This window comes from Lactuca serriola, chromosome 7 (assembly GCF_051521515.1).
Source record: "Lactuca serriola cultivar US96UC23 chromosome 7, Lser_US96UC23_V15, whole genome shotgun sequence".
NCBI lineage: Eukaryota > Viridiplantae > Streptophyta > Magnoliopsida > Asterales > Asteraceae > Lactuca > Lactuca serriola.
This window is the reverse complement of record NC_136414.1, coordinates 93,230,652-93,302,740: the sequence shown is the minus strand read 5'-3', so window position 1 is coordinate 93,302,740 and position 72,089 is coordinate 93,230,652. Positions and strand designations below refer to the sequence as shown.

Genomic DNA, 72,089 nt, shown 5'->3' with positions numbered 1-72,089 from the left:
ATTGATAGCATTTTTCTGTTGTTAACATTTTCTTTTACTGTTCTTAGAAAATTTATAGAAAAATTATCAAAGGTCTAAATCAGAATCCGTAAATTCTGGGAGTTTGGGAAATGAGTCTAGTTTGTTCATAATTTTTATTATGAATTTTAATGACCTTCAACATGTGTGAAAAAGTCCATAATCACAGAATGGTCCGGATTTTCTCTTGAAATGATAGGCAGTATTGTAAAAATCACCATAAATTGTAGAAAAATCGTGTGGAGATGTGCAAGTGGTCATTTTAAAGCTAAGAACTGGAACTACTTGAACCTAAATCAGTTTTGAAAACTAAAATGTTTAAGTTTCCCAAAACAGTTCGTGAATGGAGTTGAACTTTTCTGATGAAGGTTGTTAAATGAGTTTAGTTGTGTTCTTGGTGTTTTAACTTGTATCCCCCCCCCCCCTAAAACTTAAGAAAAACATGAAAAGATAGGGGTATGAACTCACGTTATATGATTTCAGTGGGTGAATCTGGAAGATGAGAAGTGTTCAACTCAAGAACACTTGAAGGATCACTTGAAGATTCGAAGATCTAACATGAATGTGATGATGTTTGTGTAAAATATTTATGATTTGAGTAAGAGGGAATGTAATAACCATAAGGAGGGTGATGAAACTTACCAAAAATGAGAGAAAACTTGATGATCAGCCCTTAAATCTCGAATTTGAGTGAGAGGATTTGAGAGAAAAGTGGTGTTTGATACTTGGTGGAAATGAGGAAAATGAGTGACGTGAAGAGTGAGAGAGAGGGTTTTCCAGCTCATTTGGACGTGGGTTTGCTGGGAAATGAGTGGGGTAGTGCCATTAGGTGACTAGGAGTGGTGGGGAGTATAATAGGTGGTCAAAGGAATGGGCATGGGGTGGTTGTTTGTGTCAAATATTATGGCAAGATCCACACTCCACCTCAAGATCTCACTTAATAGATTTTATTCTTAAATAAATATTTCCATAAAAATATGTTTAAATTATGAATATTTAGGGTCTTATATGTTAAAATATGATTTTTGGAGAAAATCTCGCGTTAAAATAATTAAAAACAGGCTTAAAACGGAGTCGTGGTCGAAAACCGGGTGTAATGTGAGAAAATCTGAAGTTCTCGGCGAGGTCTCGGCCTCAGCAGCCAAGAACCGGAGTAGCTGGGGTTGTTGGTGCGGATCCGAGGGAAAGAGAAGCTGCGGTGCATGGCTGCGGCTCGCTTGCTGCGGTCGGGGCTGCAGCTCGCCTGCTGCTGTTCCGGTCCAAGAGGGTTCGGCCTCTAAGTGGCTGCGGCCCTAGGGGAAGGTTCCGGATCCTTTGGGGTATTTTACCCGTTCTAACCTCGATTTAAGCGATTTTCGACCCATTCAAGGGTCGGGATGACCCGAATGATAAAAATAAATTCAAAAGAGATTTTGAGAGAGATTTGGGACAGATTTCACATTCTTGGAGAGATTTCTCATACAAATAGAGATTTGGGTGAGATTTCACCTTCTTGGAGAGATTTGGGAGAAATTTCACATTCTTGGAGAGATTTCTCATACAAAGAGAGATTTGGGAGAGATTTCACCTTCTTGGAGAGATTTGGGAGAGATTTCACATTCTTGGAGAGATTTCTCATACAAAGAGAGATTTAACCTTCTTGGAGAGATTTGGGAGAGATTTCAAATAGAAAGAGATAGAGTGAAATAGATTGAGAGAGGTTTTGTGACCTTTTTTAGTGTCCGGCTTCGCAATGCAAGGTCCGTAAACCTCGTTAAGCCATGTTTTAGTGTCCTACACACTCCCGATGAGTGTGCAATAGTGTTTTATCTCATTGGTTCATTTTTTAGCATTATCAAGGCTAAGGAAAAATTAATCACGCGGATTTTTCCAAATGATGTTTTCTCATTAAAATAGCGAGTTGTTTAGTAATTACATAACGTTAACCCTAATATACAAGGGTTAACTGAGTTGACCGGTTTGACTTGTTGACTTTGTTTGACTTTGGCTTGACCAGAATTTGACGATTGTCACATCCTAGTCACAAAACTTGAAGGGCACACTCGAGATTGAAACATGCCATTGAAAAGTTCAATGAATCTCAAAAGAATCTTGGAATTTCAAACCAATTAAACCTAATAATTCTTTTCGTTTTCATGGTGGAAATTGGTGAATCGTCATTCACCTACCTTCAAATATGTTATAGCTTAGATTACAACATCCCTCTTTTAAGTTATAATATATTGTGTTGGGTCCTAGCCTTAATAATACATTTGGGTGTCTTATTAAGGACTCTACATATCTAATCTAAACTTGTCTTTCTTCTTTTCAGATGTCTTCCAACAATGCTTCAGGTTCTAACCCTACTGGCTCCTTCTCTCTCATGAACCTTTGTGGGAGAGTCATTTTCGATGGTTCCAACTTTATGGATTGGATCCGGAACATCGGGATGGTCACTCGTTATGAGGATAATGAATATGTCCTCGACAAGGAGCTTAAGGATCTTGAGCCGACTGCAACTCCTGAGGAGGTCGCTGCATATGAGGCACATGAAAGAGATGCTACGAAAGTGACATGCATCATGAAGGCCACTATGACAGCCGAGCTCCAAAAGTCCTATGAGGGCTACTATCCTTTTGAGATGCATCCGGATTTGATGGACCACTACCATCAGAGTGCTCATCAAGAGCGATATGAAATCATCTCCTCCATGATAACAACCCAAATGAAAGATGTTGAACCCATCACGGGCGACCGTTTGTAGAAATTGAATGTGAAATTCCCTAAGGAGTTGGCAATTGACATCATTTTGCACTCCTTACCTTCGTTTTATGATCAATTCCGCATCATTCTTCTAATCCTACTCCTACAACTACCCCTGTTTTGGCTATCAGGCAAGGCAAAGGGAAGAAGAGGAAGACCCGTTCGAAGGGTACCAAGGGAAAGTCTCTTGATGGATCCTCATCAAGTGGAACCAGAGGTGGTTTTGCTACTCCTTCTGCCATCCCTAAGGATGTTGAATGCTTCTATTGCCAGAATAAGGGGCACTGGAAGCGAAACTACCCAAAGTACTTGCAGGATGTCAAGGATGCGAAAGTGAAACCATCCCATGCAGGTATTTACACTATATTGTCTATTAACTCACCATATTGTAATTCTTGGGTTCTTGATACAGGTTGTGGTATTCACATATGTTGTGATTTGTAGGGCCTAAGAAGAAGTGAGGATGTGGAGCACGGAAAGATAAACTTACTCATGGGGAACAATAAGGTTTCACCTGTTACCTAGATTGAAGTTTATACTTTGTTGCTAGATAGTGAGTTAAAGTTAGATTTGAATAAATGTGTTTACACATCTGAAATGGTGAGGAATATTATTTCCTTTCATAGTTTGTACAAACAAGGGTTTACCTTTTCTTTTGATAATGAAATTGGTAGTATTAATGCTTTCTTTAATAATGTTCTTTATTTTAAAGCATTACCTTGTGATGATGTGTATGAAACTGTGTCGGTTGTAGATAACCTTGGAAATAATGTGTTGTGTATTGATTCTTCTGTTAGATAAGGTGTCTAAGTCCATACCTATTTTTGGTAAATACTTGATCCGACCCGGCATGGTCCATTTGGGTTGCATGGCACCATGCAATTGGATAAACTAAATGAGAAAATTAACACATATGGTTTATTAATATAAGCTCTAATATATTAATAATATTATTTAATTAGTTTGATCAAGGAGAAGCTGCCTATATTCTAGGGATAAGGATTTTGAGAAACCGGAGTAAAAGACTAATTGGACTTATTCAAAGTACATACTTGGATAAGGTGTTGAAGAGATTCAGCATGCAAGATTCCAAGAAAGGAGAGTTACCCATCCAGAGTAATGCCAGATTGAGTAAGACACAAAGCCCAAGTACTGAGGCTAAGATAGCAGAAATGAGTCAAGTGCCTTATGCTTCAGCAGTAGGCTCCATCATGTATGCTATAACGTGTACTCGACCTGATGTAGCCTTTGCCTTGAGCATGGTTAGCAGGTATCAGGGGAATCCTGGCAAGGCACACTGGACTGCGGTAAAGAATATCCTCAAGTACCTATAGAGGACAAATGACTGGGTCTTTAGCTTAAACGGAGGAGCAATCACTTGGAAGAGTTCCAAGTAGGAGACAGTGGCTGATTCTACTTGTGAATCAGAGTATATAGCAGCAAGCGAGGCAGAAAAGGAGGCTATATGGCTAAAGAACTTCATTGGAGACCTTGGAGTTGTACCAGCTATAAAGGATCCCATGGAAATTTTCTGTGATAGTGAAAGTGTTGTTGCCTTAGCCAAGGAACCAAGGGATCACGAAAGATCCCGACACATCGACAGAAATAATCATTTCATCAGACATCACATAGAAGAAGGAATCCTCATGGCAAAGAGGGTATCATCGGATGAGATCCCTGCAGATCCCCTCACAAAGGGACTGAGTAGGGTTAAGCATCTCCAGCATGCTCGGAGCATAGGGCTGAAGGATGATATAAGTTTTAGTAGTTAGATAAATTATGAAATTTGTAAAGTGTAATTGACATTTGATGATGAATAAAAGTTGTGTTTATTTATGAGTAAAGTGTTAATATCTTTTGTCAATCGTTTACTATATTTCTTTTGCATGTTTTGACTTCCAGAATAATTATGACTGGTATATCATATTATTCAAACCTCCACAGTCGGTCATATGTCGGAAGTAGGTATGAATCAAGACTGTCATGATTGGTTGCAGAGGTCTAAGATGTTGGACATGGCTACAACAATCATGAGTGCTCATAAGTTCTGAGCATTGGACACAACCCACGCTCACTGGAATCACTTCATGGAATTTTATCTCGAGTGATCGTGAGACGGTAATATCATATAAGTCTTCAAACTTAGAGATATGATTTGTTACTTACGAGTTGGTTATGCATTGATTGTACGAAAATGCATTGGTAACTCGATGTTATAAAACATGCTTTTGTGTGTAATTCAATGAGTGGTAGAACAAACATATGAGTCGAAGTTTATATGTTCCTTCTTGGATTAGAAGCTGATATCTAGGCCCCTCGATGATTTTGTTTTGACCTATGTACCGGGCCCGGTTAGAACTAAGTTGATATGTTCAATTAAGTTCTTTGTCAAACGAATCGGAAATCAGGAAACAAACTGCTGGACAATAAGTAAGACATTGTTCCATGTATTTGTCCGGCTGATATCTAGAACAGAGGATTATATGATCACTTATCTTAAATGGCGTATCAACATCTTCTCAGTTCCGAGAGACCTTGAAAGAGCTACGATTGCCGATCGGTTCCTGAAGTATTGCAGTTATAGTTATTAGACTTATCCAAGTGGGAGACTGTTAGATAAGGTGTCTAAATCCATAACTATTTCTAGTAAATACTTGACCCGACCCGGCATGGTCCATTTGGGTTGCATGGCACCATGCAATTGGATAGACTAAATGAGAGAATTAACACATATGGTTTATTAATATAAGCTCTAATATATTAATAATATTATTTAATTAGTTTGATCAAGAATTAATTTTAGAATTAATTAAGTGATCAAAAGATAACTAATTAAATATATGGGTTGATTATGTAAATCATCCATAACTTATATAGTAGACTAAGAGGCTCCATGGATAATCAAGTTGGGTTAGACCCATTGGATGCTCCATGGAGGCTCCATGGGAGTTACAAACCCATGGGTCATGGAAATGAAGAGTCATGACACATTAGGGTTTACATGGTGTAACCCTAGATGTGTCAACCCTATATGAAGGTCATGTATTCTCCCAAAATCGGCTACACTTGATGACACAAGGATACTTGATGGTTAGAGCCGATTTTTGAGTGTTATACATTCTCTCTAAGTTTACTCCATAGCATTTGGTGTTGTGTGAAGCATTTGAGGCATCACACTTGGGGTGCTAGGCTCACAAGGTTTCAAGGAACACTTACAACAACAAGGTATGTAATTCTATCTATTATTTATGTTAAAATTGTTCCCCATGTATGCTAGATAGGATCATAGCCTTGGAAATCAACTTTGCATAATAATTAGACAAACATAGATCCAAGGTTATTAGGGTTGCATGTACACTTAGGAAGTGTTAGAATGCTCAAAACCCATCATCTTCTACTAGCTTGGATAAAGCATCATTGTGGCATTGTCGTCTTGGACATGTAAAAAAGAAACGCATAGGCCAACTCCAAAAGGATGGAGTCTTGGAGTCATTTGACCTAAAGTCATATGATAGTTGTGAATCTTGTTTGCTTGGAAAAATGAAAAAATCACCCTTCACTGGTTCATGTGAAAGGGGTGAGGGTTTGTTGGACCTTATACATACCGATGTATGTGGACCCTTCAAAACCACCACAAGGGATGCTAATTGCTACTACCTGACTTTTACTGATGATTATAGTAGATATGGTTATGTCTACTTAATCAAGCATAAGTCAGAAACTTTTGATAGGTTTAAAGAGTTTAAACAGGAAGTAGAAAATCAATTAGCCAGGAACATTAAGATGCTTCAATCCTATTGAGGTGGTGAGTATCTTAGCAAAAAGTTCCTCGACTATCTTAAGGAGTGTGGGATTGTCTCACAATTGACACTTCCTAGGACACCTCAGCTGAATGGTGTGGCTGAAAGGAGAAATCAGACCTTGTTGGACATGGTTCGCTCTATGATGAGTTGAGCTTCGCTACCAATCTCTTTTTGGGGGTATGCCTTAGAGACTGCCGCCCATATCCTTAATTTGGTTCCTACATAGAAGGTTTCTAAAACACCTCATGAGATGTGGACTGGGAAAGTTCCCAACTTGGACCACATAAAGATTTGGGGTTGCGAGGCTTTTGTGAGACGCAAGACTCACGATAAGCTCGAACCTCAAAGTGAGAGGTGTATTTTCATCGGCCACCCACATAAATCCTTTGGTTACCTCTTCTACATACCTAGTGAGAATGTGGTTTTTGTGGCAAGGATAGGAGTCTTCGTGAAAGAGAGTTCATGAGCCAAGGAAACAGTGGGAGGAAAATTGACCTTGAAGAACTTCAAGAGTCAAGTAGTGAAGGAACCTCAGATCCTAGCAATCAACCTGAGGAGGAAACTCTTGTTGATCCGACTGACGAGTCTGTACCTCTGAGGCATTCCACGAGAGTTAGGAATGCACCTGAGCATTACTATGGTTTCTATATTACTGCGGAAGGTAACACACTTGTCAGTGATAGTACACTGGTAAATCTGGATGAGCCTTACATGGAAGCCATGGCAGGCCCTGAGGGTGCTAAATAGAAAGAGGCTATGGACAATGAGATATAGTCCATGTATGAAAATCAAGTTTGGAACTTGGTTGACAATGTACCAGGTCATAAGACAGTTGGGTGCAAGTGGATCTTCAAGAAGAAAACTGACATGGATGGTAATGTACACACTTATAAGGCGCAACTGGTTGTAAAGGGTATTTGTCAAACTCCCTGAGTTGATTATGATGAGACCTTTTCACCAGTAGCAAAGATTAAATCTCTTAGGGTTATGTTAGCCATTGCTACCTTTCATGACTATGAAATATGGCAAATGAATGTCAAAACCGCTTTCCTTAACAAGAAGTTGGCTGAGGATATTTACATGAGTCAGCCAGAGGGTTTTGTCAGTACAGAGCACCCGAATAGAGTGTGTAAGCTTGAGAAATCCATCTATGGATTGAAATAAGCACCTCATAGATGGAATCTTTGTTTCGATGAGAAAGTCAAAGAATTTGGTTTTTCAAGAAGCAAAGATGAGTCTTGTGTTTGTGTCAGAGCTAGTGGGAATATAGTTAGCATCTTGGTGTTGTATGTGGATGACATGTTGCTCATAGGAAACGACATCCCAACTTTGCAGGAAGTGAAGTCCTGGCTTGGGAAGTGTTTTGCTATGAAGGACCTTGGAGAGGCTGTCTATATCCTAGGGATATGGATATTAAGAGACATGAGTAAAAGACTAATTGGACTTAGTCAGAGTACCTAATTGGATAAGGTGTTAAAAAGGTTCAACATGCAGAATTCCAAGAAAGGAGAATTACTGATCCAAAGCAATGCCAAACTGAGCAAGACTCAGAGCCCGAGTACAAAGGCTAAGATAACTGAGATGAGTTGATTGCCATATGCTTCTGCTGTTGGTTCGATCATGTATGCTATGACTTGTACCCGCCCTGATGTGGCCTTTGCTTTGAGCATGGTCAGCATATATCAGGAGAACCCTGGCAAGGCTCATTGGACTGTGGTAAAGAATATTCTTAAGTACCTATGAAGGACTAAGTATTGGATTCTTACCCTTGGTGGGAGTGATGAATTGAGAGTAGTAGGGTATAGTGATGCGAGTTTCCAGACTGATAGGGATAACTTCCGCTCTAAATCGGGCTGGGTCTTTATCCTAAATGGAGGGGCAATCACTTGGAAGAGTTCCAAGTAGGAGACGGTAGCTGATTTGACTTGTGAAGCAGAGTACATAGCAGCAAGTGAAGCGGAAAAGGAGTCGATATGGCTGAAGAGCTTCATCGGAGACCTTGGAGTTGTACCAGCTATCAAGGAACCTAAGGAGATTTTCTGTGACAGCAATAGTGCGGTTGCCTTAGCCAAGGAACTGAGAGATCATGCAAGATCCAGACACATTGAAAGAAAATATCACTTCATAAGATACAAGATAGAAGAAGGACTCCTCGTGGCAAAGAGGGTATCATCAGAAGAGAATCCTGCAGATCCCCTTATGAAGGGACTAACGAGGGTTAGGCACTTACAACATGCGAGGCGCATAGGGCTGAAGGATGATATTAGTTTTACAGATTAGATAGCTATTTTTGAAACTTGTAAAATGTAATCGACAGTTGATGATGAAGAAAAGGTGTATTTATTTATGAGTAAGGTGTTACTGTCTTTGTCAATTATTTACTATTGTTTCAGCTTTGCATGTTTTGACTTCCAAAATAAATTACTTTATTCAAACTTCCACAGTCGGTCATACATCGAAAGTATGTATGAATTAAGATTGTCATGAATTGGGATTGTAGATGACTAAAGGTGTTTAGCCATAGCAATGGTTGCTACAACATTCATGTGTGGTCATAAGTTATGAGTATTGGAATAAACCCACGCTCACTGGCATCACTTCATGGAATTTATCTCGAGTGATCGTGAGATGGTAATATCATATAAGTCTTCAAACCTAAAGATATGTCATGTTGCCTGTGAGTTGCTTATACGTGGATTGTACGTAAACGCATTGGTAACTCGATGTTATAAAACGTGCCTTTGTGTATAATTCAACAACTAGTAGAACAAGCATATCAGTCGAAGTTTATCTGTTCATTCTTGGATTAGAAGCGATATCTGGGCCCCTCGATGATTTTGTGTTGACCTATGTACCATGCCCGGTAAGAACTAAGTTGATGTGTTCAATTAGGTTCTATGTCAAACAAATCAGAAAATCGAGAAACAAACTGCTAGACAATAAGTAAGACATTGTTCCATGTATTTGTCCGGCTGATATCTAGAACAGAGGATTATATGATCACTTATCTAAAATGGTGCTTCATAGTTCAACAAAGTTTTGAGAGCTATGATTGTCGGTTGGTTCCTGAAGTCATATCTACAAATATAGTTATTGGACTTATCCAAGTGGGAGACTGTTGGATAAGGTGTCTAAGTGTTGGATTTTGAGCATTATAACACTCCTATGGTGTACATGCTACCCTAATAAACCTTGGATCTATGTTTTCTCTAAAATACATGCAAATAAGAATTTCCAAGGTTTACATCCTAACTAGCATGGCATGGGGAACTTGAATCATAAAAGTACTAGTAGAATGGCATACCTTTTAGTAGTGGTTGATTCCTTGGAGTTTGAGAGCCTAGCACCAATAGTGTGGATGCCTCAAATGGAAATCACAAATCACCACAAACTTTGGAAAAACTCTTGAGAGAATAATGCACACTCTTGAATTTGGCCACCACTCTTGTATACACAGAACTAGTGTCAAATCAAGTGCCAAGGACTCCTTTATATAGTGTGGAGGATTAGGGTTACATCCATGTAAACTCTAATACCCATGACTCTTCCTTTCCAAGGGTCCATGGATTAAAAGCTCCATGGACCATTCATGGACTCCCATGCAAGCCTAGCCCATTCCAAATGAGTATTAGCCCACACTATATTAATACAAGAGCCCATATTTAATTAGTCACCTTTTTTATCACTAAATTAATTTATGATCAATACTAATTAAATAATATGATTTCATATTAATATATTATAACTTATAATATATTAACAAATCATAAACATATTATTCTCAAAAGGTTATCCAAATCGTTCGGGTGAAGTGCAACCCAAATGGACCATGCCGGGTTGGGTCAAGTGCATCTCAAATATTGTTATGGACTTAGACACATTATCCAACAGTCTCCCACTTGGATAAGTCTAATAACTATATTTGTAGATATGACTTCAGGAACCAACCGGCAATCATAGCTCTCAAAACTTTGTTGAACTATGAAGCACCATTTTAGATAAGTGATCATATAATCCTCTGTTCTAGATATCAGCCGGACAAATACATGGAACAATGTCTTACTTATTGTCTAGCAGTTTGTTTCTCGATTTTCTGATTTGTTTGACATAGAACCTAATTGAACACATCAACTTAGTTCTTACCGGGCATGGTACATAGGTCAAAACAAAATCATCGAGGGGCCCAGATATCGCTTCTAATCCAAGAACGAACAGATAAACTTTGACTCATATGCTTGTTCTACTAGTTGTTGAATTAAACACAAAGGCACGTTTTATAACATCGAGTTACCAATGCGTTTACGTACAATCAATGTATAAACAACTCATAGGCAACAAGTCATATCTCTAGGTTTGAGGACTTATATGATATTACCGTCTCACGATTACTCGAGATAAATTCCATGAATTGATGCAAGTGAGCGTGGGTTTGTTCCAATACTCAGAACTTATGAGCACTCATGAATGTTGTAGCAACCATTGCTTTGGCTAAACACCTTTAATTATCTACAAGCCCAATTCATGACAATCTTAATTCATACCTACTTCCGACGTATGACCGACTGTGGAAGTTTGAATAACTTAATCATTCGGAAGGAATAACCTAGTTATTATGGAAGTCAAAACATGCAAAGTGAAACACAAGAATAATTGAATCCAATATGGTCTTAGAACTTATGAATATAAATAAAACACCACTTATTTATCACCATATTGATTACACATTATTCTGTTTTGATTTATCAACTTAACGCTTTAATTAAAACAATAGTTGTCCCATGCTCCAAGCATGTACACTATGTTTTTCTAACAACAGTTATGCCATACTCCAAGTATGCAAACTATGTTTGTCTATGATCTTTACTTTGTGAAATAGATCAATTGAACATGGTTTCAATGATGCTCATTTCACAATCCCAAATCCTTAATGTAAATGTAAGAATATCAAATTCTTGTCATTTACTATAATCTGTTAGATTTTAAACTCATATGCATTGATCCTCTTGCAATGATTATGCACAAAAGTCACAAAGGCCTGGCAACAGACATTACTAATTATTCCAATGGATATCAATTCCATGGAAACGAAGTCTCACATTCAAAGTACATTCCTTTGAATATTCTTCTTGCATAAAAGTTTCTAACTTTATCATAGATTCTTAAAATCCAACTCCCAATATGGAAAACATTTCCATATTCCCATTTTGACTCACTTCTGAACAAGATCTACCTCTTTTCAGAATATGTCAATATGGCCCTTTCCAAAATTTAGCATCATACTTCAAATTGTCCATAAGAAACCAATCTTAGGTAAACCTCAGATTGTTCTCAACAATTGCTTAATCATTTCATCCATATCCGGTTCTATTCCTTTTTTCCTCTTAACACTCTAGGCATTTTTGGAAAATTTAGAACGGATAGATATTGTAGCACATGTGATCGATCCTATACCTGAAGCATATGGGAGATGATTCATGATGTCTCACATAAAGACATGATACTAGATCAGTCATTTGCTACAATATTTTTATTTGCCATGTTTTCAAAAATCAACTATGAAGAGGGATGCCGTAATCATAATCGAAATTTGAGAACACAATATATATAGAATTCCCTCATGTTGAACCATTCCAACATAAAATTCATATATATATATATATATATATATATATATATATATATATATATATATATATATATATTCTTGGCTAAAGATGATTAAAATCTCAATCTAAACTTTTAGGATTGAAATGAAGTATAATCTCCTCTCCCATAATTATAGCAAAACAACCTCTTCCAAGAGAAACTTTTGTTTTCTATAATTAACAATACTTATCACTATGCTCCCACTAGCATAATAATTATTTAGCATAACAATTATGCTCCCACTAGCTTTGACATATACTCAGAAATCGACTTCTATAAATAAATACTTTATTGACTTTCATCGCCAAAGTTCAGACTTCTGATACGAGATACTTCGACAAAACTTTATCTAAGCTTCTCATACTCATACATCTTTCCTTAGATAACTCACATGTGTGTCTAAACAATTATGAAGAGGGATTTCGTAATCATAATGTTTAGACCTGTTTGCCATTTCTCACAAGTCCATGTTATTGTGCCGGTTAACCACGCTCCACTAACGACTTTGAGAATGCAAATATCACAATTGCTATCTACTTAAAATCTACTTAGTGAAAGCGTTTCCTCACCATCATTTTCATGAATCAGAAAGAAACCTTATGACACTTAGATTTTATGGTGTAGGTGTTCCCATCCATAAGAATCTGTCACAACCGTAATTACAAGACAAGGTTAGTAACAAACTCAAAATCATATGGATTGAACTTGTTCAATCTTGATTTCTTGCCTCTTGGTAGCGCAAAGGCCCACCATTGCATCCAAGTTTTTATGCACACAATTGAGAACTCACAGAACTCATATACATACTCAACTTTACCAAAATAGGCACAAAAACAAGAATTATGTCAACATGATATGTTACAAACCTCAAGTCGTGTGCTAGCGATAAACTATAGGTTTTATCCTTGATTAGCTCTTGAAACTTTCAAGACCTTTAAGACTCCCACTGACCTCTTGACATATAAGTTTCTCTTTGTCAAGAACCATTCCTTGACAACCAAACAAATATTCAAGAGTCAGTGCGGACTCTTATCAAGATAAACACTTCACACAATTGGCCTTAGTTGGTCTTTGTTTTATCCAAAACATCACAACTTACTAATTTCAAATGTACAAGAGTAGAAAACATTTTACTCTTACATTTGACAAGTGTTATAAACCTTATTTAAGATGTGTCACTAAAGTTACAATCTTGGAGTATGACTCTAAGACTTGTTTTGGAACGAAGTATGACTCATCTTCTTAATTTTAACCACTTTAATTATTCATGACTCCTCTTCTTAGCCATAAGAATGCATTAAGATGTCTCCAGAGGATGAATTGTCATATGGTCTCACAATCACTAATATGATCATAAAACATGATACTAAAGTACTCTCCCATCTTTTCAGATTTGAGAAACTTTTATCTTTCTGCCAAATTTGATTCGTCTCATTCGTTCTGCCATACATTGAAACTTTTCCAATGTTTCAGAATTATACTTAAACTATTAAGTATAACCATATTTACTAAACTTTAGTAAATCATGATGAATAGTCTTATCGATCTTTGTGGTGGACTTTGACCTGCACACACCTAGTGTACTCGATCCTTTAGTCTTTCACCTGACTCACATATACATGTGGTCAGGGAATTAGTCTTAACTTTCTAAAAAAGAAAATTCTCATTCATCAGGTAATACAACCTGCATGATTCCAAGTTTCAGTCCAATTGAAACTTGGGTGATGAGAATCTTTCCTTATTTGGTAAATTTAGATACTACCACAGATGAAAGAATCAAATTCATTATTGCTAGAAACATACACACATTAACTTTCCATAAATGCTATTGCAAAGAGATATAAAATAAAGTAAAACAAAATTTTTATTCATTTATAAAATGCAGAAATTTTTTTTCCATACAATGCAACTTTAAATGGAAACTATGCTATTACATATTTCCTAGCAATCTATCATAACTCCTAAGAAGTAGCTCACGAATCCGATCTTCGAACCATGCGATTGAAATCCATCTTCGCGATCAGATTCAACTTACTCTTCTTTTAAGTTTCCTTCCCTTTGCTTGATCCTACAAAACATCAAAATGCAACCCAATCACATCATGTATTAAGAATCAACAATTAGGAATTTAACAGAGTTAGATAATGGACTTACATGAAGCAAAACCATACATTCTGACTAAAGATCTTAGGTAGTCAGAGCAGCTTCGATTCCAATGTCCCTTTCCTTGGCAATAGAAACACACAGCCTCATCTGAGCCAGCACATAGAGCAGTCTCAGAAATTGGCTTTCTCTTATGATCATCACTTTTGACCATGGCCAATTCCCTCCTTTTAGGAGAAGGAATCATTTCTGGGATGTCCATGTCAGCTTGGGAGGCAGACCTTCCAATCAAATTTGCTTAACCATTGCGCCAAATCATTGTTGATTCAGCAGCAATTAGCAAATAGGTAAGATCTATTAGGGTCATGTCGAGATTTGTCACATAGTAGTCTTTAACAAACTCACTATATGACTCAAGAAGTAACTGAAGAACCCAGTCAATAGCCAACTTCCTTGGGAACCCGACACCCATCATCCTTAGCCTGTCAATGTGTGCCTTCATCTTCAAGATATGTGCACACACTGGCTTTCCATCCTTGTGTTTACTATCCAATAGGACTTGAGTGAGTTTGAACTTTTCAAGTCTTCGAGCTTGTGGGTCGGGGAGAATAATTGGAGGAGGTGGAGGAAGTGAAGCATGATGTAGTGGGACATCATCTTCAAGAGATTTGGGAAGATCATACTTGTCTGAACCAGACATCTTCAATGGGAGAGATTCAAGTCAGTTAATTTAAAAGAACCTTAATATAACAACCAATATGAAATATTAAGGCAAGGACCCAACACAATATTTCATAACTTGGAAGAGGAATGCCGTAATCCAAGCTATAGAATATTTGAAGGTAGGTGAATGACGATTCACCAATTTCCACCATGAAAAACAAAATAAAATTAGGTTTTAATTGGATTTGAAACTCCAAGATCTTTTGAGATTCATTGAACTTTTCAAGGGCATGTTTCAATCTCGATTGTGCCCTTTAGATTTTGTGACTGGGATGCCGAGGATCACAAAACCAGGTGTGAATAACCATGCAAATTCAATTGGTACCCTTAATATTATCACCTAATCGATGTGCCGGTTAACCACACACTCCCCACCGATCTATGATAAATATTAAGTCACCCTTTGCCATCCTTACTAATCCAAGTTAGTGTGTCGGTTAACCACACACGCTCCACCAACGACTTGGTAAGGTGCAAAGTGTAAATTTCATGGGTTAGCACCAAATTCACATTTTCCTAAAGTAACTAAGATTGGGATTTGTAAAAGGTTTAGTTACTTTATTTCATCATTATACTTTTAATGAGAATTATAGTCCTTGTCCTACCCGTTCGGCTAACGACCCTCCACCAGTCAAGGAAGCGGTGGGTGAGAGTGGACACTCATTAAGTTGCCATTTTATAGGCAACAACCTTATACCCCCCTTATAGACCGGCTTCGTGAATGAGGCCTACTAGCGGTAAGACTGACTTGTTGTTATACATATATATATATATATATATATATATATATATATATATATATACATGTATCTATATATATATAATTATTATTAACCTATAATACTATAAAGTATAAAGTTTGTATTTTAACTTTTAAAACTCTAAGGGTTGGAACTAAAGTGTGTGTGAGACTTTACAAAGTCCAAAACTTGAGGGAAAGTTTTGAACAATTCAAAAACTTTTAAATTTTCATAACTTATGAGTTTAATGAAGGTTTAATAAACATTTAATGAAGAGACTCTTGGACATCCATAACTTAAGGACAAGTTATGGAGTCCATAAAACTATTTATGATGAAAAAGACTCTTCAACTTATGTAACCTATGGTTTTTAATGGAACTTAAAATAAAAACTTTTGGTAATCCATAACTTGAGGACAAATTATGGATTCCATTACAACACATCAAAATCAAGAATTAACTAACAAACAATTTGCAAATAGTTCCTATGATCTAACAAAACTCATAAGTTCATGAACATCCATATCAACAATTTCAAGAATCATATGAACACATACAAAACTTGAAATTTTGATAATAGCCTTTGAAATTGGATTAGCATAATCATTACAACATTGAAAATAGGTTTTATAAGACCAAAACAGTTTAGTGTAGTGATTCTAGTCCAGTTCCAGCTTAAAAACTTGAAAAACTGCACTCTGGGCTTCCTACTCGTCGAGTACATGAACCTACTTGACGAGTAGGATGAAGATGTACATGGAATCGTTGAGTCCTCCCATGGACTCGGCGAGTTCACTGTCCAGTGGGCAGAAAATCGACTTTTTTCAGCATTTTGCATCTAGTACTCAAGAAAACAAGCCTAGGCTCTGATACCACTGTTGGGTTTTGAGCATTCTAACACTCCTATGGTGTACATGCAACCCTAATAAACCTTGGATCTATGTTTTCTCTAAAATACATGTAAATAAGAATTTCCAAGGTTTACATCCTAACTAGCATGGCATGGGGAACTTGAATCATAAAAGTACTAGTAGAATGACATACCTTTTAGTAGTGGTTGATTCCTTGGAGTTTGAGAGCCTAGCACCAATAGTGTGGATGCCTCAAATGGAAATCACAAATCACCATAAACTTTGGAAAAACTCTTGAGAGAATAATGCACACTCTTGAATTTGGCCACCACTCTTGTACACACACAACTAGTGTCAAATCAAGTGTCACGGACTCCTTTAAATAGTGTGGAGGATTAGGGTTACATCCATGTAAACCATAATACCCATGACTCTTCCTTTCCATGGATCCATAGGTTAAAAGCTCCATGGACCATCCATGGACTCCCATGCAAGCCTAGCCCATTCCAAATGAGTATTAGCCCACACTATATAAATACAAGAGCCCATATTTAATTAGTCACCTTTTTATCACTAAATTAATTCTAAATTAATTTATGATCAATACTAATTAAATAATATGATTTCATATTAATATATTATAACTTATAATATATTAACAAATCATAAACATATTATTCTCAAAAGGTTATCCAAATTGTTCGGGTGAAGTGCAACCCAAATGGATCATGCCGGGTCGGGTCAAGTGTATCTCAAATATTGTTATGGACTTAGACACCTTATCCAACACTAAGTCCATAACTTTATTTGGTATATACTTGACCCGACCCGACATGGTCCATTTGGGTTGCACATCACCCAAACTATTTATGGTTAAACCTTTGAGAATTGTATGTTTATGATTTGTTAATATATTATAAGTTATAATATATTAATATGAAATCATATTATTTAATTAGTATTGATCATAAATTAATTTATAATTAATTTGGTGATCAAAAAGGTGACTAATGAAATATGTGCTCTTGTATTTATATAAGTGTGGGCTAATACTCATTTGGAATGGGCTTGGCATGCATGGGAGTCCATGGATAGTCCATGGAGCTTTTAACCCATGGATCCTTGGAAAGGAAGAGTCATGGGTATTAGGGTTTACATGGATGTAACCCTAATCCTATACACCATATACAGGAGCTTGTGATGCTTGAAATAGCACTAGTTGTGTGTGTAAAAGGTGGTGGCCGATTTCTATAAGCTACATACACTCTCATAAGGTTTTTCCAAGTTTGTGGTGATTTGTGGTTTCCAATTGAGGAATCCAAATTATTGGTGCTAGGCTCTCAAACTCCAAGAAATCAACTCACAATTGAAAGGTATATAATTCTTCTAGCCATTATGTTTAATGTTCCCCATGCCATGCTAGATAGGTTATGAACCTTGTAAAAAATCAAAGTTGCATGTATTCATAGTAAAACATAGATCCAAGGTTTTAGGGTTGCATGAACACCTTAGGAGTGTTAGATTGCTCAAAACCCAACACTTACGACCTAATGGTTTCCTAGGATAGTATTCATGGTCAAATTTCTTTCCTCAAATGGTGTTCACGATCTTGGGTGCTTCCTAGGGGAGTGTGATGGGTTTTATTCAAAAGAACATCCTATGTGCTCATGCAAACCCTATAACTTGGATCTAGGTTTCTCTATTGTACATGCAATTCATCCAAGACTTACAAACCCTAGATCTAGCGTACACATTTCGAAATCATCATATAAGAACAAATCTAGATAATTACCTTTACAAGAATGGCTTGAATCTTCTTGTCTTGGAGCTTAGAGTCACAAATATCACTCCTCGAATGGCTTATAAACACCACAAGCAAGAGAATGACTTCTGAGAGGGAGGAGGAGCACCAAAAACGACTAAGAACCCTTAGGGATTGCTTCCACACGTTTCTGGGGCCTTAGGGGTGTTAGATAAGTGTCTAAGTCCATAACTATAATTGGTATGTACTTGACCCGACTCGGCATGGTCCATTTGGGTTGCATTACATCGGAACATTTGGATAAACCTTTTATGAGAAGAAGACATTTGTGACATATTAATATATTATAAGTTCTAATATATTAATATGAAATCGTGTTATTTAATTAGTATTGATCAATAATTAATTTGGACTTAATTTAGTGATCAAAAGAGACTAATTAAATATATGGGGATTGATTGTGTAAATCATTCATTCTTATATATGTGGGATTATGATCCATGATTCCTTATGTTGGGTTTAACCCATGTGGTGACCCATGGATACTCCATGGAGGTTAAAACCCATGGAGCATAAGGAATGGGTAAAGTCATGGGTTACCTGGTGTAACCCTAATGTGCACACTATATAAGGACCCCTTTAGCTCAAGAAATTGGTACTAGTGAAACATATATGAGGGATAGCCTATTTGAGCATTAGTGTCTTCTTCTCATGTTTATTTCAAGTGTTGATGATGTTGTGTGAACCATTTGAGGAGTCATATTTGGGGCACTAGGCTCTCGAGCTTTATGGAGTCAAGTTACATCAACAAGGTATGTATTCTAACTTGTTTTATTACTTAAGTATCAAAGATTGTATGCTAGATAGGGTAATACCTTAGAATATTCATATTTGCATGTATAATAGAGAAAACATAGATCCAAGGTATTTAGGGTTGCATGTACACCATAGGAGTGTTAGAATGCTCAAAACCCATGAGTGGTATCAGAGACTAGGCTTGTTTTCTTGTTATACTTGCGAAATCTGCTTAAAAATCGAGGTTTTTTGCTGTCTGGACAACTGAATCGGCGAGTCCATCAGGTGACTCGACGAGTCCATGCCTTAAAAGTGTTCAAAACGATCCAACTCATCGAGTTGGTTCATGCACTCGATGAGTTGGACCCCAGACAACATATCTTCGATAGTTTTGGTGTGGTAATGTTCATGCTAATCCAATTTCAAAGATAATTGTCAATAGATTCATGTTTTGTATTAGTTTAATGGTTAGGCTAATTACATGAAAAAGTTTGATTGAATTATCTTGTTCTTATGAGTTGCGTAGATTAATAGAAAAGTTATGTGAAATTGTTGTTTTCAATCCAAATTAATCTAAGAGTTGGTTCTAAAATGTGTTTTTGTAACTTGTCCTCAAGTTATATGAAAAGTCACATTTAAGATTCATAAAACTCATAAATATTTCCATAGGTTATGAATAAAGAAAAGTAATATTCTTTTAGTAGTTTAAAGTCTTCCATATGTTGTCCTCAAGTTATGGAACTTGAAGAGTTTTTTGAATTAAAACTACTTTAAACACATAAGTTATGGAATTGAATAGTTTTGAATAGTTTCAAAACTTGCCATCATGTTTTGAAAATTGTAAAGTTTTCCCTTATGAATACTTTAATTCCAAGTTAAGCCCTTAGAATTTTCCAACTTAAAATTCAACCCTTCTACTTTATAGTATTATAAGTTAATAATATATATATATATATATATATATATATATATATATATATGTATAAGAGCAAGTTAGTCTTACCGTTAGTAGGCCTCAGTCACGAAGTCGGGCTATAAGGGGGGTATAAGGTTATTGCCTATAAAATGGCAGTTTAATGGATGTCCACTCTCACCCACCGTTTCCTTGACTGGTGGAGGGTCGTTAGCCGAACGGGTAGGACAAGGACTAGAATTGTCCCTTCATTAAAATTATTAATGATAAATACTAAGTAACTAAAATTTTATTAATTCTCAATCTTAGTTACTTAGGAAAATGTGAATTTGGTGCTAACCCATGAAATTACACTTTGCACTTTTCTTAAGTCATTAGTGGAGCGCGTGTGGGTAACCGGCACACTAACCTGGATGTAACAAGGTAGGCAAAGGGTAACTTAATGTTTATCATAGTATCGGTGGAGCGCTTGTGGTTAACCGACACATCGGTTGAGGAGTAAATATTAAGGGTACCAAGTATAATTGCATGGTTATTCACACCTTGTTTTGTGATCCTTGGTATCCTAGTCACAAAATTTGAGAGGGCACAATCGAGATTGAAACATGCCATTGAACAGTTCAATGAATCTCAAAAGATCTAGGAGTTTCAAATCCAAGTAAAACCTAATTCAATTATTTCGTTTTAATGGTGGAAATTGGTGAATCGTCATTCGCCTACCTTCAAATATTTTATAGCTTGGATTACGGCATCCTTGTTCCAAGTTATAAAAGTATTGTGTTGGCTCCTAGCCTTAATATTTCATATTGGGTGTTATATTAAGGAATTTAGATCAACTATCTTGAATATTTCCCAAAAGATGTCTAGTTCAGACATCTTTGATCTTCCCAAATCTCTTGGAACTTCACTTCCTCCACCTCCTCCAATTATTCTTCCTAACCCACAAGTTCAAGGTCACTCAAGCCCTATTCGCAAGCAAGGATTATGTGTGATCGCATCTTGGAGATTAAGTCACATATTGACAAGCCGGGAGAGTTGGGTGTCAAAGTCTTGAGAAAGTTGGTTGTTCAATCACTTTCGAAGTCACGTAGTGAGTTCTTTATGGACTACTATGTAAAAGACTATGACATGACCCTTAATGATCTTATCTATTTGCTTTGTGTTGCTGAATCAGCAACGATTTGGAGCTTCGGTAAAGCAAATTTTATTAGAAGATCAACTTCCCAATCTACCATGGACATTGACAATGGTAACATTGGATATCTAGAAAAGCCTTCTCTTCCCAAGGAAAGGGATTAACCATAGTCAACTCGGTTGACCAAATGGTAAAGAGAAAGGCAAGTTTGTGATAGTTCCATGTACCATTTCCAAAGAGTCCATATGTTTCTCTTGCCAAAGGAAGGGGCATTGATTGTGAAGCTGCCTATTTACCTGAAAGATCATAAGGTTGATCAAGTCAAGAAGTTTGACTCTACTTCAGGTAAAGTCCACTATCTGACTCTTTTAAGTTTCTATTCTGAGATTCTTATTACATGATGTGACTGGGTTACATGTTGATGTTTGAAGAATCAAAGAAAAGTGAAGAAACTTAAAGGAAGTATATGCTAATTCTGATCGCGAGGATGGATTTCGATTGCATGGTTCGGTGATCAGAATTTTGAGCTGTTGCTTAGGAGTTATGATATATTGCTTAGGAATAGATAGTGTTTCCGCAAAGTTTTTCATATGCTTTTGGGGCCTTAGGGGTACCTTATATAGTGAGGCTATTAGGGTATCGAACTAGGAGTCCATTAGCCCAATACTCAACTATCAAAGAATTGACAGTTCTAGTCCCCTTAAGTTAATTAATGTCTTTTAGCCACTTAATTAATTCTTGTCTAATATTAATTAAACAACATGATTTCTCCTTTAATATATTATTCATATAATATATTAATAAACCTTAATAACCTCTCTCTCTTCATAAATCATCCTATCTAGTTGCTTTGGTGAAGGCAACCTAAAAGGACCATGCACAACCGGGTCAAATACTTACCAATTATAGTTACAGGCTTAGACACGAATCCAACAAAGTGTTCATGGTCTAAAGTGTATGAATTTTAATGTTTTGGCTTTATTGTTTGTGTGATCAATATTTTGACGTAATTTAATTCTCGTATTTGTTTGTATTTCTCATTGGAGCTTAGGGCAATATAATTTCCAAAATTTTCATTACACATATCATAATAGTAATATAGTTATAACTATTTCATATACAAGACCCTTTTTGACCTTGTTTTTAGATCAGAGAATTTCTGGTTGTGACAATTACTCGAAGCTGGCATGAGATTAGTTTCCTGCGTCCATAATGCATCCATGGCCTCTCCGTACTAAACTTACAATCAAGATATTTGCATTTTGATTTTAATCTATTGAGTTATGTGTGATCGAAGTTGGTTAACAGTTGTGGATTCATTGTAACATGAATAAATGAATCACAATCAACTCACCTGCTCCGGAATTATAATTACTCTTATACTATAAATACAATATATCATCTCACCATGTTCACGCCAACATTGATCGTCATAATATGGAGAAGATGGAGCTTGTCGAAGCAGTAGCCAACCTCCGTTCTTGCTTTATTCAAGTTCTTCGTAGTCTCCGTTCTCTTGAAGGTAAGTTATTTTCATAAATTTGGTCAAGTTTGATATCGATTTTATTGGGGATGAATATTTAGGTTCATATTATACTTGTCTACTCTCATAAAACCCTGCAGAGTTCTTCACCTAAAAAGTTAGACAAATTAGAAAACCATCTTTAAGTTAATTAGATGTATGTTCTACGTTGCCTTTATGTTAGGTTAATTTAACTAAATTAGATGGAAATAAAATAACTCGTGTATGATTGATGAAGATATTATAGATCTTTGGTTGACATGTTTAGCCATTTTTCCCCAAAATTACTACTATTCAATGCAATCCTTTCTACAACAAAATCAATTTCGTTCCATTTTTATACATAAAAGTCCCATTTGTTCAACAAACAGAACTCAAATGTGGTTAATTTATCGCCAATAGATAGGAAAGTAGAGTTTTGAAAGCCAAAGATACTAGTTTTAAACCCTTAGTCTCATATGATTTTTGTTACAGACATTGAATTGCATTGTACATGAAGTACATTGTAGTCAGAAACAAAAAGGAATTCATGTTCAATCTCTATGACTTTTTTTGCCTGAAAGTGAATACAATATTTCTTTATGGAGACCGGAGAGGAATATCTTCTAATGTTATCTTTCCTATCCAACTACAAGATACTTTATTCAGTTTTGATTGTTAGATTAGGAAGAAGAAAAGCAAGAAACGAGACAAGGTTATACAAAACAAACTTTTCACACACACATGCACATATAAGTTGATCATTGATTTCATATCTCTATTTCAAATTATGAGTTTACAATGAGTTTGTGCTACATTTTTTTCTCCGATTCCACATCAGACACTACCTGCAAAGCTAGTGATGGAACCCTTATATCAGTGAACACAACCTAGTGAGGTGAACATTACCTGACATAGTCATAGGCTTTAACTTTATGTTAATCTTTTCTGGAAGTTATCTCATTTGAAAACTACTATTAGGCAATGGAATCATGCCCAAAATCTTACATTCCCAACTTCAAGGAACTGCTTAATGAAGAAAACTTGTACCTAATCCCTAAGATAACTGAAACATGTTTCTTTTTTCTCATTTGGAATTCTCTTTATGAAGAAATTAACATGGGATCATTTTATTCCTGATTTTAATATGATGACATTTGTTATTTTATTTTAATTGGGAAGAAGATCAAGGGCGACTGCCTGTGCTCATTTTGAGCATGAAAGAAAACACACATTCAAAAAGGCCAACTGTTGGCTTTTTTTACATAGCACAAATAAATGCAAAGAGTGGCTACGCCCTTTACTTGAGGTATGGTATAAAATTACAAGGTTAAATTGGTCGTTTCTTTATTTATTGAAAGCTTTGACATTAAATTGTTGCAATGAATTCTTCCAAAATTTCATAACAAATTGTTGTGTTGTGTGTGCTTATATTGTTTTGTTATATCATCACGGAAAACGAGATGGTTTAGCCATTCAAAGAAGAGGTCTTCAGGATAATTGGGAATCTAGGATGATGCAGAAGATTACTATATTAAGTATATTAAAATCTGACTCTTTTAAGTTTTACCCATTATTATAAGTTTTCTGATTTACCCTTTTCACACATGCATGATAATGTTTTGGAGAAGTACTTGATAGCCGATATGAAGTTCTTGCAATGCATGGTCAAGGTGTGTTTTTAACAATGGTTCGTACAAAAGATTTGAAAGTCGGATGCACTGATCCAGAAGATTATAGGGTTTTCAACTGAATATATAACATGATACAAAAGTTTATGTGATTAAATTATAAAACCACCACCACCACCGCACCTATCAACCACCAAAACTACCACCACCACCACCCACCGTCCACCACCATCCCTACCACAAACCATCACCCACGAACATCATCACCACCTACTACCATCACTACTAAAATCACCACCTACCACCATCACCACTAAAACCACCAACCACCACCTTCGATCTCCTACCCATCAACAACACAACCACCCACCACTCACCATAACCATCACCATAATTAGCCCTACCACCCTTCACCACCACCTATAACTACCTACAACCACCACTCATTACCACCACAAACAAACTATCACCCACGATCCCCATCACCCACGACCGTTAGTCTCCACCACCAATCGCCCTGCCCTCACTCCACTAGTACCACCACCCACCACCATGCATGTCCATCGCATGACCACCACCAACTACCTACAACCACCAACATTAGATATGATTAAATGCATATAATGGCATAAATCATGTATGATTATATGTATTTAATTACATAAATCACACATGATTAAATACGTATAACTACATGTGATTATATTTATCTAATCATATTTGATTTATATAAGCAAGATTAGTTTCATGTCTTCCATTCAATAGTTTTCTAATGTATTTAATCATATCCGATTATATGTATTTAATAACATATGATTAATGTGAACAAAGATTTGTTTTCGCAATTTTGAGGTAATGGTTGTTCTCTTATATATAATCGTATATGATTATATGTATCTAATCACATATAATTTATGCAGACAATATTTTTTTCATATAAATCATATGTGATTAGCTACATATAATCACATGTGATTAGATATATTTAATCACATATTATTAAAGTTGACAAAGAAAAATTATTAAATTGAGAATGCGATAATGAATCTTGTTAACATAAATCAAATGTGATTTAGTAGTTGTTCTTGTGTATTTAAAAACATATAATTTAACAAATCATAAGTGATTATATGTATTTAATAACATATGATTTTATGTGGTCAAAGAACAGCTTTTGAATCAAGAACACACAAACAAATCTTGCGTACATAAATCATATGTAGTTATATACATATAACCACATGCGATTAAATACATGATAATACTAAATCAAAGACGTAAAATAAATATTGTCCATATAAATCATATATGATTTTATAGGTATAATCACATGTGATTAAATACAATAACAACTATTGAGCCGAGAATTCAAAAATGAAACCTGTCCACATAAATCATATGTGAGTAATGCATATAATCACATGTTATTATATGAATTTAATCACATATGATTTATTTGGACGATATTCAATTTTACCTTTTCGATTCAATGGGTGATATTGTGTATTTAATCACATGTGATTATATGTATCTAATCACATATTATTTATGTGGAAAACATCTGTTTTCATGTTCTTAATTCAGTAGTTGTTCTCATGTATACAATCACATTTGATTATATGTATCTAGCCACATATGATTTATATAGACGAGACTCGTTTTTGTCTAAATAAATCATATCTAATTAGATATATAGAATCACATGTGATTAGATACACGAGAATAACAAAATGAAATCTTATCCACGTAAATCATATGTTATTAGACAAATATAATAACATGTGATGGTACAGTTTAATCACATATGATTTATGTGAACAATATTGATTTTCACATTTTTGATTCATTATTTGGTCTCATGTATTTAATCATATATCATTATATCAATGTAATCACATATGATGTATGTGGAAAAGATTTTCTTTTGCATTTTTTATTCAGCAGTTGTTTTCATATATATATATATATATATATATATATATATATATATATATATATATATATATATATATATATATATATATATATATATATATATATATATGTGTGTGATTATATATGATGTAATCTAATAACATGATTTATATTGACAATATTTGTTTTTTTGTTTTCTATTCAATAGTTTTTTCATGGATTTAATCATATATGATTGTTTATATTTAATCACATATGATTAATGTAGACAAGGAAAAACTATTAAATAGAGAACACGAAAACAAAACTTGTGTGCGCATAAATCACATGTGATTAAATATATATAATCACATGTAATATATGTATCTAATCACGTGTGATTTATGTGATTAAATAATCACAGATGACTTATGCCATTATATGAGTTTATCACATATAATGTTGTTGGTGGTCGTTGATGGGTTTTTTGCATTCTAACACCCCTAAGTGTACATGCAATCCTAAAAAACCTTGGATCTATGTTTGTCTAAAATACATGCAAAATTTGATTTCCATGGTTCATAATCCTATCTAGCATACATGGGGAACTTTTAATCTTAAAGATGGCTAGAATTACATACCTTATAGTTGATTTGATTCCTTGAAAACCTTGTGAGCCTAGCACCCCAAGTGTGATGCCTCAAATGCTTCACACAACACCAAATGCTTTGGAATAACTTTGAGAGAATGTCTAACACTTGTAAAACCGGCTTGCCCTCTCTTGTTCTTAGTGTGTCCGATTTTGGTGAGTTACATGTTGCTTATATAGTGTGTCACATCTAGGGTTACACCATGTAAACCTTAATGTGACATGACTCTTAATTTTCATGACCCATGGGTTTGTAACTCCCACGGAGCATCCATGGAGCATCCTATGGGTTTAACCCAACTTGATAATCCATGGAGCATTTTAGTCCACTATACAAGTTACGAATGATTTACATAATCAACCCATATATTTAATTAGTCATATTTTGATCACTTAATTAATTCCAAATTAATTCTTGGTCAATACTAATTAAATAATACTATTAATATATTAGAACTTATAATATATTAATAAACCACAAGTGTTATTTCTCTCATTTAGTCTATCCAAACACATGATGCCATGCAACCCAAATGGACCATGCAGGGTCGGGTCAAGTACATACCAGAAATAGTTATGGACTTAGACACCTTATCCAACAGTCTCCCACTTGGATACGTCTAATAAGTATAACTGCAAGTATGACTTCAGGAACCGATCAACAATCGTAGCTCTTTCAAGCTCTCTCGAAACTGAGAAGATGACAATGTGCCATTCAAGATTAGTCGTCATATAATCCTATGTTCTAGATTTCAGCAAGACAAATACATGGAACAATGTCTTACTTATTGTCCAACTGTTTGTTTCCCGATTTCCGATTTGTTTGACATAGAACTAAATTGAACACATCAATTTGATTCTGACCGGGCCCGATAATTAGGTCAAAACAAAATCATCGAGGGGCCCAAATATCGCTTCTAATCCAAGAAGGAACATATAAACTTCAACTCATATGCTTGTTCTACTACTTGTTGAATCACACACAAAAGTACGTTTTATAACATCGAGTTACCAATGCGGTTTCGTACGATCAATGAATAACCAACTCATAGGAAACAAGTCATATCTCTATGTTTGAGGACTTATATGATATTACCATCTCACGATCACTCGAGATAAATTCCATGAAGTGATACCAGTGAGCGTGGGTTGAGTCCAATGCTCAGAACTTATGAGCACTCATGAGTGTTGTAGCCATGTCCAACAACTTAGACCTCTACAACCATTTCATGACAGTGTTGATTCATACTTACTTCCAACATATGACCGACTGTGGAGATTCGAATAATATGATATACCAAACGTAATTATTCTGGAAGTCAAAACTTGCAAAAAAAATAATATAGTAAACGATTGACAAGAGATAACAACACTTTACTCATAAATAAACACAACTTTTATTCATCATCAAATGTCAATTACACTTTACAAATTTCAAAATTATCTAACTACTAAAACTAATATCATCCTTCAGCCCTATGCTTCGTGCATGCTAGAGATGCTTAACCTGAGTTAGTCCCTTCGTGAGGGGATCTGCTGGGTTCTCATCCGATGATACCCTCTTTGCCACGAGGAGTCCTTCTTCTATTCGATGTCTGATGAAATGGTATTTTCTGTCGATGTGTCTGGATCACCCGTGATCCCTTGGTTCCTTGGCTAAGGCAACTGCACTTTCACTATCACAAAAAATTTCCAATGGCTCCTTTATAGCTAGTACAACTCCAAGGTCTCCAATGAAGTTCTTCAGCCATATCGCCTCCTTTGCTGCCTCGCTTGCTGCTATATACTCTGATTCGCAAGTTGAATCAACCATTGTCTCTTGCCTGGAAGTCTTCCAAGTAATTGCTCCTCCGTTTAAGGTAAAGACCCAACCTGAATGAGAGTAGAAATTATCCATATCAGTCTGAAAGATAGCATCATTATACCCTTCAACTTTCAACTCATCACACCCACCGAGGGTAAGGACCCAGTCCTTAGTCCTCCATAGGTACTTGAGGATATTCTTTACCACAGTCTAGTGTGCCTTGCCAGGGTTCCCCTGATATCTGCTAACCATGCACAAAGAAAAGGCTACATCAATTCGAGTGCAGGTCATAGCATACATGATCGAACCTACTGTAGAAGCATAAGGTACCCGACTCATTTCTGCTATCTCGACCTCAGTACTTGGGCTCTGAGTTTTAATTAGTTTGGCGTTACTCTGGATGGGTAACTTTCCTTTCTTGGAGTCCTGCATGCTGAACCTCTTCATCACCTTCTCCAAGTAAGTACTCTGACTAATTCCAATTAGCCTTTTACTCCGATCTCTCAGAATCCTTATCCCCAGAATATAGACAGCTTCTCCTAGGTCTTTCATAGAGAAACACTTCCCAAGCCAGGACTTCACTTCCTGTAAGGTTGGGATGCCATTTCCTATGAGTAGTATGTCATCCACATATAGTACCAAAAAGCTAACTATACTCCCACTAGCTTTGACATAGACACAAGATTCATCTTCACTCCTTGAAAAGCCAAATTCTTTGACTTTCTCATGAAAGTATATATTCCGTCTCCGAGGTGCCTGTTTCAATCCATAAATGGATTTCTCGAGCTTACACACTCTATTAGGGTATTCTATACTGACAAAACCCTCTGGCTGACTCATGTAAACATCCTCAGCCAAACTTCCATTAAGGAAGGCGGTTTTGACATCCATTTTCCATATTTCATAATCATGAAATGCAAAGATGGCTAACCGAACCCTAATGGACTTAATCTTTGCAACTGGTGAAAAGGTCACATCATAATCAACTCCCGGGGTTTGAGAAAAGCCCTTTGCAACCAGTCACGACTTATATGTGTGTACATTACCATCAATGTCGGTCTTCTTCTTGAAGATCCACTTGCACCCAACTGTCTTACGACCTGGTACATTGTCAAGCAAGTTCCAAACTTGATTTTCATACATAGACTGTATATCGCTGTCCATTGCCTCTTTCCATTTGGTAGACTCGGGGCCTGCCATGGCTTCAGCGTAACTGTTAGGTTCATCCAGACTTACCAAGGTCTCATCACTGATAAGTGTCTCACCTTTCGCAGTAATATGGAAACCATAATAATGCTCAGGTGCATTCCTAACCCTTGTGGAACGCCTCAGAGGTACAGACTTGTTAATTAGCTCAACAGGATTTTCCTCCTTAGGTTGAGTGCTAGGGTTTGAAGTTCTTTCACCACTTGACTCTTGAATTTCTTCAAGGTTAATTTGCATCCCACTGTTTCCTTGGCTTATGGACTCTCTCTCTCTCTCTCAAGACACCCCTCCTTGCTACAAAGACCACATTGTCACTAGGTCTGTAGAAGAGGTAACTAAAGGATTTCTATGGGTAGCCGATGAAAATACACCACTCACTTCGAGGTTCGAGCTTATCATGAGTCTCGCGTCTCACGAAAGACTCGCAACCCCAAATCTTGATGTGGTCTAGTTTGGGAACTTTACCAGTCCACATCTCATGAGGAGTTTTGGCAACTTTTTTTTGTAGGGACCAGAATAAGGATATGGGCGGAAATCTCTAAGGCATACCCCCAAAATGAGATTGGTAGCGAAGCTCGACTCATCATGGAACGCACCATATCCAACAAGGTTCGATTGTGCCTCTCAGATACACCATTAATTTGTGGTGTCCTGGGAGGTGTCAATTGTGAGATAATCCCACATTCCTTAAGATAGTCGAGGAACTCTGTACTAAGATACTCACCACCATGATTGGATCGAAGCATCTTAATGTTCCTGCCCAATTGATTCTCGACTTCCTGTTTAAACTCTTTAAACCTTTCAAAAGTCTCTGACTTATGCTTGGTTAAAAAGACATATCCATATCTACTATAATCATCAGTAAAAGTCAAATAATATCGATTAGCATCCCTTGTGGCAGATTTGAAGGGTCCACACACATTCGTGTGCACTAGATCCAACAAACCTTCACCCCTAGCACAAGAACCAGTGAATGGTGACTTGGTCATTTTTCCAAGTAAGCATGATTCACAACTATCATCTGACTTTTAGTCAACTGACTCCAAGACTCCATCCGTTTGGAGTTGGCCTATGCGTTTCTTGCTCACATGTCCAAGACGACAATGCCATAATGATGCTTTATCCAAGTTATTATTACTCGAAGAATCAATACACAGCACATTATTTCCTTGATTATCTACAACAGATATAGATTCATACACACCGTCACAAGGTAATGCTTTAAAATAAATAACATTATTAAAGAAAGCATTTATTCCACCAATTTCATTATCAAACGAAAAGGTAAACCCTTGTTTGTACAAAGCATGAAAGGAAATAATATTTCTTTCCATTTCTGGCAAATAACAACATTTATTCAAATCTAAAGTAAACCAACTACTTAGCAACAAAGAATAAACTCCAATATTGGTGACAGGTGAAGCTTTCCTATTCCCCATGATCAAGTTTATTTTTCCATGCTCCACATTCTCTCTTCTTCTTAGTCCCTACAAATCAAAACAGATATGAATAACACAACCGGTATTAAGGACCCAAGAGTTAGAATAGGGTGAGTTATTAGATAGAATAGTGTAAATACATGCATGGTTGGGTTTAACTTTCCCATCCTTCACATCTTGCTGGTACTTTGGGCAGTTTCGCTTCCAGTGCGACTTTTCATGGAAATAGAAGCATTCAACCTCTTTTGGGTCAGAAGAAGGAGTGACGAAACCTTTCTTGGTTCCACTTGAAGAAGATCCATCAAGGGTCTTAGCCTTAGTACCCTTCGAAGAGCTCTTCCTCTTCTTCCCTCTACCTTTCTCGATTGCCAAGACAGGGGCGGAGTTTGGAGTGGGAGTAGGAGTGTTAACAACTGACTTACCTTTAAGACCTATTTCTGTGGTCTTTAGGAGTCCTTGAAGTTTTCTGAGTGTGACTTCTTCCTTATTCATGTGGTATGTCATGCGGAATTGATCATAACACGAGGGTAAGGAGTGCAAAATGATATCTATTGCAAGCTCCTCAAGGAAGTTCACATTAAGCTTCAGCAAACAATCTACATACCTTTGCATTTTCTGCATGTGGCTCGTGACGGAATCTCTATCCTTCATCCTGGTTGTTATGATGGAGGAGATTATTTCATACCGCTCTTGATGAGCACTCTGATGGTATATTTCCATCATATCTTGGTGCATCTCAAAAGGGTAGTAGTCCTCATAGGACTTTTGGAGTTTAGCTTTCATGGTGGCCATCATGATGCATGCCACTTTGGTGGCATCTCTTTCATGAGTCCGAAAGTCAGCGAGCTCCTGGGGAGTAGCAGTGGACTCATTGATCTCCTTTAGCTCCTTGTTGATGAAATATTCCTTGTCCTCGTAACGACTCACCATCCTGATGTTCCAGATCCAATCCATAAAGTTGGAACCATAGAAGATGACCCTCCCACATAAGTTCATGAGGGAAAAGGAGCCAGTAGGGTTTGAGCCAGAAGCAGTGTTGTTGGAAGACATCTAAAAAGAAGATAACAAGTTTAGTTTAGATATAATGATTTTCCTTAACAAAACACCCAAATGTAATATTAAGGCTAGGATCCAATTACAATATATCATAACTTAGAAGAGGTATGTTGTAATCTAAGTTATAACATATTTGAAAGGTAGGTGAATGACGATTCACCAATTTCCACCAAAACCGAAATATAAATATTAGGTTTTAATTGTTTCTTAGAAATTCATAGATTCTTTTGAGATTCAATGAACTTTTCAAAGGCATGTTTAAATCTCGAGTGTGCCCTCCAAGTTTTGTGACTAGGATACTGAGGATCACAAAACCAGGTGTGAAGTAACCATGCAAATCACTTGGTACCCTTAAAGTTTATCACTCAATCGATGTGTCAGTTAACCAAACGCGCTCCACCGATACTATGATAAACCTTAAGTCACCCTTTACCTACCTTGTTAAGTCTAGGTTAGTGTGCCGGTTAACCACACACGCTCCACTAACGACTTAATCAAAGTGTAAAGTGTAATTTCATGGATTAGCACCTTATTCACATTTTTTCTAAAGTAACTAATATTGGGAATTTAATAAAACATTTAGTTACTTTATAATATTCATCATACTTTTAATGAGAATTTATAAGTCTTTGTCCTACTCGTTCGGCTAACGACTCTCCACCGATCAAGGAAGCGGTGGGTAAGAGGGGACACCCATTAAGCTGCCATTTTATAGGCAGCAACCTTATACCCTCCTTATAGACCGGCTTCGTGAATGAGGTCTACTAATGGTAAGACGACTTGCTCTTATACATATATATATATATATATGTATATATATATATATATATATATATATATATATATATATATATATTATCAACTTATAATATTATAAAGTATAAGGGTTGATTTTTAACTTTTAAAAATCTAGGGGTTGGAGCTAAAGTTTATTAAGGGACTTTACATGTTCCAAAACTTGAAGGAAAGTTTTGTAACTTTACAAAACCTTTCACATTCATAACTTATGAGTTATTAAAATGAAGACTCTTCATTTTATAACTTATGTGTTCTTTTAATGGTTTTTAACACAAAGACACTTTTGGTTATTCATAACTTGAGGACAAGTTATGGACTCCATTAAAACACATAAAGATCATGAATTAAACATTTAAACAAGTAATTCTTATGATCTATCAAAAAACTCATAAGAACATGAATATCCATATCAAAGTTTCAAGAACATATGAACACATATAATCATGAAAAATTGATATTAGCCAATGTAAATGGATTAGAACAACAATTACACCATCTAAAACAAGTTTTACAACACCAAAACAGTTTAGGGTAATGTTTCTAGTCCATTTCCAGCAGCAAAAATCAAAATTCTGCACTCTGCCTAACCAACTCGTCGAGTGCACGAACTGACTTGCCGAGTTGGTTGCATTTTCACTTGGACTCGTCGAGTCCTCCCCATGGACTCGTCGAGTCCCCTGTGCAGACAGCTCAAAATTCGATTTTTTCACTATTTTGCATCAAGTATTAACAAACAAGCCTAGGCTCTTACACCACTGATGGGTTTTGAGCATTCTAACACCCCTAAGTGTACATGCAACCCTCGAAAACCTTGGATCTATGTTTGTCTAAAATACATGCAACATTTGATTTCCAAGGTTCATAATCCTATCTAGCATACATGGGGAACTTTTAATCTAAAAGATGGCTAGAATTACATAACTTGTAGTTGATTTGATTCCTTGAAAACCTTGAGAGCCTAGCACCCCAAGTGTGATGCCTCAAATGCTTCACACAACACCAAATGCTTTGGAATAACTTGGAGAGAATGTCTAACACTTGTAAAATTAGCTTGCCCTCTCTTGTTCTTAGTGTGTCCGATTTTGGTGAGTAACATGTTGCATATATAGTGTGTTACATCTAGGGTTACACCATGTAAACCCTAATGTGACATGACTCTTAATTTCCATGACCCATGGGTTTGTAACTCCCATGGAGCATCCTATGGTTTTAACCCAACTTGATAATCCATGGAGCCTTTTAGTCCACTATACAAGTTACGGATGATTTACATAATCAACCTGTATATTTAATTAGTCATGTTTTGATCACTTAATTAATTCCAAATTAATTCTTGATAAATACTAATTAAATAATACTATTAATATAATAGAACTTATAATATATTAGTAAACCACAAGTGTTATTTCTCTCATTTAGTCCATCCAAATGCATGATGCCATGCAACCCAAATGGACCATGTCGGGTCGGGTCAAGTACATACCAAAAATAGTTATGGACTTAGACACCTTATCTAACAGTCTCCCACTTGGATAAGTCTAATAAGTATAACTGCAAGTATGACTTTAGGAACCGATTAGCAATCGTAGCTTTTTCAAGGTCTCTCGGAACTGATAAGATGATGATGTGCCATTTAAGATAAGTCATCATATAATCCTCTGTTCTAGATATCAGTCGGACAAATACATGGAACAATGTCTTACTTATTGTCCAGCTGTTTGTTTCCCGATTTCCGATTTGTTTGACATAGAACTAAATTGAACACATCAATTTCATTCTGACCATGCCCGGTACTTAAGTCAAAACAAAATCATCGAGGGGCCCAGATATCGCTTCTAATCCAAGAAGGAACAGATAAACACCGACTCATATGCTTGTTCTACTACTTGTTGAATCACACACAAAAGTACGTTTTATAACATCGAGTTACCAATGCGGTTTTGTACGATCAATGCATAACCAACTCATAGGAAACAAGTCATATCTCTAGGTTTGAAGACTTATATGATATTACCATCTCACGATCACTCGAGATAAATTCCATGAAGTGATACAAGTGAGCGTGGGTTGAGTCCAATGCTCAGAACTTGTGATCACTCATGAGTGTTGTAGCCATGTCCAACAACTTAGACCTCTACAACCATCTCATGTCAGTCTTGATTCATACTTACTTCCAACACATGACCGACTGTCGAGATTCGAATAATATGATATACCAAACATAATTATTCTGGAAGTTAAAACATGCAAAAAAAAATATAGTAAATGATTAACAAGAGATAACAACACTTTACTCATAAATAAACACACTTTATCTAACTACTAAAACTAATATCATCCTTCAGCCCTATGCTACGAGCATGCTGGAGATGCTTAACCCAAATCAGTCCCTTCGTGAGGGGATCTGCTGGGTTCTCATCCGATGATACCCTCTTTGCCACGAGGTGTCCTTCTTCGATCCGATGTCTAATGAAATGGTATTTTCTGTCGATGTGTCTGGATCTCCCATGATCCCTTGGTTCCTTGGCTAAGGCAACAGCACTTTCACTATCACAGAAAATTTCCATTGGCTCTTTAATAGCTGGTACAACTCCAAGGTCTCCAATGAAGTTCTTCAGCCATATCGCCTCCTTTGCTGCCTCGCTTGCTGCTATATACTCTAATTCACAAGTAGAATCTGCCACTGTCTCTTGCTTGGAACTCTTCCAAGTAATTGCTCCTCCGTTTATGGTAAAGACCCAGCCTGAATGAGAGCGAAAATTATCCATATCAGTCTGAAAGCTAGCATCACTATACCCTTCAACTCTCAAGTCATCACACCCACCAAGGGTAAGGACCCAGTCCTTAGTCCTCTGCAGGTACTTGAGGATATTCTTTACTGCAGTCCAGCGTGCCTTGCCAGGGTTCCCCTGATATCTGCTAACAATGCTCAAAGAAAAGGCTACACCAGGTCGAGTGCAGGTCATAACATACGTGATCGAACCTACTATAGAAGCATAAGGTACTCGACTCATTTCTACTATCTCGGCCTCAGTACTCGGGCTCTAAGTTTTATTCAGTTTGGCGTTACTCTGGATGGGTAACTCTCCTTTCTTGGAGTCCTGCATGCTGAACTTCTTCAGCACCTTCTCCAAGTAAGTACTCTGACCAATTCCAATTAGTCTTTTACTCCGATTTCTCAGAATCATTATCCCCAGAATATAGGCAGCTTCTCCTAGGTCTTTCATAGAGAAACACTTCCCAAGCCAGGACTTCACTTCATGTAAGGTTGGGATCCCACTTCCTATGAGTAGTATGTCATCCACATATAGTACTAAAATGCTAACTATACTCCCACTAACTTTGACATATACACAAGATTTATCTTCACACCTTGAAAAGCCAAGTTCTTTGACTTTCTCATCAAAGCAGAGATTCCTTCTCTGAGGTGCCTGTTTCAATCCATAAATGGATTTCTCGAGCTTACACACTCTATTAGGGTATTATGTATTGACAAAACCCTCTGGCTGATTCATGTAAACATCCTTAGCCAAAATTCCATTAAGGAAGGCGGTTTTGACATCTATTTTCCATATTTCATAATCATGAAATGCAACGATGGCTAACCGAACCCTAATGGAGTTAATCTTTGCAACTGGTGAAAAGGTCTCATCATAATCAACTCCCGGGGTTTGAGAAAAGCCCTTTGCAACCAGTCACGCCTTATATGTGTGTACATTACCATCCATGTCGATCTTCTTCTTAAAGATCCACTTGCACCCAACTGTCTTACGACCTGGTACATTGTCAACCAAGTTCCAAACTTGATTGTCATACATGGACTGTATCTCGCTGTCCATTGCCTCTTTCCATTTGGTAGACTCGGGGCCTACCATGGCTTCTGCGTAACTGTTAGGTTCATCCGGACTTACCAATGTCTCATCACTGATAAGTGTCTCACCTTTCGCAGTAATATGGAAATCATAATAATGCTCAGGTGCATTCCTAACCCTGGTGGAACGCCTCAGAGGTAGAGACTTGTTAATTGGCTCAACAAGATTTTGGTGTATTTAAAATCATTTTTCGATACAAATAGCTCCATAAAAGTTAAAAAAAAAACTATGTTTTTGTATATATATTAAGGTAATGATTAACATACACTACAACAATAAGCATCCATAGAGACGAGGTCTACAGGGACGACACATGTCGTCTCTATAGATACTCTATAGGGATGACATGTCGTCTCCACATAGTTGACAAATTTTTTTTAACTTTTGCGGCTACAACGGTCTCACCATGTTATAGCGGGAAGGAAACTGAAACAGACGTATTTTGGGGAAGGCTATAGATGACTTTTCATCCCCATATCTTTCTACGACTTAAATTAGGAGAACAACCTCCTTTGTTTCGTTCATGTACACTCAATCATTAGTCTCTATCTCTCTCTCTCTCTCACTCTCGATCGGAGATTCTCCCTTCCCTAATTTTGACCATTATCTTCTCCTCTGGTGACTTCCTCACCTCCCACTCCCTGTGCATCTTCTTCCTCTCTCCATGGATTCTAATGCTAGTTGTCTAACACCACCATTAGGCCCAACAATGTCGATTAGTTTCAACGCCGTCGATTCTGACTATCAGCTTCCTTTTCACATCCAGTTACGAGTACTATTGAATACAAGCCCTACACCGGCTACCAGGTTAGTAATTTTGACTATCAACCTATAATTGAGGTATATGTTAGCAATTATGTATTTGAAACTAGAATTGGGATATAAGTTAGAGATGATGACGAAGACAAACTCAAATTCGATAAAGACTTTTTTTGTAATTTTACTCTGTACGGTTTCTTTGGCTGCAGCAAGGTTATTGTATGTTCAAATAGCTTATTTAAGAAGCTTATCTTACACCATACCAAAAATCAAGGTAAGTTATATTATTGTTGAACCTCATCTTTGTTTTTACGAATCTCGATAACTCTGTGATGTAAACAAAGTTAGCTGCAATCATGTCAATCTGTTGTATGTACAACTCGGTAATCTTATAAAACCTATAATTCTGACTATCGGCTTCCTTTTATGCGATTATTGTGTGTGTACTTGGTTTTTGTGCAATTCTTGTATGCATACTTGTTTATTATGCTTTTGAATTGCACATTTGTGGTGTGTGTAGGATTGGAGATGCAATGGCAAAGGTTATGTGGCTTATCGCAATTTTTTTACCAGGCTGGAGAATCGAATGAAGTTGCAACCACCTAGCCACCTAAGTAGTCCTGGAACCAAGTGATTTCCATTTTTACTTGATATTCACAAAATGGTTATTACTTGACTCACCTTTGTGTTCCCAAACATGATCCAGAAATAGATGGTCGTATCATTATGGGGAGGGTTCACTGCACTGAAGAAGTTGACCTGTGTAGAAGGTAAGAACCTTAAGCCCTAATTTTGATGAATATAATGCTTTAAAGATATATCATATTGATTGGTCTATTTGGTTTTCAGGAACTACATTCAAGGTTATCCATCTATTCGGATATTCTGAAAGGGCAGTGATGTTATTTTTTCTCATTGTGTGGTAGTATTTTATATTTCCTGAATAGCTATATGCAGAGTCATTAGCTAGGTTTGCAGGAGGTTCTTTATATATCTACCCTCTCTGATAAATATTTTCAGGCATTTACTCGTTTGAGTGCAGTCTATGGTGGCATGTACACGCTCAACAAACCAAAATGCAAGGTAATCCATAGAATTGGAATTTCGGATTCCATTCCATTCCAAGGATGGAATTTAGTTTTGTTAGATTTCTTCAAATCCCATGTTTCATGAGTGAAGGGAATTCAATTTCATTCCATCCCATTCTTCATTTTTTTTACAAAAAGACCAAAATACCCTTTCTCATATTCCAATTCCATTGACAGATTCAATTGCTTTCAAAAAAACAGTTAGAGTTTCAAGATGGGAAAGCAATTGGTGTTACATTAGATGCAGAAACTGCAAAATGCAAAAAGTAGCACATGTTCATTTCCTTTATGAAAATAGAAGCGGAAACAGATAATCCAAAAATAGTAACAAAAAACTTCACTTGCTGATGTGGATTTTCTAATTTTATTTTTTCTCTGTTATTAATATTTCTATTAAAAAAATCACACAAATAAACTGAAAGCCTAAGTGAGGGACTAAAGTAGACACTTCAGATAGTTGGTTGTTTAAAACAACATTACTATATACAATTAATGTTATACATTCTAAAAATCACACAAATAAAAGTTGTCTCATCATCAATTCTTTTTTTTTTGTCAAATTTTGTTTTATATTGTACATTTTAAAGTCTCATTTTTTTTTATATAATTATTGTTTCAGATATTCAATTTTAGCACAGGAAGATTAACAGATAAAATAGTTGTGGACAGCAAGGTCAATTTATTTTTTGTGGGGATTCACATGTGAGTAGGCGTTTCAAACCATCTTGGTTTTATCTTACTTGCAAAAGTTTCTCCAAGTCACGAGCTTCTCCCAGTTGTATGTTTTCAAATCTGAAGATGGTGATGCAAACAAGTAAACATAGCTACACAATCAGTTTTCTTGATATTGTATATATGAAATTTTTAAACAATTTCAAATTATGTAGTATGTTTTAGTAAACAATTGTATAAGATATTCAAATGTTTTGATATTGTATGATTTAATGTTTTTTGTTGTTAAATTTAGTGTTTTTGCGCTTTTGTATTTGAGACAACTGGAAAAGTAAACAAAAAATAGAAGCGGAATGTAAATTCTATACAATATCTATAGAGACGACATTTCGTTGCTATAGGTCTAGCTATGGGGACGACATGTCATCTCTATAGGTCTAGCTATGGGGGTGACGTGTCGTCTCTATAGGTCCACCAATGGGGATGACAACCACGAACCAACAAAAACGATATGTCTATCTATGGCGACGATATCTATAGTCACGACCCAAACTATCTATTGCGACGGGGCTATAGCGACAAAGGCTATAAGGACGACTTGTCGTCACAACCACCTATAGAGACGACTTTCTATAACCTATAGAGACGACATTTGTCGTCCCTATAAGTCTCGTTTCTTGTATAGTTTAAGGAAACATGTTTTGTTGGAAAACACTTATGTATTCATTTCCCAATTCCGCCGGTACGTTGGAGGCTTTTGCGAAAAAAATAAATGATTGGCTAAGAATTATTCCCCCATTCTCAACCTTTTTTATTTTCTCAATTGAACTTACCTCTCTCTCTCTCTCTCTCTCTATATATATATATATATATATATATATATATATATATATATATATAAAGAGAGAGAGAGAGAGAGAGAGGTTCATATGTGGATGAACATCTATTGTGTGGACGTAGGAACCAGTTAGAATTTAGCAAAAAATAAATCATTAATTTAATCAATAAGGACAAATTAGTAATACCACCTATATATTTGTTAATATCTAAAATTAATAATCAATATCCCATTATTTTAGCAATTAGTTTTTTAATTCCTTTATAAAATCCTATCTACAAAATCATTCATCAAGTATATGAACGTATCATCATCTATCGGCCACTCTTTAAATTAGAGTTTCTTCACACCTTCCCTCCCTTCATCAAAATATGATATATTAATCACCATAGCCGATCACCACTGTCTTCCTTATGCGAGCAATGTTAACCATTCACCACACCTATGCAATCCTCCTGCATTATCTATGTACCCTCACTGCCACCGACATCGTTTGATTTTTTTTATTAGAGGCTACGTATAAAAGGAGAAAATGATAAATTTATTCCCCCGATTGACTGTGAGTCTCACATAAGTTGACATTGTCTCATGGAAGGAAGATGAGGTTGGTTAGTTCTCTAACAACAATAGAGCAGTGGAGACAAATTAACTTAACTAGAAAGGGAATTAAAATAATACGTTGTCACTAGGAGGGGAGGTGGCTACCTGGGCCATCATGCGTCGCCAATAGAGGAGACATTGGTGAGCAATGTTTTAAAAAAACGGTTTGAACCGGCCGGTCGAACCGGTTGGACCAGAAACCGGAAGAGGGAGCGGTTCAACTATTACCGGTTTTACATTGATTTTGAACTTGATTGAACCGGTCAGTTTTTAGAAAAAACTGGTTGAACCGGTCAAAATAAAATGGTTGAACCGGTTAAATCGATTAAAAACACATGAAAAAGAACCATTTACATAATAAACTTTGGTGATTTTTTTCAAATCTATTTAGTTTTCTCTAAATAAAAACATATGGTAAATGTTATAAATTCATTTGATGTGTTTGTATTCATCAAAAACTATATTTCATTTCGTTATTATACTTTATTTTCTTTTAAACGTATATGGATTGATGTAAAACACTAAAACTTATGATTATGCGTTATTTTAATGTATTTAGATTCATCTATAACTTATTTTACGTGTATTTTTAATGTTTGAACTTGTAAACATCAAATTCATAATTTCTATATATATGTATGTGTAGAAAAATAGAAAAAAAAAACATGAAAAATATAGAAACCGGTTCACCCGACGGTCGAACCGGTTAAACTGAGAACCGGTCACCATACCGGTTCAACTAAAAAACTGGTTTTTAAAACATTGCTCGAGGCAAGTTCTTTAGGGTTGTGTGTCTTTTGCTTTTAGAGAAGATAAGGTAAGTTCGTTTATTTTCTCTTTTACTTATCTAAGCAATCAACATGAAATTGAATTAAATTATATAATTTAGAAACATATAATTAAGGTAGGTTCTATTACTTTCGTGAATTAATTTTTTTTTTCTCTAGTTGTCGTTTCATACAAATTACATTACTATTAATTGTTTTATTTAAATTTTCAAATCGTTAATATATTATTTACACTTCTTAGATCATATTCCTTTAAGCATTTAATATTAATCATATATGTGGCATGAATTACATGTTTTAGTGAGATTCAACAAGATAAATTTCATAATAAGAGATTTATACATCCATTTTTTTTTATTTAATACCAATATTGTCACATTCTTTTATTAAAGTTTTAGAGGTTCATGTAATAATTTTATGTTCTTTTGTACCGTTTTGCTTTTACAGGGAAGAGAAGCTAAGAGCAAGATATGAATGATTCAAGAAGGATTAAAGAATAAGAACATTTACGGATAAAAGAATGTTGTTATTATTTAAAAATTGCATTTGTTATTCTTTCATAATGTTGTTATTCTTTGAGAATGTTTTTGTTCTTTAAGAATATTTTTATTGAATCACATTCCTATCATATAATCATTTGATATATTATTAGTTCAAGAACGGAATTTGTGTATTAAATTCTTCCACTAATTGTTTTCTTAGAAAAATAAAAAGTTGATTCTCGTAGAATTTCATTCTCATAGAATTTTTTTCATACAAATTGTTATTTTTGCTTATATATGATGTAATATTCTTTAAGAATGTTAGTTCTTAAAAAAATATAATCAATGAAACCATATTCTTAAAGAATAAATCGAAACTGATCAAAAATTAAGTGAATTAATTTTAAAATTTGGATTTTTTAAAATGGAAGAATTAATTATCTCTTAAAATTCGGATTTTTCCTTTTATAGATTCGGCTTAATTGACTAAAATGCATTTTTAATAAAATTTCTGTAATTATATGGTAGATGCTATTCCATTTTAATAATATGAACCCTATGATCATAGCTATTCATTATTTTCATCAATTGATCTAAAATTGTTCCTACGACCATACAATACATGTCATCCATAATAGAACCTAACCATATATATATATATATATATATATATATATATATATATATATATATATATATATATATATATATATATATATATATGAAACCATATTCTTAAACAATAAATCGAAACTGATCAAAAATTAAGTGAATTAATTTTAAAAATTGGATTTTTTTTTTAAAATGGAAGAATTAATTATCTCTTAAAATTCAGATTTTTCCTTTTATAGATTCAGTTTAATTGACTAAAATGCATTTTTAATAAAATTTCTGTAATTATATGGTAGATACTATTTCATTTTAATAGTATGAACCCTATGATCATAGCTATTCATTATTTTCATCAATTGATCTAAATTGTTCCTACGACCATACAATACATGTCATCCATAATATAACCTATATATATATATATATATATATATATATATATATATATATATATATATATATATATCGTATACTATATTATAAAGCATATTAATCATATCTTCAATTTTAAGAGGTATAAGTTACAAAAGCTTTTTACACAAATCAATTATGCATAAACAAATTCATTAATACTTACCAAAAAATCGAAGACTTGAATTAAGGAAACTAATTGAGCAATTAAATTTGAACCAAAATAAAAATATTAAAATATTAAATTCAAGTATATAAATTAATTTACATTTTTAAACTAATTAAACATCAATATTAATTAATTTGCATCAGTAGTATAAACATGCAATATATATATATATATATATATATATATATATATATATATATATATATGTATTATTTAAAAATAGTAATCGTTTATTCCATAATAACTAATAATAAAATCTAATAATTATCTATCATAATTAACTATTTGTGAAAAAAATTATTTATCGCCGCTTTGCGCGGGCACACATCTAGAATATATATATATATATATATATATATATATATATATATATATATATATATATATATATATATATATATATATATGTAGGGGTGAGATCGGTTGAAAAACTCAAAGTTTCCCGAGAACTAAAATTAGAGTGTTGGATCAAAATTAATTCATTAAGGACATGATAGTCATCTTACCAATCTCATTTAATGTTTAATTTTTTGTGTCATTAAATATATTAATATAAATGTCTAAAAATTTACATAATAAACACAATTTTTAGATTTTTTTTAAAAATAGTATTTTACGATTTTTTTTAAAAAGTGCAGATTTTTTAATTTTTTATAAAAAACTTTATTTTTTGGAAAAAAAAACTTTTTTTTAAAACTGCAATTTTGAAAAAAAAAATTGTATTTTTTTTTTTTTAAAATTGCATTTTAAAATAAAAAACTGTAATTTTTTCAAAATAAAATTGCAAGTTTTTTAAAGAAAGCTACATTTTTTTTCAAAAAAAAACTGCAATAATATTCATTAGTAAATATTAAAAAAATCTTAGTTTTATTAATTAATCTATAAACATAATAGTACAAGTATTTTATTCGATACAAAATAAAATATAATAAATAAAAAATGCTACAAATTTCAAAGCATTTTCATGTCTTCGTGTCAATATTTCTTTATTTTCTTCAATTTATCATTTTTCACGTCTTCAAAATTCACCACAATTTCTTCCAAATCTACAAGAAAATAAAAAAAAATGATTGATACAAAAACACTCACAAAAATACATGTGTGATTTTCATGTGATTAACATATGAGTCACATGTGATTCACATATGAATCACATGCGATTCACGTATGAATCACATTTACATATGACATCATATGTAAATCACATGCGATTCACATATGAATCACATGTGATTCACATGTGAATCACATATGATTTACATGTGAATCAAATGTGATTTACATGTGAATCAAATGTGATTAGTATAAGAATTACATGTGATTTTCATATGAATAACATATGAATGTGTACATATATACGTAATTCATATGTAATTCACTTGTGATTTACATGTGAATCACATATTCATATATGACTTACATGTGATTAATTTGTGAATCATGTGTGATTTACATGTGAATGACATGTAAATATATGAATCACATCCAAATTAATACAATGGATATTATATAAGACTAAAAAGATAATAATTGAGACTACACATCTGGAATCCAAATTAATGTGAGGGGATCCAAATAAAATTCATAAAGCAGTTGTAGGAGAACATAAAACTTGTTCATAAAAATCATTAAAAAAACTAAGAAATCTGAAATTAATTGAGATACACACCTTGAATCCAAAGTAATGAACCATTGCATTGACATCAGGCTTTTTTAGCATTTCCAAAATATCAAGAATAACCTTCAAACGTCTTATATGAATAAGGCTTCAAATAACAATATTACAACAACAACAAAAGTCAAAATGAGCCTATATCAGGTACCAAGGTTATCAAACAGTGGGAAATAGAGGTGTCGAACGAGTAAAATTTTCGGGTTTTTGGGTAGAACGGGTATTTCCTTAAGAAAATAATACCCGATACCCGACCTATATTGTAATTTGGGTTTCGGGTATTCGGGTTTGAGGTCGGGTCGGGTAATTATCGGGTATACCTGAAAATTTATTTAGTGACACTTATTGAATTTTTTTTACATGTTGGTTGCTTTAATAAAGAATTGGGTAGGAAAATACTTTATACAATTAACAAGTACATATATAAACACAACCCAACTCCAACTAAACAATAAAAAATTCTAAATAATTAAAGTCAAACACAACAAAAAACTTCTAAATAATTAAAGTCTAAACACAACAAAAAAAAGTCTAAACACAACCCAACTAAACAATAAAAGTCTAAACATAACAAAAGAGTAAAATTAATAAGTCATAACCCAACTCCAAACATAAAAGTCTAAACATAACAAAAAGAGTAAAAGTCATAAGTCATAACCCAACGGAAAACATAAATCTAAACATAACAAAAAAAAGTCTTGCATCTTCACGTTGCCATATACACCTTCACACTTGTATCGCCCGGAACCACAATGTTTACATTTGGATCTTTTAACTCCCTCTTTATCCGTAAATCTTTCGAATTCATCCAAAACTTTGGATCTTGGTTTACACTTTTTTGGTTGTGTCTCATTTACTACCGGAACTGAATCATTGGTTGGGCTTTCAAGGTTAATCGTCTCATTTTCAATATACTCATTCGTTTCAGACATCTACAAGTCTATAAAAAAAGCTAAGAAAATATAAACAAAAATAGTTAAGAAAAAGAAAACAGACAATATCTAAATTCTAAATAATTTGACAACTTTATACATCAAACATCTATACAAAGGAATTCAATTCCATTCCATTTCTTGTAACATAAAGCAAAACATATTCCAACTTAATTCCAAAACTACTAGTCTTAGGGAAGACTTGAATCATCAACAAAAGGCTGCTGGAAATGATAACATTAGGCTAGCAAGAAACTATTTGGTAAACAATACACCTATACTATATATCTAATGCTTTTAGTTAGATGTTGTTCGTTTTGGATGAAAGGCACTTGGAGAGCCCAATACCCTTACGTTAGGAATCATACATATCATATTTCATAATGTCACGATGAAATTAAAATATACCAACAATCTCAAATTCACAAAATTCACACAATGGTACAATTGGAGTTCTGTCTCTCCCAACAATTGGAGTCCTTATATATATATATTTTTTTACACATTCAACAAACTAGACAACAAAGAAATCAAAACCATCATTTTTTTGCATAGTTCTGCCTAAGCTAAACAAAATGTGAATCAAAACCAACATCTTTTAACTTGTGATTAACAACAACACAACAAAGAAACCACTGAAAATGCAGATTTTTTAACTTGTGATTGTGATTGTATACTTGAACAGTCTTTTGATCGATCAAGGTTCAACCATTCAAGGAGAGTGGGACTTTTCTGCTTGATCAGATGGAGAGGGAACTCAGGGAAGAAACCGAAGCGTGATCAGATGGAGGAGTCAATGAGGGTTAAGGGTTTAACGTCTTTGAGGCGTGAGATAGTGAGAAACTGAGAATTGCGATGACGGTTCAGGACTTCAACTTCAGCGTCATATTTCCTTTGCGAGTTTGCGTCGAGCCGTCGTTCATAAGAAGGAAACGAAGGGTTTTTTTTGAAGTGTGCGTACGTGACTACATTGTATATTTGGTATTATTTAAAAAACGAAATTGGGTATTTGGGTATACCCGAAAATAAATATTCATACTTTAAACCCGACCTATATTATTATCGGGCTAACCTATTACCCGAATGTCCATACCCGTTACCCGCACTACCCGAATTCGGAATGGGTTGGGTGGGTAGAACGGGTTTCGGGTTTTTTTCAACAGGACTAGTGGGAAATAGCAATATATTACCATTTGACACAAAAGCATGTACAAAGCTTTTACTAACCGTGTACAAAATATTGACCACCTTATTTTGAACATAGATGTTTAAATGTGGATGGTGAAAGTACGTTCTTCATAATGACAAAGGTAATGTCTGATCATGGTTTAGTTTGTAACAAAACTCCCATAGAAGTCACTAACTTGTTAATCTCATCGTACAATACATTTTAGGAAGAAAGTAGTTAGCTTGGTAAGAATAGAAGTTTTTAAAAATATATATTTACATAAAAAAAATTTAAAATAGGATTAGTCAAGAAACTATATATACACAAATGAAACATCAACAATACTTTTAAAGATTAGTAATAACCACATGAATAGAATCTTTCATTTTATTTGAAAGCCAAATGCCAGTATCCTTACTACATTCATTGCAAGGCAACATGTGAATCCTTGTTTTGGCAGCACTCTATGCTCTTTTGCACACGAAAAAACACATTTAAGACCTAAAAAAGGAAAAAAAAATAGTACTTTCAAGTTTCAAATGCATCAGTTTCTTGTAGAATGAAGCACTATAATGAACGGTTTAAAAGGTATTATACAAATAAGTTCAAATTGATAGTTATGTAATTTAACATATAGGTGAAATGATGAATGTAGTTGCAGCTATATACCCATTCAAGTAAAACAGTCTAGAAACTGTTCATCACAGGGATTTTAAGTGAATACTTTATATATTGAAGACATTGTCACACCCCCGAACCGGACGGCGGAAACGTCCGAGGGCTCTTGTGACTTAAATTGAATACCATCACAATGATTATACATGAATCATAACATCATTCATCACCATGAATTGAAATATTACAACTGATATTGTTCACATTCAGTACATTGTTTTAAACATTACAATTTCATAACATAAACCGTTCGATAAATAATCTAAGCAAAACACCATGACATAACTTGATACATATTCTTCGGCTTACCTGGTACCTGAGAATACAAGTTATTTTGGAAAACGTCAATATATGAAATGTTGGTGAGTTCATAAGTAACGTTATGGAAAAATAATTTTTGTTCAGTTTGAAAAACCCAGAAAATCCGATATTTTCTGAAAAGAGCATTTGTTTATAAAAAGTGTGAAGATCCGTAAATATGCTTGTCGATTTTTAAAACATGTATAATTGTTGAACTTTGTATACAACACATAGGTGAAAATGTTGAACTTCCTGGGAAAACCCAATGTTTTCCCAATACGTAAATTACATGACTTGTTTATTGTTATACCAATACGACGATTATTTTTTATTACCCAGGTGACATTGGATTAATTAAAGTTTGTGAGTTGTTACAATCACGCATTAATGAAAATGACTAGTTTATAACTACAAATTACGAACGATTACTCACGTAATCCAACCACCCTGACTTCTCTTGTTTAACATCACGAATCTGATTACTCGAATTCTCGTAAGCCCAACAACCGAGGAGAAAGGAGGGTATGAAGCCCCCTTTTATTTCCATAAGTTATTTAAGGCTATCTGGAATGCGTAAGGCGCTTGGCCCGAATCGCATTTGACTTCTCGACCTCACTAGCAGTACTAATGGGCCATTAGGGCCCAATAACACAATAGAGCTATTGAAAGTCCTTTTACATGAAACTAGGTCCTAGAAGGCCCATTAACATGTAAGTGCGTTCCCTTTGGGCCCAAAGATCATGTTATTGGGCTAGCAAGGCCCAACAAGCACGATTTGAAACTTTCAAGCCCAAAGACTGAATGTTGATTCATCGTAGTCATCGCGTGTTTGTTGAAATCCTATGAATTATTGATTTTTGTTTTGTTATTGATTTGAGACCGAATCAATTCGTTTTGTAACGATATTGGGTGTTGAGTGTGTATTTGTTCTTATGCTTCGTCGGTGGTCGTGGATCTTGTATTTTGTCTTAATGAATTAATTCGTTTAAAAGTAGGATTTTTACTTTTTCACAACCTTTCTTTTATAAAAATAGCACTTTTAGTCCTTTATATAAAAGAATTTCATTTTAGTCCTTAAAACATTATTTTGACATTTTTGTGTCATAAACTAGTAGAAAAGACATTTTTACCCCAATTTTGTTTTGTAAACAGCTTTAGTCCTTCCAGAATAATGTTTTCTCGGTTGAACCCTCAATTTCGCAAGTTTGACAGTTTTGGCCCAAAATAGAAAATTTTTACATTTTTGATCCTTTTTGCATTTGAAAAGCATTTTTGACCATTGGAATTGTTTTGTTTCACTTCAAATCCCCTGTTTTACAGAAATTTGCATTTCCAGCCCCTCAAATTTAGAAATTTCGCACTTTGAAGCTTATAGGGCCGAAAAGCCCAAATTTAGCCCATTAAATTCAAAATTTACATTTTAAGCCCCTCAAAAATGTTGATGTTCAGAAAAATTATTTTAGAAACTGGTTGGACCCTTTTGACCCTCCAGAAATTATAATTTGTCGGTTTGGACCCCAATCTTTGTATTTTTGACAATTTAAGCCCAAAAATGAGTTTTATGTTCAAGTATGTTCATTCTAACCATATAAACTATTTTTCTTGACTTGATTAGTGTAAAATAGTTTAAGTTATGTTTATTTCTTTCCCCATGTTTTTAGATCTCGGTTTTTACACACTTTTTGGATAACATATTCATCACAAACACATGATATCACACACATACATGCATCAAATCACACATAGCATACATTTACACATAGATCTACACATTTACTTGTATTCTCCCCCATAAAAACTCATAAAAACCAAAAAGAAGGGGGTATGAAACTCACCTTGAGTTGTGGATCGGTTTTGAAGAAGAAAAGAGAAGAGTTTGTTGTTATTTTCGGCCTTAGCAACCTTTCTTGGAAGTTTTCGAACTTAGATGATTCTAGGGAGTTAGATCATGAATTTGCATGAGTTAAGATGAGATGTTTGATAAAACAAAGAATCTAGATCATAAATATAAATATAAACTTACCTTGGATGATGATTTTTGTGGAAAGTCTCTTTGAAAAGCTCTTGATTCTCGAAAATTTGATGAAGAAAAGTGAGGATGTTCTTTGAGAGAGTTTGTTTAAGAAAATTGGATGAAGTGTGTATGTTTGGGAGGCTCTCGGCCGAGAATCAAGAAGAAGAAGAGAGAGAGAGTTGAGGTGACTAACTTAGATGCATGTTGGTCCATGCATGGAGGTATGTGATGTATAAATGAGGTGGCAACCTCACAAGTCAACTCTTCCTTCTTTGGTTGGGCTTGGGCCGAGATTTAGAGGAAAAGGGAGAGAGTTTTGGGCCTTAAATGCTCAAGCGCAATTTTCATGGTTATGTTGAGTGATTTTTGGTCCAAATAAATATAAATGTGATTTTTATGACCTATTAGGGTTAAATTAGGTTAATTATGACCCAATATGGTTCATTTAAATAATTTATTTCATTCTAGGCCCAATATGGCCCAAAATATTGAAATAAATGGAAGTGGGTCCAATTAGAGCCCATTCAAGAGTTCTAAGCCCAAGATAGTCCAATTGGAAGCTTATTGGTCTATTGGGCCAAATAAGGAAATCCTAATCCATAATGGACTTAAACAAGGATTTCTAAGGTTTCCAATTGCTTGTTGACTATTTGCAATGCTTGTATGAAGTGTTTGATTGAAATTTTGTTGTCATATAGTAAGCATCATACATGCTTTCATGTTTTTGATTCATAATTGGCATAAGTGTTGTAGTTACAAGGCACAAAAATTTCTAGTTGTGACATCATCCCCCCATTAGAGGGAATTTCGTCCTGTAATTCTTTTGAAAGCTAGAATAGATGAGGGTACTTTTGCTTCATTTGGTCTTCGCGTTCCCACGTGAATTCTGGCCCACGCTTCGCGTTCCACCGTACTTTCACGATCGGGATGCGACTTTGTTTAGTACGCTTCACCTCCATGTCCATGATTTTGACTAGTTCTTCAACGAACAGGAGATTCTCATTGATTTCGATTTCGTCAAGGGGAATGACGAGAGTTCATCGGATAGGCACTTCTTTAGATTAGAAACATCGAACATGGGGTGTACACTGTTGAGCTCAGCGGGTAGCTGCAGTTTGTACGCCACTGGACCTATTCGGGCAAGGATCTCGAAAGGTCCAATGTATCGTGGGTTCAGTTTTCCTCGTTTTCCAAAACGAACGACCCCTTTCCAAGGCGAAACTTTTAACAGTACTCGATCCCCGACCTGAAACTCTAACGGCTTTCGCCGTTTATCAGCATAGCTCTTTTGTCGGTCGCGCGATGCTTGTAGCCGAGCTCTGATTTGAACTATCTTTTCCGTGGTTTCAAGTATGATCTCCGGTCCTATTAATGTCTTGTCTGATGTTAGTTCCTTTGCTAGCTGGGAGTCTCCCACTTCAGCCCAACACAACGGTGATCTACACTTACATCCATATAGCGCTTCGAAAGGAGCGACTTTGATGCTCGAATGGTAACTGTTGTTATACGAGAATTCAACTAAAGGTAAGTGGGTATCCCAGGACTTCCCAAAGTCTATCACACATGCGCGAAGCATATCTTCGAGCGTCTAGATGGTTCGTTCGCTTTGACCGTCTGTTTGTGGGTGATAAGGGGTGCTCATGTCGAGATGGGTTCCAAGTGCTTTCTGAAGTGATTGCCAAAAACGTGAAGTGAACCTACTGTCTCTATCTGAGATGATAGACACTGTCACTCTGTGAAGCCTCACGATTTCTCGAATGTATATTATTGTCAGTCTCTCCATCTTGTAGGATTATTTTATTGGCAGGAAATGGGCGGATTTCGTCAGTCAGTCAACTATTACCCATATAGTGTCTAATCCATCTAACGTCTTGGGTAGCTTGGTCACAAAGTCCATAGAAATCCCTTCCCATTTCCACTCGGGGATTACTGGTTGCTGTAATAACCCCGAGGGCTTCTGGTATTCCACCTTTACTTTGGCGCAAGTAAGGCATTTGCTGACATAGGTGGCAATTTATGCCTTCATGTTAGGCCACCAATAATGTTGTTTAATATCCAAGTACATTTTGTCCGAACCTGGATGGATGGAGTATCGCATCTTGTGAGCTTCATTCATGACTACCTCCCTACATCCTCCAAGTTTAGGAATCCAAATACGGTTCATGAAATAGTATATTCCGTCCTCTTTCACCTCGAGATTCTTTTCCATTCCGCGTAATGCTTCGCTTGCTCTGTTTTCCGCCTTCATGGCATCTGACTGGGTTGTCCTGATCTGAGTGGTTAGGTGAGATTGGATGGTTATTGAGAGAGTTTTCACGCGACGATTAGAGTACTCTTTCTGGCTCAAGGCATCAGCTACCACGTTGGCCTTGCCTGGGTGGTACTTGATCTCACACTCGTAATTGTTTAATAGTTCAACCCATCTTCGTTGCCTCATATTCAGCTCTTTTTGATTCAAGATGTGCTGGAGACTCTTGTGGTCCGTGAAGATGGTGCACTTCGTACTATATAGGTAATGCCTCCAAATCTTCAGAGCAAAGACCACTACTCCCAATTCCAGATCATGGGTTGTATAATTCACTTTGTGTGTCTTTAGTTGGCGGGATGCATAAGCTATCACTTTTCCACGCTCCATGAGAACGCAACCTAAACCCTGATTTGACGAGTCACAGTAGACCACGAAATCTTCCGTTCCCTGTGGTAGAGATAGTACCGGGGCACTACAGAGTGCTTGTTTCAGAGTTCGGAATGCAACTTCTTGTTTGTCCGTCCATTTGAATGGTACGCCCTTTTGTGTAAGCGAGGTAAGTGGCTTGGCAATATTAGAGAAGTTCTGGATGAACCTCCTATAGTAGCCTGCTAGGCCTAAGAATTGGCGAATTTCTGTGGGTGTTGTTGGAATTGCCCATCCTTCAACGGATTTGACCTTAGAAGGATCCACATGTATTCCTTCCTGACTAACAACATGACCCAAAAAGTTCACGCTACGGAGCCAAAACTCACACTTGGAGAGTTTTGCATATAGCTGCTCCGTTCGCAGGGTTTCCAGGATTTATCGGAGATGTTGTCCATGCTCTTCTTCACTTCGGGAATAGACTACAATGTCGTCAATGAAAACGATAACAAAGTTGTCGAGGAATGGTCGACAGATTCGGTTCATTAGGTCCATGAATGCGGCAGGGGCATTTGTTAGACCAAAGGGCATTACGACAAATTCATAATGTCCGTAACGAGTTCGGAAAGCGGTTTTGGGTATATCCTCTTCCCGGACCTTGAGTTAATGATATCCAGATCGTAGATCTATCTTAGAGAAGTAACTAGCTCCTTGGAGCTGGTCAAATATATCGTCAATTCGTGGGAGTGGATAGCGATTTTTGACAGTGAGCTTGTTTAGCTCCCTATAATCGATGCACATCCTAAAAGATCCATCCTTCTTTTTGGCAAAGAGGACCAGAGCTCCCCATGGCGAGTAGCTGGGTCGGATGCATCCTTTGCCTAGGAGTTCGCTGAGTTGGCTGGACAATTCCTGCATCTCAGCAGGAGCTAGTCGGTAAGGCGATTTAGCGAGGGGAGTTGCTCCTGGAACAAGATCAATTCGGAATTCAACTTGTCTCTTTGGGGGTACTCCTGGAAGATCTTCAGGAAATACGTCTGGGAATTCACGTGCTACTGGAATGTCTTGAATGCTAACCTCTTCCTTGGTTGTATCCATTATATGAGCCAGGAACGTCAAATCGTTCTTTCGCAGATGCTTCTATGCCTGGATGCACGAGATGAGACGAAGGTTCGTGCTAGGTTTGTCTCCGTAAATAACTAGGGTTTCGTGATTAAGAAGGTGAAGGCAAACGGCCTTCTCGTGACACATAATTTCAGCATGGTGGGGGCTTAACTAGTCCATGCCAATAATCACATCGAAACTCCTAATGGAAACAGGCATTTAGTCTATTCGAAAGACGTGTTGATTTAGAGTTAGGGTACATCCGATGTAGATTTCCCCAGTGGATTCGGTTTTCCCATTGGACATTTCCACCGTAAAGGTTTCATTGAGCTTCTGGGGTTGTTGTTTTAACAAATGTTTAAACTTATTGCTCATAAAACTTCGCTCCGCTCCGGTCCGGTGTCAAATAGGATGCATGCATAAGTGTGGTTTAGGGAAACGTACCGGTAACAACAGCGGGATCCTGAATCGCTTCTCCCTGACCCATGGTCAGCACCCTTCCTGTTCCTCCATTTCCGGGATTGTTGTTGTTAGGGCAATTTCGACGGAAATGCCCAGTCCTTCCACATCCATAGCAGGTGTGGCTAGGTCCTGCATTGTTGCCGCCAGTGTTGGTGATGTTGTTGTTTTTTCCCTGTTGTTGGTTCTGAGGAGGGTAAGTCTTGCAGTACTTTGCCGTGTGCCCCTTCTGATTGCAACCGGTGCACTGCATCTCTCTACATTCTCCATTGTGATGGAGACCACACTTGTTGCACTTGGGAAGATTACCGGAATAAGGTCTAGGAGCACTTGGAGCAGCTGAGGCTGGAGCATGTGGGGTGGACGGAACTTGAGCGGTTGCAGCATTAACTGCCGCTGTTTGCTGCTTCTTGGATGATTCGGAGCCTTGACGTCCCTTCCTCTTGTTGTTCTTCCCTTTCTTGCTATCATTTTCCTTCTTAACTTCAGTCTCTACTGGCTTCTCACCCTTCTTGTTGTTATGGTCATACAGCTTCTTGGCAAATCTCTTGGCACTGTCGAAAGTTTCGGGATTTGCAGCTATCACGTTGCCTTGAATCGGGGAGGTTAGTCCCCAGATAAAGCGCTCGATCTTCTTACCCTCTGAGGTAATCATACCAGGGCATAACAGAGACAGTTCGCTAAACCTTGATATGTAGGCATCTATATCAGCGTTCCGGACAGTGAGATTCCACAGCTCTTGTTCTATTTTCTGAATTTCACCACGAGGGCAGTATTCGGCCATCAATATTTCTTTCATTTCTGCCCATGGCATGGAATTGGCTACGGGGAGTGTCATGGCTTCCACGTGTCCGTTCCACCAAGTAAGCGTTTGGTCAATGAAAGTGCATGCGGCAAACTTCACCTTCATCTCCTCAGGACAATCGCATATCTCGAATACCGATTCCACCTTCTCGATCCACCGTTTCAGGGTGATCATCCCTCCAGTGCCATTAAAGGTTTGTGGTTTGGCGTTGGTGAAGTCTTTGTAAGAACATGTTCTGGTGGGTCCTTGATTCATCCCGTTGTTCGAACTTCCGGCCCCTTGTCCGTTGACTCCTCCATTGTTCCCTTGGTGAATTTGTGCCATTGCTGCGGTGACCGCAGCAGATACAACTGCCTGGAATGCAGCTGAGTCGACTTCAGGTGGGATTGGTCCAGGGTTTCTGCGAGTGGGTCGTTGAGGCATCTTTCTGTCATGGAACGGAAAGATGTTGAGTGTCTGTGGCTTTTGGTGAGGTTGTGATCCTATAGACTAGATGCGTGGCACAAACTTAAGTACTTCTACAATCTAGCATGCAATCATGGATACGTAACACATAGCAGATTATGACGTCATACTAAAACATATAAAATCTTTCATTACTATTACCCACACTTTGATACATGAAAATTTTGCTCGCAAGAGCATACATAAGCGGTACTAGTTTGACAGCATAACGTCTCTATGAGTAGTGTAGTCACTTAAACATAGAGTCGGGGTACATAACGTAGATGCTAATGACATAGTACTAAAAATTGATACTACTATCCCTAGTCGCGGTGAGATGTGCCCAGGGGTGGTGCTGAGGAAGTGGATGCTCCCTGAAGACGAGCCACCTGTCGTTCTGCGTCCTGGAGTCGAGACTCCCACCTCACCTGCCTCATGTTGAACTCTCGAAGATCGTCTCGTGTCTCCTGCTCTGCACGCTCGACCCTAGCCCACATCTGGCGTACATAGTCGGCGGTGCTCTGAGCTAGGTTGCCGGTGTTCCGTAACCGTTTCACCATGACCGGAAGGGCTCGATCGGCCGATCCTCCGTCCCTCAAGTCAAAGAACTCGCGTGACATGCCGAACGGGGGTCGTTGTCCCTGCTGTCTGCTCCACCTCCAAAGATCAATACCCCGGGGGGTGTAGGACCAGTGGGCCCTACCCAGTAAGCAGGCACCCTAATCAGGTAAGGGGGGTTGATGACTTCGGACTCTGTGTCCGAATCACCCCCTTCGTTATCGCTGGGTTCCTCCTCGAAGCTTCCTTCATCTTCTTCCTCCTCCTGTTCTTCTTTTGGTTCGGCAGGATCGCCCTCGACTTCTGCCTCCGGTTCCCCATCAGATTCCTCCTTGGGGTCTTACTCAGGCTCTTCGTCCAACCATCCATTATTTCCCTGGTTAGGGAAGTAAGGATCTCCGGGGTGATGGAAACCAGCCATGCTGTCTGCGAGAGTGTGTAAATGTGCTAACATTATTCCTAAGACGCTACAACTATTGTATAGACTAAACGGATGTTCTCTTCTTGGTGATAAAGGGGTATGTTTTTAGGTTCCCTAGCTATCACGATTTCCTCAGAACATGTGATAGTTGTACCTTGGAGGAAATGTAGTTGATCAGGCTACATCCACTCCTTGATACGACCAAGAACAGTCCTGGCTTAACCGAGATACTAGCACTATCTTGTTTGGTTCGGTATTACGTTCTTTTTCCTAATACACACAAGGATGTTTTTATTGTTATGTTTTACTTGTTTTGTTCAAAGTTGTGTTAGTCCCTCTTTTTGGTTTATAGTTGCATATCAATGTGTGGTAAGATATGCTAGTTCACTATAAACAAAGCTCTGATACCAACCTGTCACACCCCCGAACCGGACGGCGGAAACGTCCGAGGGCTCTTGTGACTTAAATTGAATACCATCACAATGATTATACATGAATCATAACATCATTCATCACCATGCATTGAAATATTACAACTGATATTGTTCACATTCAGTACATTGTTTTAAACATTACAATTTTATAACATAAACCATTCGATAATAATCTAAGCAAAACACCATGACATAACATGATACATATTCTTTGGCTTACCTGGTACCTGAGAATAAAAGTTATTTTGGAAAACGTCAACATATGAAATGTTGGTGAGTTCATAAGTAATGTTATGGAAAAATGATTTTTGTTCAGTTTGAAAAACCGAGAAAATCCGATATTTTCTGAAAAAAGCATTTGTTTATAAAAAGTGTGAAGATCTGTAAATATGCTAGTCGATTTTGAAAACATGTATATTTGTTGAACTTTGTATACATCACATACGTGAAAATGTTGAACTTCCTGGGAAAACCCGATGTTTTCCCAATACGTAAATTACATGACTTGTTTATTGTTATACCGATACGACGATTGTTTTTGATTACCCAGGTGACATTGGATTAATTAAAGTTTGTGAGTTGTTACAATCACGAATTAATGAAAATGACTAGTTTATAACTACAAATTATGAACAATCCTTGAGGCGTCGTCCATACTACTCACGTAATCCAACCACCCTGACTTCTCTTGTTTAACGTCACGAATCTGATTACTCGAATTCTCGTAAGCCCAACAACCGAGGAGAAAGGAGGGTACGAAGCCCCCTTTTATTTCCATAAGTTATTCAAGGCTATCTGGAATGCGTAAGGCGCTTGGCCCGAATCGCATTTGACTTCTCGACCTCACTAGCAGTACTAATGGGCCATTAGGGCCTAATAGCACAATAGAGCTATTGAAAGTCCTTTTACATGAAACTAGGTCCTAGAAGGCCCATTAACATGTAAGCGCGTTCCCTTCGGGCCCAAAGATCATGTTATTGGGCTAGCAAGGCCCAACAAGCACGATTTGAAACTTTCAAGCCCAAAGATTGAATGTTGACTCATCATAGTTATCGTGTATTTATTGAAATCCTATGAATTATTGATTTTTGTTTTGTTATTGATTCGAGACCGAATCTTGTAACGATATTGGGTGTTGAGAGTGTATTTGTTCTTATGCTTCGTCTGTAGTCGTGGATCTTGTATTTTGTCTTAATGAATTAATTCGTTTAAAAGTAAGATTTTTACTTTTTCACAACCTTTCTTTTATAAAAATAGCACTTTTAGTCCTTTATATAAAAGAATTTCATCTTAGTCCTTAAAACATTATTTTGACACTTTTGTGTCATAAACTTGTAGAAAAGACATTTTTACCCCAATTTTTGTTTTGTAAACAGCTTTAGTCCTTCCAGAATAATGTTTTCTCGGTTGAACCCTCAATTTCGCAACTTTGATAGTTTTGGCCCAAAATAGAAAATTTTTACTTTTTTGATCCTTTTTGTGTTTGAAAAGCATTTTTGACCATTGGAATTGTTTTGTTTCACTTCAAATCCCCTGTTTTACAGAAATTTGCATTTCCAGCCCCTCAAATTTAGAAATTTCGCACTTTGAAGCTTATTGGGCCGAAAAGCCCAAATTTAGCCCATTAAATTCAAAATTTACATTTTAAGCCCTTTAAAAATGTTGATGTTCAGAAACATTATTTTAGAAACTGTTTGGACCCTTTTGACCCTCCAGAAATTATAATTTGTCGGTTTTGACCCCAATCTTTGTATTTTTGACAATTTAAGCCCAAAAATGAGTTTTATGTTCAAGTATGTTCATTCTAACCATATAAACTATTTTTCTTGACTTGATTAGTGTAAAATAGTTTAAGTTATGTTTATTTCTTTCCCCATGTTTTTAGATCTCGGTTTTTACACACTTTTTGGATAACATATTCATCACAAACACATGATATCACACACATACATGCATCAAATCACACATAGCATACATTTACACATAGATCTACACATTTACTTGTATTCTCCCCCATAAAAACTAATAAAAACCGAAAAGAAGGGGGTATGAAACTCACCTTGAGTTGTGGATCAGTTTTGAAGAAGAAAAGAGAAGAGTTTGTTGTTATTTTCGGCCCAAGCAACCTTTCTTGGAAGTTTTCGAACTTAGATGATTCTAGGGAGTTAGATCATGAATTTGCATGAGTTAAGATGAGATGTTTGATAAAACAAAGAATCTAGATCATAAATCTAAATATAAACTTACCTTGGATGATGATTTTTGTGGAAAGTCTCTTTGAAAACCTCTTGATTCTCGAAAATTTGATGAAGTGTGTATGTTTGGGAGGCTCTCGGCCGAGAATCAAGAAGAAGAAGAGAGAGAGAGAGAGTTGATGTGACTAACTTAGATGCATGTTGGTCCATGCATGGAGGTATGTGATGTATAAATGAGGTGGCAACCTCACAAGTCAACTCTTCCTTCTTTGGTTGGGCTTGGGCCGAGATTTGGAGGAAAGGGAAGAGAGTTTTGGGCCTTAAATGCTTAAGCCCAATTTTCATGGTTATGTTGAGTATTTTTGGTCCAAATAAATATAAATGTGATTTTTATGACCTATTAGGGTTAAATTAGGTTAATTATGGCCCCATATAGTTCATTTAAATAATTTATTTCATTCTAGGCCCAATATGGCCCAAAATATTGAAATAAATGGAAGTGGGTCCAATTAGAGCCCATTCAAGAGTTCTAAGCCCAAGATAGTCCAATTGGAAGCTTATTGGTCTATTGGGCCAAATAAGGAAATCCTAATCCATAATGGACTTAAACAAGGATTTCTAAGGTTTCCAATTGCTTGTTGACTATTTGCAATGCTTGTATGAAGTGTTTGATTGAAATTTTGTTGTCATAGAGTAAGCATCATACATGCTTTCATGTTTTTGATTCATAATTGGCATAAGTGTTGTAGTTACAAGGCACAAAAATTTCTAGTTGTGACAGACATGAATATACTCTTATGTTATAGTTTTCCATAATAACTCTTAGATATCAAAACCTACAAAAATCTAATCAACCATTGTCAATTCACATTAGGGGCTTCTTATAAGTACTTACAGTATATATCAATAAGGATATAAAAATCAAAATAGTTCAGAATAAGATAACATGCATAATGAAATTATTGTTAATTCTTCAAATAAATTTAACAGCCATACCAAGAAAATTACAACGTTTCTGGAGAAGATCATTAAACTTTCTAGGAAACTTAATTTCAGCATAATCAGAAAAATCCAATTGATTACAACTAATTGTGTATAAAATCGAGTGCGAAAATCCATTAGAAGACAACAAAACAATAAAAAGGTTAAACACTGTTAACATTCAAATCAAATTGAATTAGAAAGCTGAATGTTAAGAAGAATCAAATGCAAGCACCATTAAACATAAAGTCCTAACTTAGAATCTAGTTTAGGAACATGTAAGGAAAAGGAGCTCTGATTCCAATTTCAAACATCGAACTCTATGTTATTAGGTTAATTTACCTGAGAAGCGAGACCTATAATTTGCTGAAATGTCCAAGTAGTGAAGCGAGACCAGATCTCCCTGAAATCGAAACGCAGTTGAAGAAATTGGTCGAAGACTTGAACAGCGCTGACACCAATTGAACCTCTGAATCAAGAGGTCTAGAGCGATCGGACCTATGGTTGATTTATTAGGGCACGAAAATCTGATAGGGAAGAAGGACACAGTCATCATGTAGTTCAATCTATCAATCATTGGGGATCTTCATTGGAGACCGGTTTATGATATAATGGATTGATGAAATGGATTTTGTTTTCCAGATCCATGGTAGCGGCGTTAGGCGGTGGATATCATGGAGGAAATCGGTGATCGAGGTTGATCCAGGGAAGAAGGGTGATTCGGTGAAGAAGACGACGTGAGAGAGAGAGAGAGAGATTTAATCAGGGGACCAAAAGAATTATTTTACTCCTAAAATGCCCCATGATTCATTTTAAAATCATACTGGCCCCGTGTCTTATTTTATCTATGTATTTACAAAAATGCCACAATGCATCTTGGCCATCATTTTTTTTGATCCAACGTTCCATTTTTAGTTCTTGGATTTTTGGTAAACTATGAGTTCTCAAATGATTTTTTTCCTCTCTCTTATATATATATATATATATATATATATATATATATATATATATATATATATATATATATATTCCTACAACATTCATCCAATCCAATCCATTTACATTTCCTCCTATTATAAAATACGTTACATTTCAACTTTTTTATCGGCAAAATTCTTTTTTTCCGTTTTAGTTCTCTTCTTATTAAAAAGAAATTAAACCCTTGATTCGTTTTTTTAAATATTATCCATAAATGGACCTGCACAAAAGAACCGTTCTCGAACCGAACATGAAAAAAGACCGAGAATGGACCGGTCTAAAACGAGACTAGACCAAAAAAAGGCATATCCTAAAAACAGACTGGCTCGAGACCGTCCAAGACCAGTCCGAGAAAGACCGGACCATTTTGAACCCGGTCCAAAAAAAGACCGGACCGTTCCGAGACCGACACAAAACCGGTCCGTGACTGAAAGACCACTAGCCAAAGTTTATAAATATATCATTTTGTGTTAATTACACAATTTTTAATCTGATACTATGTAACTTTATTTTCTTATTTTCTTTTATTAAACTCTATTGTATCATTTTTAATAAAGTTTACTCTATCATTTTTTTGCTAATCACATATTAGGGGAAAAACTTGAAACTAAAACTAAAAAAACCAACAAATACCAAAATCAAGCCGAAAAAACCCGAAAACCAGACCAAAAGTTGCGCTCGGAAAGACCGTGAGATCAGACCGAGACCGGTCCCAAAAAAGATCGGACCGAAAAAGGCGGGTCTGATAAAAGACCGAACTGAAAAAAAAAACCATCCTGAGATCAGACGAGAACGGTCTAAAAAAAGACCGAACCGCTCCGATACCGACCACAAATGACCGGACTGTTTCGAAACCGACCCAAGAACGGTACAGATGTGCAGGTATATCCACAAAGTAAAAATATAATAAGACAGAATATCCATTGCAATTATTGGTTGTTGTGTAAGTTGGCCCACCGCCACTTTATATATTCGTGTGTATGAGAATTCACAACCAAATATTTGAAATTCACAAGCAAATATTTGGAATCAAACCTACAAGAGAAAGCCGTTCAAAAAAATAAGAAAATAAAAACTACCAGAGAAAGACGTCTAACTAGTAAAAGGTCCAAATTTGTGCACGACTTTGTTTCGATTATTATATTCATTTCAACTACATAAGTTTCTTTCTTACAAATTTTGAGTATGACATGCAACAATGTTAACAATATATCCATAACTAAAAAAATCAAACCTAATTTGTTTTACTAAACGAGACAAAAAATAGTCGAAAGATGACTCAACCCAACACACACGCCCTTGCCACTTGATATATAGGATGTGTTTGGCAAGAAATATTTGTATATAAATATTTGTAAAAGATGTAAATATGAATTACTTAAAGTAGCTTTGGACTAAGACATTTTTTTCACTGAATAAAAGTTTTAATTTTGTAGTAGTAAATTTCTTTTTGTTCTTTCGATTCGATTTTTTTTAAAAGATAGAAATTAAAAGATCTCAAAATCTTATTCCTCCCAAAATTCGGTTGTCAGTTATCCCATATTTAATATGCAATTTTTATATAATTTGTGAGTAGAATAGCTAGGCGTTTACTTCAAATTTGGCAAATGACAATTTATTTAAAAATAATACTACATTCAACTCATATAATTTATCTCTTACCTTCGATAAAAAAAATTAATAATAATAAAGTAGCAACCTTTTGTCGTTTTTGCCATAAACAAGAGTACATGACATGATGACAATATATTCAAAAGTTGAAGCCAAAAAGATCGTGCCATCATCCATCTAATGGAGGAATATGAAAACACCAAAGAAATTCTACCGAATCAATAAACATGATAAGACCTAGTATTAAAAGAAAAAATAGATTTACTGAAAATTGGTAAGAACAATTAATGAGAATAATAATACTAAAAATAGATTTACTACAGAAAAATTATAAAACTAAAATAGTAAACCCAGAAATGTTTGGTCATACAAGCACAACCATAGGATCCAAGATACATACAATCACACATATAAAAGCAACATATGGATTTCGATTTTCAGAAATAGCAAACCAGAAACTCAATCAAGATAGAAAACTAGTACTCAAGTATACTACAAAACTAAAAACTCTACGTTTTTAACCCAAAATCAACAACAAAAAGAACAGGGAAAAGTCGAAAACAGTAGACCATATGCATACATGAATAGAGAGAAAGATAGAAGTTATATGCGTCTCTGATTCTACCACCATCCATAAACAACATGTGTGTACTTATCTTTAAGCCACCTGAAACTCTTCCTGAAAGACCCTTTGACTTTTCCTTCAACAGAGTAGACTTTATAGCCAGCAACCCTCTTCTTCCTCAGGAACTCAGGATCATTAAAACTCCATGATTTTGCAGTTGACTTCCCTTTCTTGAACTCAAAATCTCTTGTAGTGCGAGCAACAACAAGATCCATGTTGGTTTGAGGGGGTGGAGCATATGAAACACTATAGGACCTGAAATTATGAGGTGGGTTGTGTTCAAGATTTGACCTTTTTGGTCCATTTCCGCCGTAGTATCTCTCTATTTGCATATCTCCCTCATCACTGTAAGTGTATGATCTTGATCTTGATCTGTAGTCTCCCATGGGGTTCTTGAGACGATGAAGAAGAAGAGGGAGATATGGGTGTTGGAAAGAATTGAAATTGGTCGGAGTCGGAGTTTTGAGAAGTTATATTGTTGTTTGAACTGGATTGAAGAATCTAGGGTCTCATGTTTCTTGGGAAAATGGTACAAAATAATGCAAGAAAAGTAGACAATATGTTGGAGCTAGGCTAGTCAATGACAGTCTAGTTTTATTGAGAGATGTATTTGCTGAACAAGGCACTGGCAATAAACTTTGCACAGGTTAGAATTGCGAGATGACTACATATTTTAATTTTAGTTTAGCCACACGGGTATTTTTATATTTCAGATAATTACAAATATAGTAAGAAAAATTATATATATATATATATATATATATATATATATATATATATATATATATATATATATATATATATATATATATATATATAGAAAAGTTCAATAGATAACCATTATTATTCAAAGAATCAAAGAACCAATCCAAAACGTCCGAATTTAAAGCGATCAATGGCAAAAGGAGGGTTGCAAATTTTTATAATGGACGCATGTTTACCGGAATATAACAAAACTCACTTCCTCTTTTTCATTTAAAATTTTTTTAGGCCATGTTTTTTATCGAAAAAAAAATCCGAATATACCGTTGTTCACGATTTTTCGTCCTTTTTTCATAAAGATCCATGATGATATATAAAAAACGATTTTTTTTCGAAAAAAATCCACTTAATTTTCTTATTTTTTTTCAATATTTAAGTTTTTTTTTTATAAAAAAAAACTAATTATACCAAAAATATTAATTTTTTGTATTCTATTAATAAACATCAACATCGATTAAAAAAAACATCGAACAGTATAGATTCACACTGTGAATCTAAACTGTAAATATTTCAATTTTTAACATTCACAAAATGAAAAATCTCGAACAGTTCAAATTCACATTATGAATCTGCATTATGATTATGCACAATGTGAATATGAGAAGTTCACAAAAAAAAACCTCGATCAGTATAGATTCACATTGTGAATCTAAACTGTAAATATTTCAAATTTTAACATTCACAATGTGAAAAAGCTCCGATCAGTTTAGATTCACACTGTGAATCTGATTTGTTATTATACACACTGTGAATCTGAACAGGTTTACAATATGAATCTGAACAAGTTCACAATATGAATCTGAATTGAAATATCGTTTTTTTTAACATGAATATGAATCTATGTTTAAAAAGTACAAAAAGTATGAATTTTGATATATTTATTAATTTTTTTCTATAAAAAAATAGACCTTAATTTTTTTCATTAAAGAAAATGAATTGAGTTTTTTTCGAAAAAATAGTTCGTTTTCTATGGAAAGAGGACGAAAAATCGTGAACAACAATATATTCGGTTTTTTTTTTTGATAAAAAATATGGCCTAAAAAAATTTTAAACGAAAAAAGTGGTGGCTTTTTTTTGTAAATGGTGGATTTTTTAGTATAATCCGATGTATGTGTGCGTCCAATGTAAAAGTGTACTTCTATTTCCTTGGCCTTTGATCCTTATGATTTTCGATGCTCACGATTGATTCCTTGGTTAATTATAATTCTCTATTGAATCTATTGAACCTCACCTTATATATATATATATATATATATATATATATATATATATATATATATATATATATATATATATTAGTCGTTTACCCGCGCCAAGCGATGGGTACGAATAATTTCTTTCGGAAATTAGTTTTAAGAAACTATTAGTGTTTTTGCGCAAATAGATTATTACATTTATATGTTTAGAACGAAGCATTACTTTCGAATTTCGATACAAAAATGATTATATGATCAAACTTGGAATTTTAATACCTATATATTTTTATTTTATTTTTTGCATTTTCCAAAAATGGTTTAGTGCAAATAAGTAAATTTTCATAAATGTTTATTCAAGGAAACAAAATCCATATTTTTTTTTCCTTATGTTAAATATGTTGAGTGATTTCATTAAATGATGTTCATCAAGAAGATTTGAAAGATTTAGTCTCCATCCAATCTTATATCTTATAAGCAACCTTGATCATCAAATAGTGAACATTAAAATGGAAATGTGTTATACATATATTGGACAATAATATAAAAACCACGTATATTAAAGAAACTCAAATCACCCTTAGTAACTTAACCCTAAAAGTCCAACCTTTATAATATAATCTTCTACACATGGAATCTAGTATATTTGTAATTAAATGTCTGAAGAAGAGAAAAAAAAGCAACTGTGGGTTGTACTCCTGGTCTCGGTCCTCCGGGTAGTGTCTTATAGGCACAAACCAAAGAACAATAAAGGACTCCTTACAGCCTCGTAGACAATATCTTTTTGCAAAAGAATGAAGAGTTCATTATAGCTCTCAGATCATATTTCCCCAGCACCTTGGACATACTCGCGTACAATGCCCTTCATTTTTAGATGTGAAGTTATAAGGCATGATCAAGGCCACAAGCATTAACAAATTCGACCAAATATAGCTACAAAACAGAGAGTTCTTCCTCTAAATACTTTTTTGTCATCATTTCTCCACTGGAATATCTTTCATAGCTCTCCTACTTCCCCTACCTACCATAAATCCACTAAATCATCAATCATACTAATCTTTTTTTTAATATACATGTTTAAGATAAATGAATATAATATCAGAAGATTTAACTTACTAAAACAGAGAGGAGATTTACTAGACTGTGGTACTGATCCCAATATATTAATTACTTTAGAAAACTCATGCTTATTCTGGCAATAAAAGGTGAATTCCAAGTCAGAGAAAGACCAAATGATACCAAAAAACTATAACAACTCACATAGTCATAGGGTAATATATAGACTAATAATGGTTTAATCGGGCATAAGATGCAATTAAACATGTAATCATCGTAAATAATTGTTAATACCAAGGTAAGATATGTTGACTCCATATAAGATAGCTCAAAACGGAAACATATGGCATGTTATATAATAACATTTAGTTGAGTTCTTAGTTCTCACCTATATTTAAACTGAGAATATGCTTTTCACCATTTTGAATTCTAGTAACACTATAATTTCTAATGTAACAATAAAAGAAAAGGATAAGTATGGTGATTACAACAATAATTATAGTTCCATGGATAATAGCTGAAAAGATAGTTGTAGGCAAGGTGAAAATAGAATTCGAGTAAATGGAAATTGCACAAGGAGCAGGATTATATGACCATACCATACTAGACCTAATTAGCCAATTACACAAAGAAATTAAGAATAATTGATGGAAAATGACAACAGGTAAACCACAATAACAAAAAATTTGAAATCGAGGCACAAAGTGATGAAGTTTTTTGCTGATTCCGCCTACTACACAAAAAAAAAGTTGTAAATCGATAAGCACTTAAAAAATACAAAACTGAATAACATAGGCATTTATTAATGATTAGTTTACACACAGGAAAAGGAAAAGTCCTCTACTAACCAATATAACAATGCAACCTGAATCTTGTATTAGACACCATTCAACTCGTGTATGATTTTTGAGAAAAAATTCCAATGGCATAATCACCGTAATTAGATTTTTTTATGAGCAAGGGAATTCAAGTTAAATTACAGCAGTTGTAACTTCGTTATCACACCACGAAGGATTTCCACTAAGCCTCCCTTCAACAACCTTTTACAGATGAGCTTGATGCAAAGAATTTCATCAACAACACCAAAGGATTCTACATTGGCAGCTTATGAATGCACAGAACGCCTATAAACATACAACAAGAGTAAAATGGTCATAGATGGATAAAGTATATCAGGCTCCAACAAAGGTCACAAAATCCAGTCACAAAATTGAGTGATTTATTAGATCAAATAGACCAGACTTTAATTTTAGATCAGTCACAAATTTGTGTGATTTCTTGGCAGCCCTCTTTGTTGAATAAGTTCCCTATCATCATAACACACAATATTAGTTATAGAGTTTAATGTAAATAAACAAACATAAACTTATATATAAATCCAAGATGTTAAAATCATAGCATTTGTATTAAAATATAGAAGAAAATCATAGATCTACCATTTAAAAAAAGATATAATTAAGTCTCGTCAAACAAAATGTGATAAATTCAATATGTTAAAATCATAGCATTCGTGTTAAATTGAGAAGAAAACATAGAACTATCTGTAATAACACTCATAGGTCAAATCTACAATCAACTTAACCAATCTTTAAATTTTTATAAGAATTTATCAGTGGATTCATCTACCTGTTTTTATAAGCTTAATTTTTAATTAACGATATCAGAATCCCTTAGTCAGTAACCTTTTATAAGCCATTATATTTTCTCAGTATGTTATGTATTGTAAAAGTCTAGTGGGATGCTATTCATCTTCTATAAAAAAGACATAATTGTCAATTTTCCTATAAGTAGAGAGAGAGAGAGAGAGAGAGAGAGAGATGAATAATCACATAAGAAATAATAATCAATATGTATCAAATTTACCTTGATAATCACCAAAAAAACAAACAAAAATGATAAGAAAGTAGCTTACCTCAATCAATTGAGAATATCAAACATGGGTTCTTTCAAATATTATCTTTGAGGATGAAAACTTATATCAATAAATTTGTATCTAGAATCCAATAAACCTACAAAATTTATATTTTTATCAAAATCCAGATAGAGAGAGGTCCAGGCTGAGGCTTTAACTAACTCCTTTCAATATCTCAAATCGACTTGGTAATACATAAAAGTTTGATCTGGTGAGATCTGAATAAGAAAAAATGAGAAAGGAAAAAAGACTTACAGATATAGGAACACAAAACAAAAATTGTACCCAAGTTTGCTTTATAGAGGAACACAAAAAACCCATAAATCTACAAAATAAGAAAGGATTAGCGTGTTCTGTAGCCATAACTAAATATCATAAACAGAAGATAAAATAAATTTTATACATCGGTACAAATCTGCTAAAGTAAGATCGAAATAGAGAGAAAAAGAATGGTTATACCATAGAGAAAAAATAAATATTAGGTTCACATGGGCCAATTAAATGAAGTTGTGATGAATCCAACGGTGTACCTATTTCTCCAACATAAATTGATTTAGGGTTCTTACCTAGTTATCTAAAACTACCAGATATGGGAGCGTTGTTGCTAATTTAAGAGCCACCACCTCCAAAACCTTCTGCAAAAAAATCGAACCAAATAATCAGAACAAGATACCGAAGAGGAGAGAATGACGGAGAAGATAGAACACTAAAGCAGATAGGCAACAATGGTGAAAATTAAATGAATTTAAGGAGATAGAGGCCGAGATAATTGAGATCCAAGTTTGAATGTTGTAAGTCCTTAAATTATGGTATGAAGTGGTCATCACAATCTTGTCTTAAAAATTCAAAATTTACTTGACTTTTTCATCTGACCCGATTTCAAAATGCATAAAGTTTTTGTATATGTTGTTTTAAGGGTTGTACCTCTTAAAATTCAGCAAAACATGCTAAATGCTTTTCAATATATATATATATATATATATATATATATATATATATATATATATATATATATATATATAGAAAAGTTTAGAGAACCATTATTAATTAAGGAACTAACGAACCAATCCAAAGCATCGAAATTTAAAGCGATCAACGGCAAAAACAAGGGTTGTAGACTTTTACAATGGTCATGCATGTACCAGATTATAAAAAACTCACTTCCTTTTTTTCGTTTAAAATTTTTTTTAGGCCATGTTTTTTGTCGAAAAAAAAACCGAGTATACCGTTGTTCACGATTTTTCGTCCTTTATCCAAAAAGATCCATGATGATATATAAAAAAATGAATTTTTTTTGTTCGAGAAAAATCCACTTCATTTTCTTTGTTGAAAAGTTAAGGTCTATTTTTTTATAGAAAAAAAAAATAATAAATATATCAAAATTCATGTTTTTTTTATACTTTTGAAACATAGATTCATATTTGGGTAAAAAAAACTATGTTTCAGTTCTGATTCATATTGTAAACCTGTTCAGATTCATATTGTGAACTTGTTCAGATTCACATTGTGAACATACCCAGATTCATAGTGTGCATAATAGTAAGTCAGATTCACAGTGTGAATCTGAACTGATCGAGTTTTTTCACATTGTGAATGTTAAAATTTGAAATATTTACAGTTTAGATTAACAGTGTGAATCTACACTGATCGACGTTTTTTTTATTATTTTATTTTTTTTAAACTTTCTCAGTTTCATAGTGTGTATAATAGTAAGTCAGATTCACATTACTGAACGAACTTTTTCACATTGTGAATATTGAAAATTGAAATATTTACGGTTTAGATTCACAGTGTGAATCTACACTGTTCGAGGTTTTTTTTTCGGTGTTGATCTTTATTAATAGAGTACAAAAAATTAATATTTTTGGTATAATTAGTTTTTTTTATAAAAATAAACTTAAATATTGAAAAAACTAACAAAATGAAGTGAGTTTTTTTTCGAAAAAAAAAATTCATTTTTTATATATCAATATGAATCTCTATGGAAAGAGGACGAAAAATCGAGAACAACGGTATATTCGGTATTTTTTTTGATAAAAATGTGGCCTAAAAAATTTTAAATGAAAAAAAGAGGTGAGTTTTTTTGATAAAGATGTTGATTTTGTGGTATAATCCGTTGTGTGTGCATGCAATATAAAGTATACATCCATTTCTTTGGCCGTTGATCATTATGATTTCCGACGCTTATGATTGATTCCTTGGTTCCTTGTTAATATATATATATATATATATATATATATATATATATATATATATATATATATATATATATAAGTAGGTTCATGCGAAAATATAAATATTTTGCAAAAAAACACAAAAACAGATTTTATCTTATAAAAATTAAACACATGTACTATAACAAATAAATTTATTAAGAAAAAACATCATAAATGGTCCCTATGGTTTCCTAAAATCTGAAGTTTAGTCCCCGATTTAAAAACCTCATTGATGGTCCCTGTGCTTTCAAAACTTTTGACGATTGGTCCTTATTCCTAACTCCGTTAAGTTTGTCCGTTAACTGAAGGGTATTTTTGTCATTTCACTACCATAGGGACCATTTTTGATGCTTTATCTTATTTTTTTGGAAAAAAAAGAAAAAATTAATAAAATCTCTCTCTCTCTCTCTCTCTCTCCTAGATGCCATTAACCCAATCTTACCCCCACTTTTCCTTCGATAATCCTTAAACCCTCCATAGAAATATGAGTTTAATACTAGATAACAATCTTCTTCATTTCTCAGTGGGTCTCTCTCGATGGATCCTTTATGAAACATCAGCGCTGTTAGGTCACCATCGAAGAACAGAAAATTTGCCAAACCCAATCACTCTATCCCTCTCATTGAACTGTAGAGTCCCATCGCTAAATCCGATGTTCTGGTATGGATCCCATCTACGTTGTGCCATGATCATGTTTTAGTATGGTTTTATTGAGATTAAGAAAATCATAGATCTTTTAGTTTCGTTTTCTTGCAAAGCTCATAGATTGAGATGGAATTATTAAGAAAAATCAAAGATTCAGATGGCATTATTTGTATCTAGCAAAGCTCAGATTTTTCACTTTCATTTTCTTAGAATTAATCTTCATTTTCTTATTCAAATCGTTACCCGTACTCCTCCACTGGATCGATCCCATAAGATATCTCTTGCAGATCTTTAAAAAACAATTCTTGGGGAGGACCTATTTGGGAAAAACGCATTCGATCATCCGCCGAGATCTGTTCCAATACTGGATTCAGATCTGGAAATGAAAAAGGAGAGGCTTATGAGGTTTTCAGGCCCGGAGATGGAGAGAGGGACATGTTTCAAATGATATTGGAGATGGAGATCAACAACTTAGGTATGGAGGTGGAAGACGGTGGTATCCTCTTGTCTCCCTTCCCTTGCTCACTGGATGTACTTTTTTCCTTCACCACTCACCATCGGTCCTCTGCTAGTGACCCATAAGAAATCGACAACTCGTGAGAACCCTTTAGATTCGAATCTGGATGGTGGTGTTGTGCTGGAGCGCGATTCTGATCAAAGACTATGGCGATGAGGTTGTTAAATCGGTAACGTCGCTAAGGTTATGTTGCAGGTTTTAGAACAAATGAAGGAGTTAAAGAAATCAACGTGGGTTTGTTCTTCAAATCCTTAATGGCATTCCACAGAGAGAGAGAGAGAGAGAGAGAGAGAGAGAGA

General features: G+C 35.2%; 1 protein-coding gene and 1 long non-coding RNA gene across 3 annotated transcripts; one reads left to right on the top strand and one right to left on the bottom strand.

Moving 5' to 3' along the window:
* Window positions 1-37,606: 37,606 nt before the first annotated feature.
* LOC145062426 (uncharacterized) lies at window positions 37,607-39,823 on the top strand. Of its 2 annotated transcripts, XR_013687554.1 has the most exons (5): window positions 37,607-37,887; window positions 38,049-38,113; window positions 38,360-38,609; window positions 38,689-38,922; window positions 39,547-39,823. It is a non-coding gene; the product is annotated as an uncharacterized LOC145062426 (long non-coding RNA). The 2 variants fall into 2 exon arrangements; XR_013687555.1 differs by lacking the exon at window positions 38,049-38,113.
* Window positions 39,824-63,485: 23,662 nt separating this feature from the next.
* On the bottom strand, window positions 63,486-63,875 carry LOC145064219 (uncharacterized). The gene has a single exon (XM_079011705.1). It carries the CDS (start codon window positions 63,873-63,875, stop codon window positions 63,486-63,488), a length of 390 nt encoding a protein of 129 aa, XP_078867831.1.
* Between the last annotated feature and the right edge of the window lie 8,214 nt (window positions 63,876-72,089).

Bases quoted from the DNA above. Each gene is read 5' to 3' on its own strand.
- LOC145064219 (XM_079011705.1), bottom strand. From the start codon at position 63,875: ATGGGAGACTACAGATCAAGATCAAGATCATACACTTACAGTGATGAG.